The sequence below is a fragment of the Betta splendens genome, chromosome 6, assembly GCF_900634795.4.
Source record: "Betta splendens chromosome 6, fBetSpl5.4, whole genome shotgun sequence".
NCBI classification, from domain to species: Eukaryota; Metazoa; Chordata; class Actinopteri; order Anabantiformes; family Osphronemidae; genus Betta; species Betta splendens.
This window is the reverse complement of record NC_040886.2, coordinates 104,620-175,473: the sequence shown is the minus strand read 5'-3', so window position 1 is coordinate 175,473 and position 70,854 is coordinate 104,620. Positions and strand designations below refer to the sequence as shown.

The following is a 70,854-nucleotide window of genomic DNA, read 5'->3' as shown; positions in this document are numbered from 1 at the left end:
TGAAAACCCGCCATCAGAGCTTGTTTGAGCTGCTGCTGATAGGGTGAGTCATCAGCGGTGTCCTCGGTTAACCCGCTGTGGTTTCGAAACACTTCCTCTAACCGCACTCTGTACTCAAACACGTCTTCACCTTCTTTTTGTCTGCATTGCGCAATTTTAGCATAGTCTGGGTTTTTTTTCCACAGCTTTTTCATGTTTTCATGCACCATCTCTACTTGGTGTTTCAATGCACTGCTTTTAGCTGGAAGATTTGTGTCACGTATATCTTTTCCAGTAAAGTCACCCTTCACTCTGCCCCAACTGAAGGTCAGAGACTTTCTGAAAGTTTGATCAACTTCCCAGCCATTGAGTCCAAACGAATCAATCAACTGGCGATGTTTATCAACCAAGGCATCTACATCTAATTTTGGATCACCTAAGCTTTTGCACGCTTCGGTGCAGTCTGCTTCGGTCCAGGGCCGGAAGACATGTATTGTCTCTCTGTCATCATAAGCACCTGAGGCTGTCGTTGCTCCAAAATGCGGATTTGCAACCTCTACGAGGGGATAGAATTCTCCGTTTGCTCCCCCTGGGATGGGTGGATTGGGAGCAGGACAATCATAATTCCTGTCAACTATGTTATATTGTTGTTTGAGGGGTTTCAGATCAGGATAATGTGTTGGTTCTCCTAACAGTAAGGAGTGAAGTTCACCTTTGTGAGCTGTTCTGGTATGTTTGGCTATGGGGTCAGCTCTAGCAGCTGCACGTTCATTAATGTCCAGTTTTTCTACTGCTCTCTGGCATTCGAGCACTTTTTCTTCGATTTCAGATTTCCGACCGGCTCTCTGTCTTCTCTCTTCACTAATTCTCGCACCTTCACTAGCACAGACGGTTTCCTCGTCTGGCTTCACCACAACAGCTGCCTCTAGGGCAAGCCGTTCACGCTTCATATCTAATTTTTTCTGAATATCCTGTCTCCGCTTAAACGCTTGCTCTCGCCACTTCACAGCCTCCAACAATTGCAGGTGTTTTTCTTTGTTTTGGGCTCTGCGAGTGTTAAGAGCTTCAACCTTTAATCTCTTAACTAGTTTCTCACACGGACCGTAAATCAGTTTCCCCTCAAACCCGTACTTCTTTTCCCACAGTTTCAAAAATCTAGTACTGCCAGATGAAAATTTCTCCATGTACTTGGAGTCACCCTCCATGGTGGCAGGTTTGCTTTTCCTGTTACCCATTCTGAACAATCTTTTTGTTATTCAAGTGTAAACTCTTTTCTGGTCAGGATCAACGATCGGTCACAATGTCTGCAGGGATCATCGACTACACCAGGCTTCTACAGAAACTAGTTTTCTGCGGATGTAGCTGTCCCAACAAACCAACCTCTCAACTTTGATCCAAACCCACGTCGAACAAACAAGACGAACAGGACAATCCCTGCGACTCCCACTAAGGAGTTAAATGCGCTTAGGGACAATGGTCAAGCGTAGAGTTTGTGTTAGCACCGTTAGGTTTCCACTCTACATAGACCCATTCATACAATCATTCACATGTTTTGTTAACGTCTTAACAAGTACGGTGGAATTACGGCTCCAGTCAACCCAGTCGATCCAACACGACTCTAGTTTAGTCGATCCAACACGACTCTGGAATTACGGCTCCAGTCAACCCAGTCGATCCAACATGACTCTAGATTAGTCGATCCAACACGACTCTGGAATTACGACACTTAGTCAACCTTTAGTTATTTATCCTGGCATTCCGGGCCCAGTCAACCCCAATCATGCCATTACGGACACTCACTTATTGGTGCTGTATTGCTCGTCTCCTGGAACTCGTCATCAACGCCGTTGGAGGGAAGATCAGGATCTATGCCACCGACCCAGCGACGAATTCACGCCCCAGGATTTTGTCGGACGAGTAGATGTCCGGCTGACGTCAGACTTCGGTGTTCCGTCACCTTCCTCCCACGACGTGGACTGTTGAGATCCGGCTCGAAGGACCAAATTATGTTGGGTCTGAAAATACCACAACAGCACTGATACACACAGAGACGAGAACAATATAGCACACTGAGAGCCAACCAGAGATTTTACTTGGCCAAGGGGAGTTCGCCTGAGATCTTAGCATTGTAAGCGCTTCACTCAGAGACCAACCAACTCCAACGAACTTCCCCAAAGCACAACATTTTATTGAAGCTTGTACACGCCTCCATCATCACATCATCACATCATTGCTGAACATGCAGAAACACACACATTAGGCATAGCAGTACTCCTCCAACCCCTCTTGTGGTTTTGAACCCCTACGCCTGCGTAGGAGCACAGAGCAAATGGCAAATGTGACAAAATTGTTCTTCGTATATGACAATACTTGAAAACTTGTGGTTAGAAGTCTGTGCACTTGTCAATGGGGTTATAAGGCACAGCAATGCAAACCATAAATGGAAAATATAAAAAAGGCAAATAATACATAAAAAGATAAATGAATATAAATGAAATGAATATAAATGAAATGGATAAATTATTATATGGGTTAAATGATATAGAATAAACACCAAAGATAAATGAGATTAATTATATATGAAAATATATTTTCTCCAACAAGGTCGTCCATATTAAATCAAATCAACCAATCTTTACAACTAGGCTATGTACCACAGGCTTTTAAGGTGGCTGTGGTCAAACCTCTATTGAAAAAAACAACCATGGACCCTGGAGAACTAGCCAACTATAGGTATATAAGATTTTTGAAAAAATTGTGGCTAAACAATTATCTGACCACCTGATTGGGAATAATCTGTACGAAGATTTTCAGTCAGGATTTAGAAAACATCATAGCACAGAAACAGCTCTGGTTAGAGTCACTATGATCATAATGACATAATGATCTTCTCTTAGCTTGGACAATGGTCCAGTTTCTGTCCTTGTCCTGTTACAGTAGATCATAGTGCTGCATTTGATCATAACATTCTATTATAGACACTAGAACATAGAATCAGGATTAAAGGAACAGCATTGGGATGGTTTAAATCCTATTTGTTGAACAGATTCCAGTTTGTTCATGTTATTGAGAAATTCTCCACATGCACAAGGATTAGGTATGGAGTACCACAGGGTTTTGTGCTTGGTCCAATTCTGTTTAGCCTATACATGTCTCCTCTAGGTGAGATTATTAGAAAGCATTCTATTAATTTTCATTGTTATACAGATGATACTGATAGGGAGTTTTTCCTCTCCACTGTTGCTGTCACTGTTGCTGTCAAATTAAATGCTTGCTGTACGTGGGATTTGTTGGGTTTAGTTGTGTGAGGTTTTAAACCTTACTTTGTAAAGTGCCTTGAAATAACTTTGTTGTGATTTGGCGCTATATAAATAAAATTGAATTAAATTGAATACTCAGCTATATATGTCCTTGGAACCAGGGTTGTTTAAAAGTCATCAAATCCTGGATGTCCCAAAACTTCCTTCAACTAAATTCAGATAAAACTGAAATTCTTATTGTTGGGCCTAAAAATCTGAGAGATACACTATTGAGTCAGATAGTCACCCTGGATGGCATAACATTAGCTTTAGATTATACTGTGAGGAACCTTGGTGTCATCTTTGACCAGGATCTGTTAGGAACACGCCCCGTCGGTTCCGAACTGGCAGGGCTTGACGGAACCCTGAGGCAGGAGAGGAGATGCGTTGGAGACGGACAATGACTACAGCTCTCACGGAGCTGGGAGGAGAACACGCTCACACTGAGCGGAGGAGTTGGCACTGCGGCCAACGTGCATCCAGCACACAGCTGCGAACCCGTTGCGCTAATAAACCCCTCAGAACCCTTCACGCTCACCTGGCCGCAACCGGCAAACCAGGTCGCAGGGAAAACAAGAGGTAAGACCCTAAGTGCATGACCCATCACAGTTTACATTTAACATTAAGCCGTTTATTTGAAACAAACATAAACTCACTAAACACTAAACACTCCGTAACACTACGGGCAGAAACCTGAATAAAACATAACATAAACTCACTGCACAGCAGGACAAAACACAAAAGGGAAAGAACTAAAAATCACTGCAGTGCAGGTAACAGTCTACTAAAGACACTAGAACGCTCCATACACTATGGGCAAAACCTAAACATGAACACAAGACATAAACTCAGGACAACTAAGAACTAAACTACTAAAGCACTGTTCAACAGGCTAACTAAAACATGCTCGTATCACGGGCAAGGTTCTAAACATAAAACATAAACACCAGACACTCACACCTTCCAGGAGACAGGACATCAAATGAAACAAAAAATTCTACTTCTTAGACTCTCCTCTCTTTAACCAGTAACACTGGCGTAGCTTTCAAACCTCGACCGCGTACACACCAACGGTGTATGAACACAAGAACATGCCTTAAATACTAAACAAAACAGGTGGGTCAACTAATTAGACAGGAAATTAACTCAAAAACAGACCCACACCAAAACCCCAGGAGTGCCTCTAGCGGCGCAGAGGTTGAATGTCACAGGATCTCTCTTTTACGTCATACATTATCTCCAGAACCGCCTACTTTCATCTTAGAAATATAGCTAAAATCAGAAGCATGCTCTCTGAGAGCGATGCAGAGAAACTGATCAATGCATTTGTTACCTCTAGGCTGGACTACTGTAACTCCTTACTCATAGGATGTCCTAACAGCTCCTTAAAAAGCCTACAGCTTATTCAAAATGCTGCAGCCAGAGTTCTGACAGGACTTAGAAATTTCTCCTACATTAGCTTCTCTGCACTGGCTGCCTGTAAAATGTAGGATAGAATTCTCCTACTCACCTACAAAGTACTCAATGATAAAGCTCCTTCTTATCTTAAAGACCTCTCAGTTCCTTATGCTCCCAGCAGAACGCTTCGTTCTCAGAGCGCTGGGCTACTTGTGGTTCCTAGAGTCTTTAAATGTAGAACGAGAGGCAGAGCTTTTAGCTACCAAGCTCCTCTCCTCTGGAACCAGCTCCCTCTTCAGGTTCGAGAAGCTGACACACTCTCCTTTAAGATTAGGCTTAAAACCTACCCTACAATGAGCTCCTCTGTTTCCTTCTATCTATTTTATCCAATAACCTCCCATCATTGTTCTATGTTCAACTAACCTTGTCTCTTACTCTCCAGTAGTTGTGCTTCTCTCCCTCTCTCTCTCTCTCTCTCTCTCTCACGCTCTCTCTCTCTACTCCACTCTGTCCTCACCTACAGGTATCATTGGACTCAAAGTTTGGTGTCTGTGATGGGCAGCTGTGGATCAAACCATCCTGCCTGTATCCAGTCCCTGGTCCAACCGTCCTCCCTGTGCTCTGTTGTTGCTTGTTGTTGTTGCTGTGCTTTTCTCTCTCTCTCTCCCCTCACCCCAGCCGGTCGAGGCAGATTGCCGCCCACATCCAGCCTGGTTAATAAATCCTTGGGGCCCGGCCGGGCACAGCCCGAAAGAGCGACGTGGGGCCGTCCTCAAGTGGACCCACCATCCGCGGGAGGAACCATAGGGGGCCGGTGCAGAGTGGATTGGGCGGCAGTCGAAGGCGGGAGCCTAGGCGCCCCAATCCCTGGATAACCAATCTGGTTATTGGGACATGGAATGTCACGTCACTGGGGGGAAAGGAGCCTGAGCTTGTGCAGGAGGTTGAGCGGTACCGGCTAGAAATAGTCGGGCTCACCTCCACACACAGCCTGGGCTCTGGAACCCAACTCCTTGAGAGGGGCTGGACCCTTTTCTACTCTGGAGTTGCCTGCGGTGAGAGGCGGCGGGCTGGTGTGGGCTTGCTCATAGCTCCCCAGCTTAGTCGCCATGTGTTGGAGTTTTCCCCGGTGGACTAGAGGGTCGCTTCCCTGCGCCTTCGGGTGGGGGATAGGTCACTCACCGTCATTTGTGCTTACGGGCCGAATGGCAGTGTGGAGTACCCAGCCTTCTTGGGGTCCCTGGAGGGAGTGTTGGAAAGCGCTCCAACTGGGGACCCCATCGTTCTTCTGGGAGATTTCAATGCCCACGTAGGTAACGACAGTGATACCTGGAGAGGCGTGATTGGGAGGAACGGCCTCCCTGATCTGAACCCGAATGGTGTTATGTTATTGGACTTCTGTGCTAGGCACAGTTTGGCCATAACTAACACCATGTTCGAACATAAGGGTGTCCATCAGTGCACATGGCACCAGGACACCCTAGGCCGGAGGTCGATGATAGACTTTGTAGTCGTTTCACCTGACCTTCGGCCATATGTTTTGGACACTCGGGTGAAGAGAGGGGCTGAGCTGTCAACTGATCACCACCTGGTGGTGAGTAGGATCCGCTGGCAGAGAAGGAGGCTGGAACGACTTGGCAGGCCCAAACGTATTGTGAGGGTCTGTTGGGAACGCCTGGCTGAACCCTCTGTCAGACGGACCTTTAACTCACACCTCCGAGAGAGCTTCGACCAGATTCCGAGGGAGGTGGGAGACATGGAGTCCGAGTGGACCATGTTCTCCGTTTCCATTGTCAACGCGGCCGTTCGGAGCTGTGGACGCAGGGTCTCCGGTGCCTGTCGTGGTGGTAATCCCCGAACCCGGTGCTGGACGCCGGAGGTAAGGGACGCCATCAAGCTGAAGAAGGAGTCCTACCAGGTATGGTTGACCTGTAGGACTCCTGAGGCAACTGATGGGTACCGGCAGGCCAAGCGTGCTGCAGCCCGTGCCGTTGCGGAGGCAAAAACTCGGGCTTGGGAGGAGTTCGGGGAGGCCATGGAGGAGGACTATCGCTCGGCCTCAAAGAGATTCTGGCAAACCGTCCGGCGCCTCAGGAGGGGGAAGCAGTTCTTTACCAACTCTGTTTTCAGTGGAGGTGGGGAGCTGTTGACCTCAACTGGGGATGTTATCGGACGGTGGAAGGAGTACTTTGAGGATCTCCTCAACCCCTCCGACATGCCTTCTGCTGAGGAAGCAGAGGCAGGGGATTCAGAGGCGGACTCGCCCATCACCCAGGCTGAGGTCACCGAGGTAGTTGGTAAGCTCCTCGGTGGCAGAGCAGCGGGGGTGGATGAGATCCATCCTGAGTACCTCAAGTCTCTGGATGTTGTGGGGCTGTCTTGGGTGACACGCCTCTGCAACATCGCGTGGAGGAGGGGGACAGTTCCTCTGGACTGGACAACCGGCGTGGTTATCCCTCTTTACAAAAAGGGGGACAGGAGAGTGTGTTCCAACTATAGGGGGATCACACTTCTCAGCCTCCCTGGGAAAGTCTATGCCAGGGTACTGGAGAGGAGAATTCGGCCGATAGTCGAACCTCGGATACAGGAGGAACAATGTGGTTTTCGGCCTGGTCGTGGAACGCTGGACCAGCTTTATACCCTCAGCAGGGTGCTTGAGGGTTTGTGGGAGTTTGCCCAACCAGTCTACATGTGCTTTGTGGATCTGGAGAAGGCATTCGACCGCGTCCCTCGTGACATCCTGTGGGGGGTGCTCCGGGAGTATGGAGTCCAGGGCCCTTTGCTAAGGGCTGTTCGGTCTCTGTACAACCGGAGCAGGAGCCTGGTCCGCATTGCCAGCAATAAGTCAGACCTGTTCCCGGTGCATGTTGGACTTCGGCAGGGCTGCCCTTTGTCACCGGTTCTGTTCATTATTTTTATGGACAGAATTTCTAGGCGCAGCCAGGGGCCGGAGGGGGTCTGGTTTGGGGACCACAGGATAGCATCTCTGCTTTTTGCAGATGATGTTGTCCTGTTGGCTTCATCAGGCCAGGACCTCCAGCGTGCGCTGGTGCGGTTTGCAGCTGAGTGTGTAGCGGCTGGGATGAGAATCAGTTCCTCCAAATCTGAGGCCATGGTTCTCGACCGGAAAAAGGTGGTTTGCTCTCTCCAGGTTGGAGAAGAGTTCCTGCCTCAAGTGGAGGAGTTTAAGTATCTTGGGGTCTTGTTCACGAGTGAGGGAAGGAAGGAGCGTGAGTTTGACAGACGGATCGGTGCGGCGGCCGCAGTAATGCGGTCGGTGTATCGGTCCGTCGTGGTGAAGAGGGAGCTGAGCCGAAAGGCAAAGCTCTCAATTTACCGGTCAATCTACGTTCCTACCCTCACCTATGGTCATGAGCTTTGGGTCATGACCGAAAGGGCAAGGTCACGGATACAAGCGACTGAAATGAGCTTCCTCCGCAGGGTGGTTGGGCGCTCCCTTAGAGGGAAGGTGAGGAGCTCTGTCACCCGGGAGGAGCTCGGAGTAGAGTCGCTGCTCCTCCACATCGAGAGGAGCCAGCTGAGGTGGCTGGGGCATCTAGTTCGGATGCCTCCTGGACGCCTCCCTGGGGAGGTGTTCCGGGTATGTCCCACCGGTAGGAGGCCCCGAGGAAGACCTAGGACTCGCTGGAGAGACTACGTCTCTCGGCTGGCCTGGGAACGTCTTGGGGTCCCACCGGAAGAGCTGGAGGAAGTGTCCGGGGAGAGGGAAGTCTAGAACTCTCTGCTTAGACTGCTGCCCCCGCGACCCGGCCCCGGATAAGCGGATGAAAATGGATGGATGGATGGATGGATCTAGCCTGGTTCTGCTGAAGGTTTCTTCCTTGTTAGAGAGGGAGTTTTTCCTCTCCACTGTTGCTGTCAAATTAAAGGCTTGCTGTATGTGGGAGTTGTTGGGTTTAGTTGTGTGAGGTCTTAAACCTTACTTTTTAAAGTGCCTTGAGATAACTTTGTTGTGATTTGGCGCTATATAAATAAAATTGAATTGAATTGATAATCTTAATGTCCTGCAGCACCAGTAGCCAGGAAGTGACGCACGGGCAGGAAACAGTAATTGTAATTTCCTGGCTAAATAGTTGTTACACAAGCGGGAAGCAGTTGTGTGTTACCACCATACGCTCCTATATGTTTTCCATGCCTTATAGCGGCATCGTGGGTAAGACGGTTATTTGTTTATTTATGGTCACTGTTTTATGTTAAGTGCAATAGAGCTAAATTATCTTTGTTTTTGCAATGTAGTTTTACACCTTCTGCTAATAAACTCTGGACGAGTAAGAGTAAGTCTACAATCTGATTAATTAGCAAAGAAGTTAAAGCTGGCTGTCTTGGCGTGAGGAGTCACAGGGGCAGCACACCCAGGTACTTTAAACTGTCCACAGTCTCTATGTTTCACCGGAGTGAGATGTGGTGCTCTCCTCCCGAAGTCAACCACCATCTCCTTGGTCTTACTAGTGTTTAAGCTCAAGTGGTTGCGCTCGCACCAGTCTACAAAGTCCTTGATGACTGACCTGTGTTCCAGCTCATTCCCCTTAGACAAACAACCAACAATGGCTGAGTTGTTGGAGAACTTCTGGATGTGACAGCTGTTGGTGTTATATTTGAAGTCCGGGGTGTAGAGGGTAAAGAGGAACGATGAGAGGAACATCCTCTGAGGCATCCCAGCACTGTAAACCACCACCTCAGACACAGTTTTGTAGCCTTTTGAGGTCGATTGGTGAGGTAGTTGGTTGTCCTTGCAGTCAGCTGTTTGACCACTCCTGCCTTCTACAGTTTATCTCCCAGAAGCGCCGGCCTTATGGTGTTGAAGGCGTTGGAGAAGTCAAAGAACATGACCCTCACAGCGGTTCCAGCAGCCTCCAGGTGAGTCAGCGCCCGGTGCAGCAAGTAGATGACCACGTCATCCATCCCAGAGTTTCGCCTGTAGGCAAACTGCAGCGGGTCCATCACTGTCGCTACCACAGAGCGAAGGTGGCTGAGGACGAGCCTCTCCATGGTCTTCATCAAGTGGTCAAGGCTACTGGTCTGTAGTGGCTCGGTTCCTTTGCATGCATCGTCTTAGGGACCAGATCCACACAGGAGGTCTTCCACAACTCAGGGACCATCTCCAGACGCAGGCTCAGGTTAAAGATGTATGTGACCACCTCACAGAGCTGGTTAGCAAAATCTCTAAGCAGTCTGGACCCTGATGCTGTCTGGACCAGCAGCTTTCCTTGTCTTGAGCCGACCTAGTTGTTTCCTTCCCTGATCTGAAGTTTGGGAGAGGGGGAGGACGTGGGCAGTAGGGCTGCATTGGTTGTGGAGGGGAGTGGTGTGGAGAGGTGTGAACACGTGGGGGTGGGCACCACCGCTGGACTGGAGACGTGTGAAGTGGAGGGAGGAGGGCTGGAGTGAAATCTATTAAACAACAAATTCAGCCCATTAACCAGGTCCAAGTCACCAACAGGTTATCCTGTGCCTTTTTTCGTTCCATGCCTGTGGTGGAAATTTTCCATAAAGAAGCAGATGAGAGAGTTGTCCTTTTGTGCGATTTATTAAAATAAGAAAATAAAAATAATGGGGAAAGCAAATAAAAAGCATGGATGTTGATTGAGCACATCAACAAACCAAAAACCAGCTGGGGAGATCAGTGCACACACCACGAAGGTGTGATGCAAAGAGCCCACGATCCTCAAGTTGCTTCTGCCTTTTAACCCCTTTCTCTGGCTCTGGTGGAATGTCTCTCTGCAGCAATAGAATAGCTTGTGTCGCCTTATCTTGCTGTGAGTGAGAATGTTTGCTTTCTCACTTCTGCATCATCATGTCTTGTTATCCAAAGGAAGGAACACCTAGACATCCAAGACAAGATGCATTGGCTTTAACAGCCTTGGGTCTGGTGGGGAGTCAGATAGGATGGAGCCAGAGTCCGGGTGTAAAAGACAAACATATACTGTATCATAAATTATTAGTCAGTCAAATGGAACATCAGATGTTTAGACTTGATGTACGACAGGGCACAACAGATTAGTTGTTTGTGTAAGAATGTTCAGTTCAGTGTTGCACCTAACCAGCACATGACGAGTGTGTTGTGTAAGAAATAGCACAAGGCAAAATTTTTCCATTACATTGGCCAGAGATGGTTTTCAGGCCCTTCCACACGTCTCGGACGTTGTTTTGTGCTAACCTCTCCTCCAGCTTCTCCTTGTTGCTTTACTTGGCCTGCCTGATCTTGTACTTGAGTTTGTGCTAAACTCTCTGCTGCTCGTTTCTGTCCCGTAAGACAAAGTCCTTAAATTCAAGGGTTCAGCATTAGGAGTACTGACTTTTCTAAAATTGACTATAAAACTGGTCGGGTGTTCAAGTAATCCGCTTGCTGTAGCTGGCCCCCTGAGTCACGTGTGAACAGCTGCCTTTGTTACATGAATTGGGCAATTGACAGGATCGTTCATGCTGCTTGAGAGTCAGCTGGGGGAGGACGATTCCTGGGGGCTTTCTGTGGCTGCTACCACACATTGTCTCTCTCAACCAAAAACGGATAGAACGAAGCTGAAGGTTTGAGTTTTTAAAACCCGGCTCACAGAACTAGAAACCACAAAGGAACTAAAACAGAGCTGAACCAAAAAACAAAGAGAACATGACTTGGTGCCTGGCAAGTAATGTTCTGGCACCATCTGCTTCAAAACCAACTGAGCCACTTTACAGGCCTGGAAAGCTGCTTTTGTTAAAAGTTGCTTCCCTCCAAAATGGGGCATCAGGCCTTGCTGTCTTATTTTTTGGTGTGTTTATCTTACAGATAAAAGCAGAAAGAACAAAACCACTATATGTCTCACAGGTCAAAGCAACCAATATACGCTGTGGCTGTGCCATTACTGTGAATGACTTCCAAACTGAAACTCACCTTTATGCTCCCAAACGTGTATTTTTTTATTTTTTGTATTTCTATCAAAATATCTCTGATAGATTTGTAACAGACAAAAAAACTGTTTAATTTAAGTTCTACTGTCCCTCCTGAGGGACACCTGGGGGGATCATGCGAGTTATGATTGTGTACAATCTAGCTGCTAAACCTCAGCGACACAAGCTGCACACACACAAAGCTTAGACTTTCGTCTTCCCGACCATATAAACCATTTCCAGCTACAACAACCACAGCGCAGTCACCAAATGTTTAAAAAACAATAACCATAAATTTTCCATCACTTACTTTTGACGACTTCTGAGCTTCAAATCGCACTCAATAATATCGTGTGTGGTCTCTTTTCGTTCGTTACGATCCAGAGAATGTAATCCAATAAAGCGTTTTGGTCCAAAACACACGGTACATCCGCACTGGTCCAAAAACTACAAGTGTTCTGCTCCAACTCGTGAGCGAAAAATATTTTTTTCCAACTTGTGTGAGCCATAACTCGCTAAATTCAAAAGCGAAAGTAACGGGAACTTTTCAAGATGGAGGCTCCCGGGCTTCGGCTTCGAACGAAACCAACTACGCTGTAAACTTCCGTTCATTGGCCCCACCATAGCAACCCCTAGCACACGTGGTCCAACCCCCCCCCCCCCCCCCCCCCCCCTTCACTCACGGTGCTAACTGTTAGACACCACTATTATTTATGGCTAGTGGGCCATAAATAATACATGATAAGGCCGAAGTTGCGGGCCGTATGAAATCTTACCGCGGGCCGTGATTGGCCCCCGGGCCAGACTTTGGACATCCCTGGTCTAAAGACTGATAAATTGCAAAAGGGAGGAGAAAAAATGTCAACCCAAAGAGAAGGGGTTTACACATTTGCTGCATGTGTCTGATGCACTACTGTAATAATGATGATGAAAATAAATGGAACCTAGTTATGCAAAACAGGTCAAAGTGACTAATAAAGTTAGGCTGACTGCAGTGGGGAAGAAGCTGTTCTGGTGGCGTGAGGTCTAAGTCCTGATGCACTGGAGCCTCTTGCCAGAGGGAATGTGCTGAAAGTGTTCATGTCCTGGGTGAGAGGGGTCGGCTACAATCCTGGAGATGTGCAGCTCCTGGAGAGACGGTAGGTGGCAGTCGATCACCTTCTCCACAGAGTGGATGACGCGCTGCAGCTTGGCCTTGTCTCTGGCCGTGGCCGCAGCGAACCAGACTGTCATGGAGGATGTTCGGATGTGCAAATGTATGATGGCAGTGTAGAAGTTCACCAACATCTGCGCAGGGAGGTGGAACTTCTTCAGCTGCCTCAGGAAGTACATCCTCTGCTGAGCCTTCGTGGTGATGGAGCTGATGTTCTGCTCCCACTTGAGGTCCTGGCTGATAATGGTGCCCAGGAAATGGAAGGACTCCCCAGAAGACGACAAGGGGGAGGGGGGGTCTGGGTACTTCCTGAAGTCCACTCTCATCTCCACTGTCTTCAGAGCATTGAACTCCATGTTGTTAGTGTTGCACAATGACACCAGACTGGCTATGTCCCTCCTGTAGGCTGATGAGGGTGGTGTCGTCAGCAAACTTCAGAAGTTTGACAGACTCGTGTCTAGATGTGCAGCTATGTTTGTACAGGGAGAATAACAGGTGAGAAAGGACACAGCCTTGGGCGAATCCCATGCTAATGGTCCGGGAATCAGAGACAAGCTTCTCCAGCCTCACATACTGTGGGTGAGGAAGTCTATGATCCACCTGCAGATGGAGTCAGGTAAATTCAGCAGGAAGATAAGATAAGATAAGATAAGATAAGATAAGATAAGATAAGATAAGATAAGATAAGATAAGATAAGATAAGATAAGATAAGATAAGATAAGATAAGATAAGATAAGATAACCATTAATAGTCCCGCAGTGGGGAAATTACTTCTCACAACAGCAGTTCAGATAAGCCAGAATACAGCTACAGAACAGTTTGTGTTGGCACAGTACAAAGCAGTACAGTACAGAAGTTTGGCGGTGGTAATTTGTGATGAAGTGCGCTGCATTTAAGATGTGCACTGGCACCTCTTGCTTTCTGTTTAGTCATGTTGTTCACCTTTGTTCATGCCATGCTCTAGCCACGTTTGATTCTGTTTATTGAGTGTTTTCTGCCTCCTAGTGTATTTTTGTTTAGATTTGCAGTGTTTTTGGTTCATTAAAGTGACTTTAAACTTGTACCCCGGCTCTGACTCAGTCCAAATGGACTTGCATAGCCTAGATCACGACATCTAGTGGGTGCATGAGCAGCTTCATAGTCAACTGTGGCAGTAATATTTGACCTTGGGACCAGAGCTATGTGTTTTTTTAAAGAAGTTATAGGAGGCCATTCGTGGTTCATCCCCCAAATGAGCTATTGTGCCTCAGCCTAAGGGCTTTAATTACTCTGGAGATTGTAGAACACATGCATGATTGCTGTGGATGCATCATGTTTTTTTACAAAGAGTCAGTCTGAAAAACACAGTTGGGCTGTACGTGTGGTCTGACCTGGTGACAGTCCATGTTTCAACCTGTTCACCCACCTGACCACCTTAACATCTGTGTCTCTCAGCTTAAATATATAAATTAGATATGTAATGCACAACAAAACTATGTTTATGAACAAGGTTTGCCAGTTTTGCCACTAGCGTCTGAACACAAGGGCAACACAGCGCGTGGTTGTCATCTGTTTAATTTGTCCTCAAGACAAAATACAAAACACAGCTTTCCTTGTTTTACTTAATATAAGCAAAAATGGAATATAATCAATGTGCAGTGTCAAAAATTAATAAACCTGCAAAAAATTATTTTTCCTTATTGATAAAGAACCCTTATTGATCTCTGTAGTGCGGGAAACACATCTTTACTTTTACATCTCTACATTAAAGAATCCAGCTCAGTGGTGAGTAAAACATTTTCCTTTTAACACTAATGTCCAGATGACTTTCTTATTGACAACAATCACTAAAGTATTTTTTAAAGAAACATATTTATACGTGTTTGGCCACCAGATGGCGCAAAAACCTAAGAGATTATCTGTCTTCTCAAACACTGAAGCCAACAACAGCTGGTTCCAGTTACCAAGAAGAGATTGACCACAACAAAGGTTATGCGTAAATATTTATTCAAGTCATTGTTGTAAGTTTCTGCTTCATAAATCATCTTCTAATAAATATGAACAAATGAGACCAAAGTGTAGTCAGTCAGTCAAACTCACTCAGTACAGCACTGACATTGTAGGATAGCAGAAAAAAACAGTAAACTCTAGGCAACTCTTTTTTTCAAGAAAATTTAAGTAATCTGTAGAGATAACATTACATTGCATTACTTCATAACTTACTTTAGTTCACTTAGGGCTTGGTCAGTTTGTTTACACGTGAAGTTGAATGGAAAACCTGTCAGGTTGTCTCTGATTTAGCCAGTGCACACTGATGCGTTTTACAATACCTCTTCAATGGGCAGAAAACCCATATTTATAACGATTTGTTCTTCTGACTCCTCAAATGAAATCAATACTAGTTTCCTTTTCAGCCAGGGTTGGTCTCCAAGGATTCAATGAAACAAATTCAGACTCAGCTGCTTTACATACATGACGCTTTAAAATGAATAGCATTAGCAATCGTAAAAGGAAAGGTTATGATTATTTATGATTAAAAGAGGAATTTGTTGTGAATTAAATAAAACACTGAAAAACACCAAGGCATGGTGACATGATTTCAGTGTTTGTCTAGAAACTCTGCTGTGGGCAATAAAAACGAACAAGCCCATGGTTCGCAAGTTAGGAGCAACTGAGATGAGCTTTAAAATAAAATCCATATAACCATTGGGGACCTTCAGAGCTACAAGCACAAAGACACAAAGCACCCAGAAGTCACTTTTTCACACTGAACAGCACCTCAACAACCACATGCACAGGTTGAAGGAGCTGTAATGAAGGTGGTTTTTATTGTTCCATTCTGTTGTTTCGAAAAAAACAATCCTATTATATGTGTTTTTTTCTATTTGCTCTGTGAGAGGTCATTTTTATTACACAATGATTGTGTTCCTATACCTACTTCATTTTCTTTAAAGTTTGTTTCGGCCCTGTAATAGGCCCTAATTCTATAGTACATATTTGCTTCATTTTATCACAGTATGCGTTTTAATATCAAGATTAATTTTAAGATAAATTTTAACCCACTCGTTTAACTTTCCCAGGGAGGCAGAGAAGTGTGATCCCCCAATGGTTGGAACACACTCTCCTGTCCCACTTTTTGTGAAGAGGGACAATCACCCCAGTTGTCCAGTCCAGAAGAACTGTCTCCCTCGTCCACGTGATGTTGCAGAGGCCTGTCACCCAAGACAGCCCCACAACATCCAAAAAATTGAGGTACTCAGGACGGACCTCATCCACCCCCGCTGCCCTGCCATAGGTCACCGAGGTAGTTTGTAAGCTCTTCAGCTTACAAACTACCTCGGTGACCTCAGCCTGGGTGATGGGCAAGTCACTGCCTCTGCTTCCTCAGCAGAAGATTTTTTTAGCCACTATTAAATGTTAGACCGTTAATCATTCTCCACTCACTCTCAAGTCAAAACAATAAACAATAGTCACGTGTATCATGATTATAAACAAAAGAGCAACTCCTGTAAACAAACACAAATAGAAGCAGGTTTACAATTAGCTCATAAGTAAACATCCAACGACACACACCTACTTCAATAAAGTGAGCAGATTTAGAAATGACTAAGAAACACTTTGAGCCCTTATTGCTGTACAGCTTATCTTGTATATTACAGATGAACCCGACTCCACTGACAGAATGAAGCCCCTTTATATTTTACTCTTGGATATCCCGTAGTTAAAAAGTTTGTGACTGAGAGATGCATCTGCTTGTGTCTATGTAGAACAAACCTTCATACTTTATGTCTAGTCTTTAGTCCTCTATTAACCTGGCTGTCTCAATACGTTGTCTGTAAATTTCCCCTATGACCCTACAGTCTGTTTTTATGTGTGGTTTAGTAAGGAAATGAGATGTCTCCCCGGGGACATAACTGGGATCAACCGAGCCATCGTGTTGCATTTCTGTAGTCAAACCAGCCGTCATTATAGTTTAAGTGATGGGAAGCCTGAGGTGGGGCTATGTGAATGGAGCACATACTCGCTTGCAAGAATGTTGTTGCACACTACGGGACCTTTAGCTTTTCCTTGGATCCTCTGTTTTAGACGGTAACCAGCTGAACTGATATGGTTCTTGTGGAACCAGCAGATCCATGTTGAGTCTTTTCTGTTCTTTTTCGCTGCTGACTGTCCTGTACCCGAGCAGCGACATGGCCCCTCTGCACACCTCCTGGACACGTCGCACCTTGTTGTGGGCCAGTGTGGTTCTCCAGGCCTGCGAGATGTCCACCGCATTGCGTGACGTGATCTTAAATGCTTCTTTCTTCGAGCCTTTGCCTTTACCATGTGTCACCTTGTAGATCCATTCCTCCAGCTGCTCTGTCATCTCCAGACCCACAAACTCATACATGGCCAATATTTCTCGAAGTGGGTCATGGGCCATGTCCTCATAGCGTACCATTTTGTATCGGCCCTTTAAAAATGCAGGGGGCTTCAGAATGGCCCTCTCGTTGAGCCGCACGTGGCTCTGACAGATCTCCTGCATGACCTGATACTGCACCTCGGCGGCCGCTACGTTCCTCTGCTCCAAGACGATGCCGTTGTCTCTCTCGAAGGCTTTGGCTGACTCCTCTCTAGACCGCATTACAGCGCGTGGGTCTCGAACCAAGTGGATTATGCGCAGGTCTAAGTTTGGATCTTGAAATAGTGGGTAAAGAGACTCCAGCTCAAAAAAACGCACTTCTTTTAGCACAACGTGACTGTAGGCACCACAGGTGTCCTCCACCCTTTGCAGGCTCGTACCATCACAGGCCTGAAGGCAATGAGTCTGGTTGCTGAACTGACCCTGTGGTGTGAGAGGACAGGCTGGTGGTGAACACAGAGCTCTGCTGTGACTCCACATGAACAAGGAAGACGAGTTGTGTTGCCTGGGCAGGTAGGCTTCCATCACTGAGAAGTCACACTGAAAAACGCTGTGTAATAAATCCCTCACAGCCATGCGGAGCGCCCGAGCACCGTGTTTCTCTAACTTGGTCCACACGTGCCAAGCGGGTTCCATCAGGTAGAAGACTGATGGGTGCTGACTGAACACCTGACCCAGGAAGGAGGAGCCTGATCGCCACGACGACAGCAGCAGCACGTGGACTTTGCCGTTGGGGGAGGTTGAGTTGCAGGAATAAAGCTGGACGTACCAGCCACAGAACAGCACCACTGCCACCCCCTGCAGGACGACCAGGGAGATCATGGCGCAAAGATTTACTCTGCAGCGAGGCATCACAGCTGTGAGCCTTTGCTTCTTCTTTGCCCTGTGCAGATAGATCAAAGAGAGAGAGAGAAATAAGCAAAGGCATATGAAACAGGAAATGTTTGTTTCACATGCATTTGGTGTGATGTACAGTATAAATCAATTTGCAGCAGTACTAATAGCACCCATTGGACTGGACTGCTCTCCCCACCATAACCGTGTTAAACCTTGGGTTGTGTTAAAGGTGACAACAGGACCTGGCTTCAATATGAGCTTAGCTAAAACAGGGAATTGTAACCAAGCCCAGCTTTTGGATAGGACACAGTATATGTAGATCTAGACATCGCTGAAAAAGTGTGAATTTAGGCTTTGTAGAACTTTTCAGGCACAAAGATTCAAGATTACATATTGCAAAGTTCCTTGTTTAATTTGTGTTAGGTTAAATGTTATGTGTGGGCCTCTTCTACGCGTTCTTCGTTGTTGCCACGCTGTGATGAATGGGTCAATGACAAAGGTTTGGTTAGTTTGGTTTTGTTTTGTTTTTTTGTTTGTTTGGTTTTCTGCTGGATGGCCGAGAGTTGATTTAGTTGATGGACAGCCTTGGTCTGGATGTTTTCTTTGGCCTGTTGTTTGGTGTTACCCCAGCAATTGGTAACTTGAAGTGGCTGGAGTCTTCCTGTAGCACTAGGTAGATGTGCACACTCGGGATTATATCCATGGGTTTCTGATAAGGGGCTGCTTCGCAGGTGCTTTACAGACACGTCCAGGTTTTGTTTGCATGCAAAATATTTTCACCATGACTTGCTTTCTAAACAACACGACCAAAGCACAAAGAGAGATGTTTCCTATGTTCCTTACACAAACATACCAGCATTAATTTTAACCTCAAATGAATAAATAACTATAGATCAATGGGCTATTTTTATTTTTATTTTTATAATGCAAACTGACCATAAACCAACATGACGGTTATCACATAACTGAAGGTGAGCACATTTATTAAAAAAGAAAATGAAAACGATTAAACTGTCTCTAGGTTTCCTGAATGAGACTGAGATGGTGGTGCACTGGGCTAATCCATGCAGTGAACATAATCATTTTGCTTATTGAACAAGTTCAAACATGTTGCTTCAAGTTCAAGATTATTCTGGATTTTTGTCATCACCTACAGTAAATACATCCACCATTGGAGTTTCACAACACGTTATGGCTTCCATTCAACTTCAAACCAATTTAGCTTTAATAATGTCATTTATTCATAAAGCTTTTTTCAGCATTTCTCCCCATCATAACGACTTTTTAATGTTTGTATAATTTTAACGGGTTTTAGGTTCTTGGCAGTATGAGGTTTGGGTCATTTTAAAAGTTATCGGTCTGTGTGTCAAAAACTTAAGAAACAATATTTTTGTGGTCAAGTGTGTCCTCTGGCCCACAAGTTTCTATTTCTGTTTCTATTCATGTTGCGTGACATGCAGCAAGGCACCATTTTGTGTGGAGTTTTGGCCTCCAGTAGATTGTTGTTATGTTACATGATTTCCCTTTGTTCTCAGGCGGAAACTATCATTTCCTTTTTCATCACTTATCACGTGAGCTTTAAATTTTAAAATCGGGTTTTTGTGCAAACTATTTTCATTTAAGGCTGTTATTTTCTTTTTTCATGTGACTGCCTTATTTTTCAAAACAAGGTCAAATATGTAGCTACGCTCCACTGTAGTTTGGTCTTGTTCATAAACTCCTGACTGGTTCTGGAAGTCAACCCAGCTCTGCATCTGAACACGTGTCTTACAGAGAGTGTAACATTAGATGCTGGGTGCTTGATGCTGCATTATTGCTCATTCTTCCCTCTCTCCACTTACATGGCAGCATTCCATGTTATTACCTTTTCTTCTCTCTGCAGCTCTCGTCTGCCTCTGAGCTGTGTGTTTCCACTGTGCAGGAGCGGGTTCAAACAATCAACCTGTGTTTTCTTTACTCTATTACTGTTACTGTTCTTGTCTGTATCGCATCACTGGTCAAGGTTTATTATGTGGAGTTTTCCTCTCCTCTGTGGCAAAGTGCTGGCCATTAAGGGATTGTTGGACTTTGTATATCACTACATACAGTTGTATTTTGTGCTCTAAAAGGTCAAACCTTACAGTGTTTACAGGGATGACCTCCGCCTAGAGGCCAACAGGAACTGCGGCTGGGACGGCCTCCGCCTGGAGGCCGACAGGAACTGGATAAGACTGGAGCCTGAGCGCGACATGGCTGACCTGACTGAGACGCAGGGACTGAAGTGGCTGCTGCCTGCAGCTCCGAGAGCTTCAGGGCCTGAGGTTCCCTCAGGATGAGAGCGGCCGCTTCCTCGAACAGGTATTCCTTTTTTGCTCTGGTCAGCTGTCGAATCGGCGGTGTTCATAAGGTGGGCGAAAAGGAATACAACTGGAGGAGTACACTGGAGGCGGATCCGCTGGACGACGCTGTCCAGGATGCCTGCTATTGCAGTGAGACAGTCAGCCAGCGGGCCACAGAGATCCTCTGCCGGGGAAGGGAGCCGCTCGGACACAGCAACTGAGGTCTCTGGACCCTGGACCTTGGAACCGTGCCCCCGCCGACGTCATCCGGAGCGCCTACGACTGACTGTCAGTTCGAAGCTCTGGGAGCGGCGCGGGCTGGGTTTCCGTGACTGGGTCAGAGTGGCGAACAGAGACGGCGGCGTCTGGAGCTTGGGCTTGAGCCGACAAAACGGCGACAGGAATGGGAGCTTGAACCGCTGGAGTGGTGACAGGAACGGGAGCTTGAACCGACAGAGCGGCGGCTACGGGAGCTTCAACCGACAGAGTGACGACGGGAGCGGCTGCGGAGACGCGTGCCAAAGTCTTCCGCATTAACCGGATTCTATCAAGGAACGCCTGTACTCCGGGGTACTCACACCACCAGAATTATCCCTCTAATATGGCGATGCCTAGTTTTACTATGCGGACCCAGACAGTAAGACTGGGTGCTTCCCCATATTTTTTGGCCAGCCTTTCGAGGTCCCCGCGGATATTCTCCGGTAGACTCGGGTAACACAGCTACATTACTACATTAGCGCACGCAGCCGAACAGACAGGGAAAAGAAAAACAAAAACAGTCACTGACCTGGATGAAGGCTGGACACTGCCTGGGTCCAAGTCTGGCCAAATTGTTCTGTCAGGCTTAGGCAGAGATCGCACCCACATGCACAGTGTGAGGACACAAGATAGGTGGTAAAAACTGAGGTTTAACCTGAAAATCCTAGTACAAAACGGTCCAGGTCATACACAGGGAAATCTCATATTCACAGCACAAGGGAGCAGGCTGAGTCAGGTCCAGACGCAGGCAAAGTTCGGCAACAGAATCAACACGACTACAGTACCGGCAGGGAACAGGCGATCTCAAGGTCAGACAATCAGGTCAGTTTTAAAGGTTCTTTCCAGGCAACAGTAACGTTCAGGATTAGGCAGGAGTCGGCGATCAGAAACACGAAACAGGATCAATAAAACCAAAACCTGACAATAACACATTCTCCATGACTAGCAACACAAATTCACATCTTATACAAGATTCACAGAAACCACATCACTCAAACAAAATGTTTAAAATGCGCCTAACCAACACAGACACCTGTTCACCGTGCACCTTGGATAGCACAGATGATTACTCCCATGCCACTTGGACCTGCTCCTTTTGGGCAGCAGTGACAGAGAAACTCTCCAAAATCCTGGTCTGCAGAATCATTACATCTTCATCCCTCTGTCTTCTGAAACATTGCAGAAGTTGATCATCTCCAAATTAAATATAAAACCCAGTACACATTTCATTAACAATTACCAAGAAAATAATTTTTCAAACCTGAAAATCTAAAAGTCTGCTATGTATCAGTCACTGGATAAATCTTCTCACAGAATACATAACCATAGAGAAAAAATTAACTACATAGAAAAACAATACATCAAAATTTAATGAAACCTGGAATCTATTCTTAATACATTTCAACTTAAATGAAACAAATTTTAAATTAAACTAACAGAAACCCCCCCCTTTTTTTCTTTTTTTCACAAACACTACTTTTTACAATACCTAATCATTACTTTTTACAATATCATATAATAATAAAATAAATGAATAAATTAGTGAATAAATAGTTACCACATTGCATTTTATCAGCAGAAACTAACTTCAGTTCTCCTGTCCCTTAGTGTCATCATTAATTGTTCGCTTCTGAGTCTTGGTTGTGTAATTATAATCACAGTTTACTTTACTTCCTTGTCGGATTTAATGAACTTTGTAAAAGACACAGGCAGTCCCGAGGTTCATCCTTTGGAGTCCAAACATCACTAAATTTAAGAGCCCAATTAAAAAAATCATGATAAAAAAGGGTTCAAAGTGGGAAGTGAGTGTTCACAGTAGAACGTTTGACCTGGTTTCATAATTAAACCTCTAGCCTAATCTATCATTGCCTACAGGGGTGCTACCACTGGTGTACGTGTTTAAGGAGGCTCAAGCCATGCAAGCTACATCAGGAAATGTAAAATGGATTTGTTTAAAAGCAAACCACAACATTTTACTGAATCTGATCCTGTTTATCTGTTGTGTTACATCAGGCACTATTGTGTTGTCACAGACTGAGCAACACACTCATTAAAAGATGTAGGTCTCCCTCAATCACAGGAACTTTAGGGGTTAGTTTTAAGGACCTACATATAGTTCAGCTGTCTGTCCAACATGCTGTGTGAAGCTGCCTGTTGTGCTCAGCTGTCAGTAAAAGGAGCACAGGGTTCAGACGAAGGACACAAAGTCCAGTCCGAGTCGTTTCCAACAAAATCCTCTGGAAAAAAAACTTAAAACCCCATGTGTGACCAGCCTATACTAACGCAAACACACACACACACACACACACACACACACACACACACACACACACACACACACACACACACACACACACACACAATCTAAAAATAAACTAAAATAAACTAATAGTACAGTTTTACATAAATGGCATTTGTTGTTTTTGATGCATTTTCATTAATACAGTCAATACAATACAAAATAAATAGTCCAAAAATCCTGCAATGTTTCATGCTTACTATATCTAAGACATCTATTGTCAGGCGGTGCAATGCTACGGACCCACATGCACGGCTCAGAGTCTTGAATCAGTTTCAAGGTTCTAATCGACAGGCAAAGACAGGTCAAACAGGCAGTGGTCAGACACTCGGTGGTTACAGAGGTACAGTACAGGCAAGGAGCAGGCAGGAGGCAGTTAAAACAGGCTAGGTCAAAATACAGGCAGGCAGAAGGCAACGTTACAAAGGGTGCAGGCAAGGTCGTGGTCAAAACAAGAACTGGGACTAATGGGTACACTGACAGCGGATGAATAATGAGACAGAAGTAAAGGGAGGGGAACAAAGCAGGTTGATAAACGTAGGCACACTGGAATGGAGAAAGCGTGGTTGTGGCACAGAGCAGGGTGTTGTGGGCATATTCGATCCAGACGAGCTGTTGACTCCACAAGGAGGGGTTTATAGAGCAGAGGAGACACAGCCCGGTCTCCAACTGCTGGTTGGTGAATTCGGTTTGTTCATTGGACTTTGGGTGATAACCTAAGGAAAGACTGACCTGGGCGCCACACAAACTGGGGACCCCGGTCTAACACTACATCATGGGGAAAACCGTGAAGGCGGAAGACGTGTTCCAGCATAGCCCGAGTAGTCTGCTTGGCGAAGGGAATCTTGGAAAAAGGAATAAGGTGAGTTAGCCGGGAATATAACTGTCATGACTACAGTGTTGCCCTGGGTAGGAGGTAAACCAGGGCGATGTGTGACCATGGTTTATGGGGAACAGGGAGAGGTTGCAGGAACCCTGGTGGTCATTGGTGGGGGACCTTGTGGGCTGAACAGACAGGGCAGATGGCCATGTACTCCTTGACATCCCTGAGGATCGAAGGCCACCGGAATCGACCAATAACAAAAGCTGTCCAGGGGATGCCTGGGTGACCACTGAAAGAGGATGTATGGGCCCAGTGGATTACCTCTCCTTGGACCACAGGGGGTATGAGCAACTGGTTGGGTGGACAGGCTGGCTGGGAAGGTTGATCCCAGGCCGCTTCCTTAACCCTCGTTTCGATGGCCCACGTAACTGCTCCAACTAGACACGAGGCGGGCAGGATGGGGTCAGGGGTCTCAACGTCCTCCCCAACCTCGTGGAGGCTTGATAGCGCGTCTGGTTTTGTATTGTTGGAGCCAGGGCAATAAGAGAAATGAAAGTTAAACCTGCTGAAGAATAGGGACCAACATGCTTGACGAGAATTTAACCTCTTGGTGGACTTGAGATACAGTACTCCAAGTTCTTATGTTCTGTGAACACAAGGAACGGCTGCTCCGCTCCCCCCAGCCAATTGCGCCACTCTTCAAGGGCCGCCCTGATGAAGTTGGCAAAGCCCAAGAATTGCTGGCCATTATAGACTCCCCAAAATATTGCTTGTCCATAATTCCCTCAAAAATTACCAAGGGACCAGCTCCCCAAAGTGAAATCATTCCCCAGACAGATGTTTGGGATTTGGTTTAGGAACAAAGTGATTTTTTCTGTAAAATCTATGCTGGGCAAAGTGTTCCAGTGCAACAGCTGTTTCATCTGTAAAGAGAACATCATGCCATGTCTCCCCAGACTCAATCCACTGGAGAGCTTGCATTAATCTGGCGTTCTTGTTGCGATATTTTATCATTGGGCTAAAGAAAGTTTTTCCAAATTTCCATCCAAGTTTCCTACGTGCAAAGCGAATAGTAGATAAACTCAACCTAACACCAGTCTGTGCTTCAATCTCTTGCTGCAAAACTTGAGCGCTCATCTCATCATTGGCCTTCGTCATTGCATCTATGACTGCCAGGACATTACAGGGTAAACAAGCATTAGACAAGCATTAGGATAAGCCATACGTATGTAGTATTTATACGCACACAATATATCCTGGCTAATTACCTGTATAATTATCTTGGGTTGGAGCGACGTGGTTGTTTCTCCTGAAAATGATATCTCACAGTGCTCTCTGAAATGCTGATACCCATGTTTTCGAAGTGTTGCCTCATCTGTGCTGCTGTTTTCCCCTCTGTCAACATTCCACATCAGGTAACAGCACTGAAGAAGTCTGATACTTTGGGGGGAAGGCGATGGTGTGAAACCAGTCTAACTAGTGCTGTGGATTGGTCATTCTGTCTGAAAAGAGGCTCTCTATTGTTATGTTCATCTAAGCTTGATTAGAAGATTCAAGTGTTTTTTATTTTATTTAAAACAGCTCCTGAAGCAGGCAGACTGACACACACTACATCCAAGTGAATATGAATAATATATAGAATGAGAATTTAATAATTTCATTAGGTACATTTGTGAAGTCCAACTCAACCTAATACAGCCAGTAACTGATAAACCTCCAGAAGGTAGTTTGGCAGCTGTGGCAGCGTGAGCTGCCGATGCTTATCTATGATTAAAAAAAAAGTAAGTACAACATTCAACTCTGACATGAAGTCAACTTCAAGTTTTCTTAACTTTTTAGTTGACTGTTTAGACAGACTATTGTCTGTCTGTCTGTCTGTCTGTCTGTCTGTCTGTCTGTCTGTCTGTCTGTCTGTCTGTCTGTCTGTCTGCCTGCCTGCCTGCCTGCCCTAGCAAACAGTGTAGAACTGACATTATCAGATCTATGGCCTGTTCTCAGAACTCTGCCTATACTTGCTGTTTGACTCTAACTCTACAGGTCAGATACTAAAGCTCCACCTTTTGGTTTTACCTTAGAATTGCGTCTTTGGTGCTAAAATAGGGGGTGGCCTCATTAACATTTTTAACACCTTCCCCAGACAGACCAAGGAGGGGGGCTGCTGACAGTCGGCTCATGAGGGTGTGATAAGTGTGTGATCAGCGTCAGAAAGGTGACTGACAGTCGACTGAAATCAGCGAAAACAAACCGCTCCATCTGGTAACAGCCGCTACAATTTTAGCACAGACAAATATATGTGTATTAAACTCAGTCTGCTGTTTTTTACTTGGTGACAAGAGTTGATAGTAGTGAAAGAACTATATTTGTTAAATTGGATCCAGCCAATATGAATGCCTGAATGCCTGCGGATGTTCTCACTGTCTCATTTGAATGTGAAACAGTGATCAGTCAAAGAAGCTGACCATTACCACTGTTTCACTGCAAAGTGAAGACGACTGAAGCTTTTTTAACATACGGATGATACATTTAATAAAAAAAAAACAACCAACATCCTTTTTAGGAGTGGAGACAAAACCCGCTAATTGGACAGAGAGGCGGGAGAAAGGTGAGCTCATACCGCAGTGACTCATCGTACAATCCTAAATAATAACTGTAAAACAGCTGACATACATTTCATGAAAATGAAATACCAGTGCAAAATCTACAGATTCACACAACGTCAGTAGAAAATAGATGTATTTATTATAAATACTCATATACTTGTGTATATTGTATAATATTTATCCGAATTAAGAAACTCACCTTCCTGCGATTAAAATTAGGTAATTTCGATTGAACTTTGTTTTAATTTTAACTTCACCACAATACGTTGAATGCCATGGACGAACCAAGTGTTTAACCGTTAATAATCCCTACCTCCGTGACTTTTACAGCCGTGGAACAAGCCTTTTCGGTGGATGTGAAAGGGCGACTTTCTAAAAGCGCTGACACGAACAGGCGTTCTCCCGCTTCGTCACATCGGCCCGAAGCAGGTGGACCAAACGGCGCTAACTCGAAAACAAGTTGCTTAACTTGTTGGAAATTGTAGAAGCGTCTTACCTCCGCGTCTGTGTTCCTCCGTGCTGCCTGGCGACGCAGCCCGTGTCCGTCCTCCCCCCGTTAGTCCCGTCCTGCTCCGGCGCAGCGAAGCCTTTGCACCGCCTGCTCCTACAAAGAGCGCTTTGATACGTGGCCAGCAGCTCTACGGGCTGAGTGGAATAAAACATAAAGGGGGGGGGGGGTCAATGTAGCAACCTTATCGGGCTGTGGGCAGCAAGGAGCCAGAGTCGGGCAAGGGGCGGACGGCGCTCATCCGCACCTTTATCCGCGTCAGGACGCACCGAGTCCCTGATTATAGTGCAAATATGACATAATACCGAGAAGACTGTCGCTGTAAACTGCTGAAGTACTTTAACTTCACTCAACCGGCAGGGAAAAGAGAAAGCCGGACAGAGGGGTGCAGATGTTTCCTGTAAGGTCACACTCACATCCGATCCTTTAAATCCTGCCAGCGACAGAGGGTGGGTAGTGAAGGGGGCAGGGATAAGACCTGCACTGTTTGTTCTGAAGTGCTGATGTGAAATTGGTTTGAAAAAAGCCACACACAGGTGTGAAGAGAGTCAAACAAGACACTCTGGGCCTCTGCATCACAGCACAATGTTAGAAACCATTACGAATATTAAGTTATAGACCTGCTTTTAAAATTAATTTAAAAGTCTTAATTGAATTAAAGCAGTTTCTCCCTCATTCTCGTTTATAAAAAGTCAGAATTCCCCTTATCTTCTTCCTTAGACAGTCAGATGTCAATTTAAAAACCACTTCAGTTCCCCACTGATGGATGAATAAGGTTTTATCTCATCCTGAGCCACCCAGTCTCGCAGGGCTATGCCATACATGCATTAGGACTGCAATAATTAAAGTAAATCAAGAAAAACATCACTATGTGTAGCTGGACTTAGTCCGTATCAAACCCACAAATATTTAGGGCAGATCAGACAGACACTCGTGGTGGGACCGAAGGCTTACAGTACATGAGCTAATGCAACAGAGAACATGCCCAAATCAACAACCATCTTTAGGGACTGTGACTCAGACACAGTGAGACCAGGGCAAATGAAGACCTGCCTCAGCATGAGAGTAGCACAGCTCTGTTACAAAAGGCTCACACAGTCTACTACTACTGAAGTGAGCTATTAAAGACGTCTTCAGTGTTCAACTATTTCAGTCTCCACAGAGGACAGAGTGACAAACTGGGGAAAAAAAAACACATGACGTAGGAATAATAGTATACAGACAAAAATAAGACACAGCGGCTAACAGAAATGACCACTAACCAGAATCCACTACACATTACATAACCTTCTAAAAAAGAAGGTAAACAATCATTACAACTCAGAGCCCAGAACTAACAGTAAGACAAATTACTAACCTGATCTATACAAGGCAGCACAAAACTGGGAAACCAAACAGAGTTACAGCATTTACAAATGACATAGATGATGAACCAGAGTCATGTAAAAAACTAGTGGCAACAACAAACAAACCACAGAGAAACAATTACGACAATTATAATTATTATTTATTATTGGGACAAGCTACATATAACTCTGAAATATAACTAGGACTGAAAAGGTGAACATGATTACCATGTTTACACCAGACAACTGAAAAAGAAGTATGATAAGATACATACAGTACAAAAGAGATGATAAGATACATACTTTATTGAAAATAACATGGCAGCACGTGGTGAGTTTTTGTGAAATGTCTTGCACCAAGTGTGGTGGGATCAAACTCGCAATCTTCTGCCTCCCAGGCCAACAATTGACCCATTGAGCTACCAGGCCACTCAGAGAAGGCTAGACAGGAGGGCCCTGAAGGCCAAGCTGTCACACATTCAGTCTAAGGTTTGGAGTGTTTTGATCAGTTTCCAGCTTCTCTGTTGCTTTGAATGAACAATCTGCGACTCGACTTTCTGTTCAGGCTAATCTTCAGACTTTAATTTCCTGTTTAGTCTCTTCAGCCAGAGATAGATCTCCAGATGTTTGCTTACCATGCGACATCCAGCCTGCGGTTTTGGTTGTGGTTCTGTTACTTCTGCTCTCCTTGCCTTGCTTTGCCATGGGACTTTATTTTACAACAAGATTTTTTCTGTTTCAGGAATAAGTTTATCAAAAGGAGAAGGAGTGAATTAAGTTAAGGATCCTCCCACACAGTGCATTGGTCGACATGTCTGAAAGGTGTGAAGGGTGAGTATCTGGGACTTTTTACCAGTAAAAATGATTCACCACCATCCAGGTGAATTCTTCCGTCTAAGGACAGTTGGGTAGAGGCCACACGTTTACCCCTCCAGTAAGGTTTCACTTACAGCGACGCCACCACTACACAAAGAAAACATTGTGCTGATCTATTCAGTGTCTGATGACATGTCAGGATTCGCCATCCAGACAACAAGGTCTGGACTCAGCACAGAGGTCTGAACAAAAAATAGCATTTGCCATATGTTTACTAGAGGTCACAGTGGGTTGCAGTGCATTAGATTATAAGATGGTTGTAATATTTGGCCACTATAGTTAAAATCAATGAGCAGTCCAGATGATTCCATCCATACACTCCAGTATGTTTATTAAATAATCAATATCACCTAACTTTTAAGCACTGAGAAATTCTAAGCTTGTAACGACCGCATGGCTGCATTTGATTGAGTAAGGGAGTGATTGTGTCTCCTCTTTTATTCCTTCAGGTGACACCATGTGATCTAAGAGGAAAATGCACAGTGAATGCTTCCATGCTAAATCTATTACTGATGAATTGCTGAAAGTAGCATTTAAAAACATTTAAAACATAGTATAGTATAGTATAGTATAGTATAGTATAGTATAGTATAGTATAGTATAGTATAGTATAGTATAGTATAGAAAATAGCTAAAGCATGTAAAGCATAAATGAATGTACCTAAAGAGAATTTTGAGTTGTTTAAACAGAGGTGAATATTTGCAAAAGAAGCTAATATAGTTGAATTTCGAATTGAATAAACCCGAACAACATTTGCTGAAGTTCAAACACTGCTGAAAATAAAAGAAGTGTGTAAAGGTTTGCTTTTTTCGATGAACTATACCTTAATCTCTTAAAACGTCTAACTATAATATTAAATAGTTCAAGAGCTGAAATAATATCTCAAAGTTGTGTAAATACTCAATATAGATGAAAGTAGCTACAGAGGAAGTAGTAGAATTTTAAATTGAGTTGAGTTAAAGTGGCGCTTTGAAGAAAGCATCTGTAAGTATTTGCTAAACAGTAAAATAATCTCAGTAATTATTAAAAATTAACCAGTCAGAAGCAAAAAATAGTGCTATTGAAGTTAAAGAAAGAAAGAGGATTGGTGCTTTATTTTTAAAGGAATTTGAGAAAATGTGTCCTAAATTGCTAAACTAAAAGAAAGCTCAGTAAGTAATCATTATTACCCAATCAAAACGAGAAAAAGGGCTACTTGGGCTAAAGATTTAAGTGCTTTTAGTTTGAAAGGATTTGGAAAAGGTGGTCAATTGCTAAATTGTAAAATAGTCTCATTCATTAGCAGTCATTAACCAGTCAGTGGCATAAAAAATGACTAATAAAGTGAATTAATTGAATTGGTGCTTTCATTTTGAAAGGATATTGAGTAAGCATCTGCAAGTAATTGCTAAACAGTAAAATAGACTCATAAACCAGATAAAAGCAGAAATATTGCTATTTGTAGCTAAAGGATTGGTGCTTTTTTTAAAGGATATAGGGGAAGCAGGTAATTGTAAAATAGTCACATTAATTAATTTTTTTAAATCCAGACAAAACTGATATTCTTATTGTTGGGCCTAAAAATCTGAGAGAGACACTATTGAGTCAGATAGCCACTCTGGATGAAATAACATTAGCTTCAGATTTTACTGTGAGGAACCTTGGTGTCATCTTTGACCAGGATCTCTCTTTTACATCATACATTAAACAAATCTCCAGAACCGGAGAACCAGAACTCTTTAAAAAGCCTACAGCTTATTCAAAATGCTGCAGCCAGAGTTCTGACAGGACTTAGAAAGAGAGATCACATTTCTCCTACATTAGCTTCTCTGCACTGGCTGCCTGTAAAATGTAGGATGGAATTTTAAATTCTCCTACTCACCTACAAAGTATTCAATGATAAAGCTCCTTCTTATCTTAAAGACCTCATAGTTCCTTATGCTCTCAGCAGAACGCTTCGTTCTCAGAGCGCTGGGCTACTTGTGGTTCCTAGAGTGTTTAAATGTAGAACGGGGGGCAGAGCTTTTAGCTACCAAGCTCCTCTCCTCTGGAACCAGCTCCCTGTTCAGGTTTGAGAAGCTGACACACTCTCCACCTTTAAGATTAGTCTTAAAACCTTCCTTTTTGATAAAGCTTATAGTTAGAGATGGTTCAGGTCTCTGGCAATGATTGTTAGTCACAGGAACCATCTCTTAGTTAAGCTGCAATAGACATAGACTGCTGGGGGATTTAATTTATACACTGAGCTCCTCTGCTTCCTTCTACCTCTTCTGTCCAATAATCTCCCATCATTGTTCTATGTTCAACTAACCTTGTCTCTTTCTCTCCAGTAGTTGTGCTTCTCCCCCGCTCTCTCCCTCTCCCCCACTCTGTTTTCACCTAAAGGTATCGTCGGACTCAGAGCTATGTGTCTGTGATGGGCAGCTGCGGATCCAACCATCCTGCCTTTATCCAGTCCCTGGTCCAACCATCCTGCCTGTGCTTTGTTGTTGCTTGTTGTTGCTGTGCCTCTTTCTCCCTCTCCCCAACCGGTCGAGGCAGATGGCCTCCCACATCCAGCCTGGTTCTGCTGGAGGTTTCTTCCTCATTAGAGAGGGAGTTTTTACTATCCACTGTTGCTGTCAAATTAAAAGCTTGCTGTATGTGGGATCTGTTGGGTTTAGTTGTGTAAGGTCTTAAACCTTAGTTTGTAAAGTGCCTTGAGATAAGTTGCGATTTGGCGCTATATAAATAAAATTAAAAAAATAAAAATAAAAATAAAAACTAGGAGGCGGCACGGTGGTGCGGTGGGTAGCACTGTCGCCTCACAGCAAGAAGGTTCTGGGTTCGATTCAGTGCCTTTCTGTGTGGAGTTCGCACGTTCTCCCCGTGTTTGCGTGGGTTCTCTCCGGGTTCTCCGGCTTCCTCCCACAGTCCAAAGACGTGCATTAGGTTGATTGGCCTCTCTCCATTGCCCGTAGGTGTGAGTGTGTGAGTGAATGGTTGTCTGTCTATGTGTTGCCCTGCGATGGACTTGCGACCTGTCCAGGGTGTACCCTGCCTCTCGCCCGTAGCCAGCTGGGATAGGCTCCAGCACCCCCGTGACCCCGCACTAGGGAGTAAGCGGTTCGGAAAATGGATGGATGGATGGAAAAATAAAAACTACTCATAATAAATCAGTTGAAAGCAGAAATATTGCTATTTTATTGCTACCTAAGGATATAGAGGAAGCCTGTGCAGGTAATTGGGTAATCATATTTACCCATTCAAAAAAGGAAAGGTGGAGAAAATCAGCTCCATTCTGCGCTGTGAAAACAGAGTTGAACCCCTGCTAAACAGGCTTGTTACAGCAAAACCATAATAGCTTAACAAAAAAAATATTTTTTTCTTTTTGAATGCCAAGGCCTTAATGAGCAACTGGTATGAGTTTTATGTTTGAAGACCAAACATTGAGGCAGTCGCAATTTCAAAATTTTGTATTTCTGTGTTTCTCTGAAAAAGTCTTAGACAAATGCATTAGAGTCTATGTGAGGATTTCTGGGGGCTGACTGGACACATCATTAGAAAGAAGACACGTATGACTATGCCGAGTGAAAAAAATGTTCAGAGAGTAAAAACTGGCTGTTGTGACGAGTTAAAGACAGAAGTTCTGGCTTAAAAATATGGGGCTAATAATGGAAAAGCTCAAAATTCCTCAAAATGAAAAAGTTGTACGCAAGCTGAATATTTTAATATTTGAATGGTTTCTGTAGCTGAAAGTTTGCGGGACTAGTTAGATGCAGAAAAACGTACATATTAATAATAATAATAATAATAATAATAAAGATTTGGATCTCAATACAGTGAATACTTTGCAGCATTTACTGTGATTACATGCATAAAGTAATGTTTCTTCTTTAATCTTTAAACTGCAGAAAATTACAAGAATGTAATGTAATCTAATGTAGATGTGCATAGATACAGTGGCTAATTGTTCACTTAGTGATAGGAGGGAGGACTAACTGGTAAATATCAACTCAATAATCATTACTTTATACACAACAATCCTCATTCTGCAAACTGTTGTTTTCAGACAGTTCACTGTTGCAGCATAAGCAGATGTTTGTGTATTGAAACTGACAATGACACCGCTTGTTGTTGTGCAAGTCACTGATCCATTTAACATTAGCCAGTGTTTGTCGTGTCCCTGGAGGTCGAAGCATCACCGCTGAATCACGACAGGTGAGCTTTTCCCACTGGTCCAACAGGTATAGTCGTTAGAACATGGTTCTGAAAAACAAATCTCTGGACACGTTCAAAAACCCAGATAAAGATGAGGAGCACACTGACATACTGGATCCAAGCAAACTTGATAGTTTCCCAGAAGCCGGGCCGGTAGGTAGGGGGGTACTGGTTAAGTATTGAAAACAAATATATATGAAAGCAGTGGTACTCAATCAAAGTGCTCTGCCCCACTCATAGATGGTTACCTGAGCCAGGTGTGTGCAGTAAACAGGAATCTGGAACAGCATGGTCTGACAGTGCAGATGGCATCCCATGCATTAAAGGATATCTAATGAGCTCCACTGGATAACGGATCTCTGCATTAAGCTCAAAGGGCGAACCAGCAGCTTGACCCACGGTCCAGACTGGCATTGGACAGGACAGTACAGTGGTCACTGAAAGGAGGTAAAGGAGGGGACAGAAACAGAAGAAAGAAGAGGTGACTAATGTTACAAAAGTGTTGATTTCAACAGGTAAACATCATATTACTACTTTGTCAGCTTACAGTTTCTTTTCTGGTAACTCCTGACTATGCTGTCAAGGTCATATGCACTTGCAAAGGGGCTGGTACCATCGATCACCGACACCTAGGTGTCATGGGAAAAAAAACAAACAACTATGACTAAAGTGCTGAGTCCAAGTTAAAAGATAAACAATGGATTATCTGTACTGCTGCAGCCAGTGAAAACCAAATATGAAAATCTTCATGAATCACATCGATCTTACATCAGAAACAATGATCCTGTCTCTGTTTGCTTTTTTGTGACCCATCATCACCGTCCTGCTTCCTGTTCTATCAGCTTTGCTCAGTTAGTAAAATCATTTCCCTCATTGTTTACGGGTGCTGAAGTCTGCTCTAATTTGATTAATACTAGTGTAAAATGCACAATGAGGAGATAAAAACTCTAACATTGTAAGCATTGTAAAGTCCACGGTGAGGCAGGGGTGTCCTTTGCTGTAGCCTCAGGTCTCCGCTGACGAACAGCTTTGCGCCGGGGACTGGAGACGAATACTGCAGGTAGGCCATGCTTTGCATGACCACTGTGGACATGCGCTGGGAAAACACAGGCGCAGGTTGGTAAACACAGAGGTGAGAAGACATGACTAGCTGCAGGTAACGTATGTGAAGCCATCTCCTTAGTTACCAAAAAGGTCAGAACCACACAATTCCCTTTGTGTTATGGAGAAAACAGTAAATGCTTCCAAATGCTTGACTTCAAGAACAGAGGAGTAAGAAACTCATTTAACACTTTGAACAAAAAGGCTAGTTATGAATATAAACTAAGTGTAATACATATGATGAACAAAGTAGAAACACTGCACAGTGCATGTGATGCCTGACCTCAATGTGTCGAGTTAATAATCCAGATGCGGTTTTATTGCATCCACACAATAAAATGAGTTAATCTCTGACTGTAGTGTTTAAATATTAGCCATGATGTTTGAATTCTGTCTAAAAATGGCTTCCTCATAACAGGTTTAGTGCACTTGGCACAGTTCCCATTGGGCTGTTTGACCCACTGGATGCTGCAGTGGAGTACATACAAAGAGCTGGTAGTTGAAGGTGAGCAGCAGCTGGACGCCAAACACCTGTTGCTCTGGTTTCAGTGGCAGCTGCAGCTGAAGAACCAGCAGGTCCATCTTCCCGTCCTGGTTCAGGTCCTCCTCTCTGACCTGCAGTGATTCCACAGGCAGTAGTGTGCTAGTCTCATTTCCCTTCAGGCCGTTGTTAACACAGCTGTATGTAATGTGTTATGTCGTTGTGTCAGTAAAGATGTTCTCACAGAGACAGCAGGGATCTGGAGGTTTGATCCAAGCATGTTGTTAAAGTAGGGGTATGTGCTCCAGGCGACGTAGTCTCCCGCAGTACTTGTTGCTGCGACCAGCAGAGTCTGGTACTGGAACCGTACAACCGGCTGTTCCTCATACGTGCCTCTTTTTATCCAGAAGCCTAAATGAAATATGCTTTAAATGCGCTTCACGTGGAAGAAGAGTAGATTAATTTAGCTTCAAAGTACAATAACTTACCTTGACTCCTGTAAGCGACGAGCAGGGGTGGGATGTAGGTGAGGCACAGCATGACGAGGAGAAACAGTGTAGCTTTAGTACAAACACTTGTCTTGTACCGAATCAGAGCCGGGTGAGCATAGACTTCATAGAAAGCCATGGGTTACGACGGGATCAACGCTCGTTAAGGGGGCTGTTGTGTAGCGTTAGCGTACAAGCCGACTAGCTACTGTAGCTACTTCTCCGTCTTCAACCGATGTAAATGTAGGGAGGGCTAACGTGAGGAAACGCTCACAGACGTAGCGGTCAGCCAACCTAGATAAACGAGTTAAGTAGCATCCAAATGATTCGCTCCTGGATCTGTATAACACGCTGTTTACATTTGCGTCCTACATTAGCCAAGTACCATGCTCCGCGCCATGTTTCAGCGTCTCGTCGTTACCATGGATGTCATGGTGCGTTCGCGTTACTACTACTACTACTACTACAACAACTTCTTCTTCTTCTTCTTCCGTTGTGTTTAATGGCGGCTTGCATCCACATTGTTGCACTACCGCCACCTATCGATTTCTAGCCCTCATTCTTTTACCTAGCCCAGTAACATTTAAAAACTTAAACAAGGCTTCCATCCCTAACTCTAATCCTTCACCTTCCAGCACAGTCGTCAAGGACACATCTTTCATTTCTGCTTCCCTCATACTCCTCACCATTCCTTCCCTTCCCCTCCTATACTTGTCACACTCCATTATAACATGTTCCACTCCCTCCACAAAACTCACACCACCCATCCACGTATCTCCCCATCAAACATAAAGTGCTCTTTAAATATGTGTGCCCAATTCTTAATCTACTTAAAATAACCTGTTCTCTTCTCCCACGTCCACCTAGTCCTCAACCTACTCTCACATTCTTTTTGATACTTTAAAGCTTTATCGTCTTTATCCCAACCATCCTGCCACTCCTTCACAATATTCACCCATACTATGCTTTTCCCTTCACCCTTTGACAATTTAACATGTTCCACAACCTCCTCCTGCTCTGTTGCTCTTTTTGCCACCCTGTCCACCCACTCATTCCCCTTAATACCCACGTGTCCCTGAACCATCTCCCTATTATTGTTTCTACTTAATTCCATAACATCAAATAACACCTCCTGATGGTACTTTGCTCTTTTCCCCTGCAGCGACTGCAACACTGACAGAGAGTCACTGCAGATTAACAACTTATTCAGCCCTTTAAATTCCACCCACCTCAGTGCCACCCTTATTGCAACCAGTTCCACTGCAAACACACTTAGGTGGGTTTAGGTTTGACTCCGATTTCTTCTTCTGATGTTTCTACCACAACTCCAGCACCTGTTTCCCTATTTTTAGGGATGAAATTCTCCATCTCCACCTCCACCTCACCAACACCCAACTATCTTGCCCACTCGTCACTCCTCCACCCAAAGCTTGCCACCCCTACCTTCTCTCTCTCCCAGCACCAATCTAAAACATTTTTCTCTGGGTAGTAAACATCCTTTCCCTTCTGGCCTATCCAGTAGTTCACCGCAAGATGTTTTCTCCTGAGACTAAATGGCATGATACCTGTTCCAACCCTCAGTGCACAAATAGGTGCTGTTTTAACTGCTCCCACACAAATTCTTAGGGCCCTTGCTTGTACTCCATACAGATCTTTTAGCACTGGTTGTGCTGCTGAGCCATACACAATACTCCCATATTCCAGCCTGGTCCTTATTAGCATATTATACACATCCTTCAGCGCATATACCCCCCCAGTTAACTCCTGTTAAACACCTCATTGCATTCACCACTTTCATACTTTTCCCTTTCACATACTTCACGTGCTCCCTCTAACTTAACTTCTGATCAGAAATTACACCCAAGAACTTAACACATTTAATCATCTGTATTTCTTTCCCATACAATTTTAGACTCAAACCATCACCAATCTTGCCTTTTGTGAAAACCATTGCCTTTGTTTTATCTACCGAGAAGTTAAACCCCCATTTCCCCCATCATTCTTTGTTAACTCCTTCCTGCACCTTCTTAACAATATATTCTCTGTTCCTCCCTCTCTTCCCGATTACACCATCATCCGTAAACGCTATACCCACTAAATACTCTATTTACTATTAACACTCCTTTGAGGCGTATCATTCTCTATTATACAACACCTGTATCAAACCGGGGTATAGCATGCTTGGCCTGCTGGTACCTCTCACCTGACTCAGGAGACCCACAAGCCAACCAGGCTTCATAGGTTTCCTTCTTTAGCTCAAGGGTATCCTTTCTTCAGTGTCCAACAGAGGATTCAAGGGTTTCTGGCATGTCAGACACATCTATAAAAGCCCACATTGACCCTGGCAGTTGAACATGGTCTATTTAGACTCTGTCTCCAGCCTCATGCAGGATCTTGTTGAAGTTTCCTTGGTGCTGGGAGTTTCACCTCACCAGCTAAAAAAAGAAGCACAGAAACTCAGGCCCCTTCTCTCCCACAGATATGACAGGCCCCAAGGCCAGCATCTGCATCCTGAGATCATATTGCTTAGGCCCTATAGTGATCTACATTGCATCACTCCCTACGCCTCGTCCAGGGTGCTGTCCAGCTTTTTAATAAATTATTTTTATATTCTTAGCAATGGGAATGTTTGCCTAGGAATATTCGTGACAATAAAATGTAATAAAAATGCATGAACCTTCGTTTACGAGGGCTCTGTTTGTTTGCAGCCATTTTAATTCCGAGGTCACCTGAAGGCAGCAGCGCCACCGTCCTACCTCTGTCCGACAGTGATGTCACCCTCCAGTTAGACCGACGGTCGGAAGCTTTGGACAGAGACTTTTCCTTTAATCGGTTTTGTCTGAAATTGTAGACATTGCGCCGACATTAGCCACAGATTTAGCAGATCGCCTTTCGACTCTACCATCACGCCTCGGTGCGGGGATCCAGCAAACATGAAATGGATGTTTAAAGAGGACCATTCACTTGGTAACGAGGCTTAATACGGACTATGACGCAGGATGTTGTTCTCGTCATGTCACGCACGGTCATTTGTGCCTTACGCGTCGGTTTCACCATTTCATCCCACGCAGGTTCAGAAATGCATGTTTGTTACAGCGGCTCGCAAACAACCGCTGTGAATAGCATTAGCAACATATGCTAACACGGTGTTTCAGTACATGGAATGACTCTTGTCTGACTGGTTCAGATTTTATATCACTGACACATTCGTCACCTGATTTCTCCCTTAAATGTTCAGTTTCCTTTTGGCTGAGACTGTTCATCCTGAATCTGTCAATTTAATGTTGACTTGCGTGGGCCTCAGATAATAGTGAGGATCACAGTTTAATTGCAGTCAATAAGTCAGTGAGTCCACTTAATATTTTAAGGTTTATAAAATGCTATTGTGCTATTGTGGTTTTATCGGGTTCTGTGAGGATTCTATCAGATCACCTTTTGAAAGAAGCCTTGTTGATGGTTCTGTAGAGCTATTCTAACAGTAGGCCTCTTATCTGGACTAGTGGACACATGAAAGTTGGTCAGCCTCCATCTCAACCCCCTATTCTCTGGCTTGTTTCCAGTGTGTAGTCTAGCTTTGATGAATCCATAAAAAAGTCTCATCAGCCAATAAATGTTTTGGTATCAGACAGTAAAGGCTGCTAATGCTGCAGGCCTTAGTCTTACTCTAATGGATGGAGGACTTGATTCCAGGCTTGTCTGTATTTGGCCTAATAAGAAGAGGTTTCTTAAGAGATTGCATTCATCACTGTTATCTCTGTCTTCCTGTCTCCTTGTTTCTACCTCAGAGCACCGATGTGTGGAGTCAGCCAAAATACGCAACAAATACCCTGACAGAGTACCGGTAAGTGGGAGTGGGGGACTTAGTGACATACAGCAGCAGTTAGAAGGTTAAGACAGAGTGACAGAATGTCTAGGGATCAGGGATGAGCATTGAACTGCAGCAATGGGAGGGATAGAAGAGACTGAGTGGAATTTTAAGTCCAGAGAAAGATCTCAGTTGCATATGAAAAATCCTGTTATTGTAAAATAATACAGTTTAGAATAACCGTTGTCTTGTTACATTATAAGTTCAAAAGGAAAGATTTTGATTGATCTTTTGAGACAGAGTTTTCATATTGAGGCGCATTTGTTGTACTTGACTCTTGACCCTTTGTTGAAGGCTGTTGTTTGGTTTAGTAGTCCGTCTTCTATTATAATACTGCACCGTCCATGTCCTCCTCACTCCACTGGAAGTGTTGTGCTTGTTAATGTCTCGGCTCAGAATACTCAGAATAACATCTAATATCATAGCAAAAACACTTAAAATCTACAAAATCATATAAACTAAATCAAATTTTTCATAAATATTGACCCTCTTCAGTTCAGTATTTAGTAGATCACAGCTTGGAATTTGTGTGGATAGGTCTCAATCAAGCATCAATTACTCAGCAGGTTGATTCACTACAAAACGTTGGGTTCTCCATCGTCAGTAAATGGTAAATGTTCTGCACATCAGTACTCAAAGCGCTTTGACACTGTGTCACATTGCCCTATTGGCTCACATCAGACTACCTGTGAATTGCTCAGTACAGTAGGAGGACATTTCATACATGCAAACAGCCAAACATAACGGAAACAGAAATAAGAGATTTGGATTTATTGAAAATATGAAAAGTACGTTGAACAACAAACGCCATATAATCTGTTGATGTCTGTGCTGCAGGTAATAGTGGAGAAGGTCTCTGGCTCTCAGATAGTGGACATTGACAAAAGGAAGTATCTGGTGCCTGCCGACATCACTGTGGCTCAGTTCATGTGGATCATCAGGAAACGCATTCAGCTGCCTTCTGAGAAAGCCATCTTCCTCTTCATCGACAAAACGGTTCCTCAGTCCAGGTAGGACCCTAGGTGTTATAAAGGGAATTTAAAAATATGGACAGCATAGATAAAACACACACCAAATATTCAATTGATCCATATTCATTGAAAAGTTATCATCAACTGTATAAACTTCAGTACATTTAAAGGATCAAAATGCTCTTGTTGAAAAGCCTTTTAATTCCTGATATATTAAATGAAGAGTCACTCTTTTGTTGCTGAGCTACTCAACCTCATGCTGTCCTCACAAGTAGATTAGGCTATTAGAAGCACTCGTCCTGGATTTGAACATGTCTCAGCTAAAAATAATTCGAGCTGGGATGTTGTCCAGCAGTGAGTCAGCAGAGAATTTGGAATATAAACTGTAGTTCTACAGCAATTGTTGTTCTCCTTTTAATATGACTTATTCCCTTGGAGCATATTTTCTTATAAGAGGGTGGAACTATCGAGCATCTAAACAATACATACAAATACACACATGCAGGAAAAATGTTTGTGGGAGTGAGGGGCAAACAACCTATAAACTTATATAATCATTCAAGATGCTTCCTCTACTAATCACCAGTGTTGCAGTTAGGAGTGAGAGGGATATACCGTAGGAATGTCAATTCACTCATTGTATAGGGAAGATACTTCACAACACACACGCAAAATAATATCCTTGATATCCCCAAATTCTATTTAATTCACTTCACCGATCACTAGTTCACAACAAGATTTTTAATTCATTAATGAAAAAAAGGAATGATTACCAGCTCATTTACATTCAGGGACCCTGTGGTTCAGTTTAATTACGCTGTAAAGTTCAAGCTTTCATCAAACATTTGAGCAGTTGTGTGTTTCCAGAATGAAAGAGATTCACTCTATCTACCGCGGCATGTATCAGTGTTCACGTCTACATCTGTATGTGATCTGACCCCAGCATTTGGTGCTGTGTTGCAGCCTGACGATGGGCCAACTGTACGACAAGGAGAAGGACGAGGACGGCTTCCTGTACGTGGCCTACAGTGGAGAAAACACTTTTGGTTACACAACACAGTGTTAATGCTCAATTCAGTATTGGTCTTATTCTTCTTGGTCTTCTGTACACGAACACGCACGCCCTGACGCAGTGAGGCCAGCGTTTTAAGCACTGATGCTGTCCTCATTGTGGGTTGTTGATACTAGAACCACAACAAAACAGTACAATCATCAATCCTGCACATTCATGACTGGGTCAGTCTGAATGAGTCTTTAACACTTCCATCAACTAAGGACACTGATCACTAAATCATTGGCACTTCTCATATCATTCATTGGGAGTCCAAACTGTAAGACACACAAACACAGGTACCATGTTTCTAATGCTACAGATTCCTTTCTGTGTTTTTATCACCTTTACTTGTGTTCAGGATCAGACAGACCAGACAGAAGAAGTCCTGTACATGTGCATCTAAATCATTATTTTGTGTTTATTTTGGTCTTCATATCCTGAGATTAAGAGCTTGAGTTCTCTATAGTATCTTATAAGAAGCATGATGAACAGAGCATAGAAGGCAGCTGTTGAGTTGGTAGATGAGCAGTGAGGAGGCAGCCAGGATGGGGGGATTAGCCCTGCACAAGAGCAGCACTAGTCCGTCGGATGTTATAGGGTTTTCCTATCCTGTTTTCTCATTTGCACATTATGTTGTGCAAATCAAGTCAATACCACCTAAGATTCAGATAATGGCAAAATTAAGCCATGAACATGAGTGAAATGTCAGCACTTTGCTTGACGTGTATGGGTCTATGTTCTGGATCTTCAATCTGTGATTTCACACTGAGGGACTGGTCACGAGCAAGTGGAATGTTTTAACAACAGAACAACCTGAAAATCCTGAAAGAAAAGACATTCTTGGATCATCTTCTTTGTCAGCTTGCACCTTTATGCAGCTCAACATGTGCAGTGCAGTTTGTGTAGGGAATATCAAATAAAGTGAAGCTGTTGATTTGGTTGTGAGGTAAAACCTTCCTGACTTTGTGGGATGCCGTCTTTTCACTGGTCTGTGTGTGCGGCTCTTTAGCGTGGGGTCTGTAGCTACAGTATGTGCCACCTGAACCTAAAACAGACACGGCTCAATGGCCCAACTACCATCAAATTCTATTCACAGGTGGTTCCAAGTTACTACTTTACTGTGTGTTTGGGATGATGTTTTGCATATGATTAAAGGGGGCAAGCCAACTGTGCAGAGCCTGTTTTAGCTTGTTGATTTGGTCAGTCAGCAATCCCTCCTGTTGGCCTTAACTCCAGACATGCTGCAGTAGGCGACTTCCCACCCACACACCACCAACCTGGCATCAAAAAGCAGGCAGAACATACTGTTTGTAGCAGCAGATTTGTTGGTGGAGACCAAAACTCCCAGGCTAAAAATCATTTTTTAGTTTGTTTCCAATTCTGATGTACTGTGTGTATAGTGGAGCAGATTTCTGTTGCCCATTGTCACGACAATAGACTAAACTAGCTTCGAAACACAGTGTAATAGTGTAATTAAATGAAAAGTTGTGTTTTGTGTTTAAAGGCTTGGTCACAGCCTCAAGCTACAAACAAGGTGCTTGTGCTTTTTGTGGAGTAACTTTTAAGATCTCTCACCATTAACTGGAAAGGACTTTTTGCAGACAGTACATGATAGAGCGCCAGAAGCATTGTTACTGTAACACATGGGCAGAATTGTTACTAAAGTTATTGCAGTTCATAAACTTTACCCGGCAAACGTTTATGTTTCAGTGGAACTAACAGACATCAGCCTAACAAAAGCAACCATAAAAACATGCTGTGAAACCGCCTCAGCTCTGCTCGTTGGTGGAACAGGCGTCAGTTGTAAAATCACACACACTCGTACTTTTCTGACCCACACAGGAAGCGGTGGTTTTGACTGCAGCTTTCGTTCCCCAACCAGACGTGTAACAGCTTGTGCGCCACTATGACATTCTTGACATGATTTTGAACATGTTATGTAGATGTGTAATATACTGTGTTGATGTCATGCTGTGATTTTTGGAATTGTTTAATTTTACACTGTTTAATTTCACACTGTTGTATAATTATGAAATATATATAAGTATATTATAAAAAAGGAATTTAATTTGAAAATGTAATCTAGCTAGAAAACTCTATCAATAAAAATTTAAAACAAAAAAAAGTAAAATTGTAAAATCAGATTTATCAACAGGCTGTAGCATTTCCACTTATTTCTTGCCACAGATGGTGTTTGTTCAGTTCAGCCTATTTATTTACAGTGTAAATGATTTATAAATACATTCTACACAAATACATTCTTTTTTTATATTTTTGTCCTGCCTGGCAGTTCAACAAGCCACATTTTTTATTCTGAGTTTCATATTGTGATGGACAGTATTGCTTTTTCAAGAGGAGCATATAAGTAAAATATATACTCCTCTTGGTGTGTGTGTGTGTGTGTGTGTGTGTGTGTGTGCGTGCGCGTGTGTGTGCGTGTGTGTGTGTGCGTGTGTGTGACTAGAGTGAGAGAAAAAATTATTTCCAGGAACATGACCGCTGGCTGACGATGTCTCCTAGACAGCATCCCCCAGCTGATGGCCCAAAACTCTAGGCCCCAGTGAAAGAGTCCACCCCCCCGGATAAATGTATGTGTATGTGGCTTGGTATGAGGAACTTTGGAGGCCGCCACTTCCCCGAGGAGTCTAGGAAACAGAACCATCAAAGAGAAGGCTCTATCCACTGGTACCCCAGGGAGGTAGCCTCCAGAGTCATGGAAAAGCGTACTCGGATGGTAGGAAGGAGAGGATAGACAGTCAGAAGGGGATGGAACTACCAGAAGGCAAGATAGCAAGCAGATGTGGAGGATAGCTACAAATACCTTGGAATCCCACAGGCAAATCGTGACCACAAAGAGGCCGCAAGGAAAACAGCAACCACTAAGTGCCTCTAAAGGGTGAGGCAAGTCCTGAGAAGTCAGTTGAATGGGAAGAACAGTGTCCGGGCAATCAACACCTACTCTCTCCCAGTCATCAGGTACCCTGTTGGCATAATAAGCTGGCCAAAAGAGATGGACACCACTGACATCAAGACAAGAAAGCTCCTTACAATGCATCTCCACACTAAGCAAAGGGAAGGAGGCCAAGGATTAGTGAGCGTCAAAGCCACTATTCAGGATGAAACATCCAAGATAGATGAATACATCTAGAAGATTTCCCCAACAGATGACATGCTTAGTGAATACCTTAGGCAGCACAAACCAGAGGAGGAGGGGGAGGAAGGAAGGCCCCTTCACGGAAGGACCAACCCCTGCACAATATGTACCACCAGCAGAGAGAAGTGGCTGGTATCGAAAAATCCTACCAGTGGCTGGACAAAGCTAGATTGAAAGACAGCACAGAGGCACTAATCCTAGCAGCACAGGAGCAGGCTCCGAGTACCAGATCAATAGGGGCTGGGATCTACCATACGAGACAGGACCCCAGGTGTAGGCTGTGCAAATATGCCTCTGAAACAATCCAGCACATAACATTGGGATTCAAGATGCTAGCAGGCAGGGCATACATGGAATATCATAACCAAGTGGTCGACATAGTGTACAGGAACATCTGTGTTGAGTACATGCTGGAAGTCCCAAAGTCTAAATGGGACACATCTCCAAAGGTGGTTGCGAATGACAGAGCTAAGATCCTGTGGGACTTCCAAATACAGACTGACAAACTCTAAATGGCCAATCAACCAGACATGGTAGTGGTGGACAAACAAGAGAACACGGCTATAGTGATACAGTATATGTAGCAATCCCAGGTGATAGCAGGAAGAAGGAGCACAAAAAGATAGAGAAGTACCAAGGGCTAAAGAAGAGGTAGAGAAGATGTGGAGGGTGAGGGCACAAGTGGTACCCTTGGTGTTACGAACACTGGGGGCTGTAGCTCCCAAACCGATCCAGCAGATCCCAAGAACATCATCTGAGATCTCTGTCTAGAAGAGTGCAGTCTTAGAAACCGCTAAGATACTGCGCAGGACCCTCAAGCTCCCAGGCCTCTGGTACAGGACCAGAGCTTCTGGGAGTAAGACCACTCCAAGGAAAAAAGTGGTTCGCTTTCTTGGGTGCTGACAATGCCTCAAAACATTTAATGTAGCAGTACAAATAATAACTACTACTGTAATAACTACTACTGTAGTAGTACTAATCTCTGTTTTTATTTTGCTTTGTGTGTCAGAAATCATTTGCATCTTCTAAGGATATTTAAGGCCTCCTCAGCCACATTCACTTTCTCAGTTTGTTGCCCTATTTGCCAATATTAGCTCAATCAGTATGTTGCTTGGGGGTTTGTTGAGTTGCCTTTGTCCTGTTTTTGCTCATTAGTCTTGTTAGTGAACTTTGCCTTAGGTTATTATTGTTACCGCCTTAGTTCACCTAAGTTTGTATTAGATTTTTCATTTCATATCTTTACCTTAGTCACCAGTTGTTAGTCTGTACATGTTTATTGTAGCCTGTGGTCTGAGAGTTTTTATTCTTGGCTAGCTTGTTTACTTTAAAAACCGGTACTGGAAAAACAACAATCAAGTATTTGTTATTCATGATTCATAATAAAAACATTTAATTTTTTTAAAAGGTATAAAAACTCAGACCCACAGCTTCAGACCAGTGAACTGAAGAATTCTCAACAAAACAGAAATATTCTGTAGCCATGTCCTCAACATTCACCCTCCACTCGCCCCTCTAAGGTTGTGTCTTTGCAGACTTTTGTGACTTTCTTCTGACTCTGTGCTTCATCTGGTGCTACATCCTCACCACCCACAGCTCTTTTAGAATCCTCAGATCTCTGCTGGCATTTAATGACCCTGGTTTCTTGTAGGCCTTTGTATCACAGGCTGCATTTCACCTCTATAAAGACTACTTGTTCACTTTATGTAGATAATATGCAAATTATATTATTTTAATAATGTCATTTGTTAAATGCAGTCTCATAATAAATTGGTTTACACTAATAAATGCCATGGCTGCTCAAGCTACTGACTCAACCTGTCTGATTTTGTGTACAGTGGATTGTTGGGGAACTGGGTTCACCTTAGGACACAGGAACAGACTTTCTCAATTTTCAGTTCAAGATTCAAAACGTTTTATTAATCCCAGAGTAAAATTAAAATTTAAAAGCCTCTAGTTAATTTAAAATGCTGTAGCCAGTTCTGAATGTACTAGAATTCATTCTTATTTACAAAGCTCCATCATCGTTCCACAGAACTGGACTCTACTGAAACATGCAATAGACTCTTGAGTTTAAACTGGACTGCTGGACCAGCTGGACTGCTGGGCAAAGTGTGAAGAAAACGCAGATAGATCTATTTTAAATATGCAATAGGTTCTCTTGTCTTTTAAGTTCATATAGCCTTTCTATTTTGCTGTCTCAATTAATCTTAATTATAATTGCAACAAATTCTCAAAAGGTCAGAACAAGGACCACAGAAAGTGGAACAATTATCACAAAGACAGGACACAGAAGGACTGTACACTATAGCCCGTATCACTACTAATGATATTGTTGAAAGCTTAGGTAAGGATGAGGACAAAGTTTCTCTCTTCAGTTCTCAAGATGTTATAGACAAAAAGGTAGGAGCTACATGATATAACACACCTGATAAACATGGTCCCATTCTACTTTGATTCATGACAGGTTTTATATTACATTATATTTCACACAGCACCTCAACGGTTCCAGTTGTCTACAGTCCAGCAGAGCTGAGTGGTTTGACTGTGGGACAAATCCACTTGAACATGTGCATCCTGCTGTGTTTGTGGAGCAATAACACCAAACAGCTGCAGGGACATGTCACACTCACTGGAAAAATAAGAGCGGTCATCAACCTTGTGGAACAGCATGACAGTGCAGGTTATCCTGCTGTTGTGACTACAAAGAGTCAGATTAAGCCAAGTGATACTTATCTAAAGATCAAGGCTCACGGAGCAGCTGCCCTATGTACAGTAGGATGAGAAACGACAGTAACACTTCAAAAACGTGTTTGTCCTTTTATTTAAAGTTTAATGTGATGATGTCTGTGACTGCTGTCCTTTGTTTGAAATCTAGGTCTCATAGGATTTTAAAGTCGATATGCCTCATATTGTACAATGGTTCTTGTGGAAGCTTAGTTATTTTGACCTGTGATCTCCATTCTGCGCTATGACAAAGACAGTCTTCACAGAGCTCATGCAGGAGGACATCTAAGCTGCAGACTGGGGTTTCACTGGAAGAGCAGGAGATCTCTATCGCTGCGTGGCCACAAAGGGAAGGCCTGACTAAGCAGCTGGTGCCAGGCCTGCTGGTATGACTGGGAAGCCTGCTTGTAGTCCCAGTAGGTCTGCAAGTCTGTTTTCCTGGACAGACGCAGAAAAATAAATAAATAAAAAAAGGGGAAGTGACAGTTAGAGCTCACATTGTTCCTGTGTTTACAGAAATCTACCTGCTGCCATAAAGCAAAAAACAAAACATAGTGATAACAAATTAATTATAATAATAGTTATACAATATATTAGCCAGTTCTGTTATTGTGGCTCCCAGAAGACAGCACATTTGTTCTGAAACAAAAATATCGCCCCCTTAGGGATCACACAACTACAGAACAGGAATTGTTCAGGAAGTGCAACAATGGTTTACCAGAGGATTAACAGAAATCGGTAAATAAAAGATTGTGATTAGTTCAGAAACACTGTTTGTGATAGTAGGGTGAAAAAAAGTTATCAAAATTATTAATAAATGTTAAATGCAAAGTAGAACATCACACATTTGTGGCAGAATATATTTCTTAGGCATTTCTCAACCATCCATGGAAAGAATGAAATGGAGATAACCCAGTAATACTAGAACATCCAGTTACATCCAGTACGTAACACCCTGTTTTTGTCTTTCTTTCAACAATTGTGTATTTATTATCTTCTGTATTATTAGTCTTTCGTGCTGGTAATTTCCCCATAAGGTTTTTCTATTCTATTCTATTCTATTCTATTCTATTCTATTCTATTCTATTCTATCCTAAACTGGTATTTCAGCCGGGCTGACACAGCATCAGGAAATTTGGATCTCAAAAAACCCACAGTTTTATCAGACAATAGACAATAAATGTGTAAAAGCAAATAAACGCTGAATTTATAGTCTGTAGAATGATCCAGTTAACAGGAAATCTGCTAAAGTGGTAACAAAGGAACCAGTGTTCTGTCTTTGAAGGGGATTCAGCACACGGACACGTGTACACACACCCACATGTGTGTGAGCGGCCCAGGATATTAGGACAGATGAAATGAGAGAACTGAATGTCGCACGCACGCACAGTCATGTTTCACATCTACGTGGGGACTCACAATTGACATAATGCCTTCCTCAGCCTCTCACTCTAACTCTAACCATCACAAACTCAATTCTAACCTCAGTCCTAAAATCACATCTTGACCATTAAAAAAGCTTTTGGACTTGTTACAATGTCCTCACCTTGATAGCAAAAACATGGTTTATGGTCCCCACATCGAAGGAAAAACACACACACACACACACACACACACACACACACACACACACACACACACACACACACACACACACACACACACACACACACACACACACACACACACACACACACACGTTTCACATAATGCCTTCCCTAGCCCCTTATCCTAACCGTCACAAATCGCGCACACGCACACACACACACACACACACTGCACACCAGGACTCCATCTTTGTTGTTCACTCTGGCCTATGGTTTGTTACCTGAGGGAGTCGGGGAGCGCTGACGGATCTGTGACTGACGCCAAGGACAGGAAGGAGCGGAAAAGCTCCAGTTTACACAGGAGAGACCTAATGACATTTAAATACAGAAATATCAATTTAAATATTCTGTACTGATAAATGACTGAATTGAAAAGAACAAGCCTGTTTAACTGTACCTGGCTTTAGCTGTGCCCAGGTCCTTCTTGGTGACTCCATGTTTGTAGCCATTAGCAGTGACATCTAGCGGCTGTTCAGCCACATTACACCAACTGATGGCTGAAATATATGTACAGATATAATTTAAAAAATGCATTATAGGCATATAATTAATATTTACCTCTATATATCACAACTCAGCTCCCGGCAATGTTAATTATAACATGTGTAACTATGAATGCTGCAAAGCATTCACTGTATTGAGATTTTGAATCTCCTATTATTATCACAGTTTAGTTGTTGTAATCTTTATCACAGTGAATGCAATGTTTTTCTAATCTTTATTATTAAAGTTCTTCCGTCTGCATCTAATTAGGTCCGCAAAGTAAAGTAAACTCAAAGTAAAGTCAACATTAAAGCATTCAGTATTGTATACAAATTATATCACAATGCATTATGGTTAGTAAATTGTGAACAATTGTGGCACCCTAACAGAAACTGGTGTGAAAACGAGTGACCCTTCCAAGATTGACGTTGAAGATTTGGTGTTTTTGCAAGTACACATTTGTAAGCTGCAGCTTGTGATAATTGCATTTTCACATTTGTTTATGAAAGTATGTTGGTGTTTGATCTTACTAGTTTCTAATGCCTGTTCAGTTTAGTTTTTTTCTTAGATACAGCAATTCAGCTATACTTTATTAGTATTCACCACTTTTAGTTATTCTTTAAAATGCTTAAGCTTTTCTTGATGAGCAAACTCAATATTACAGCATTTAGCATTATATGCAAAATCAGAGCGCAGTGCATTATGGGGAATGCACCCTAACAGAAACTGGTGTGAGAAGGAGTGACCATTGCAATGATGGATGCCAGGTTCTGTATTAAAATATTCACATTTGTTTTAGGTTCACACCTTTGAGACTGTTGCAACATTCAAGTCTTTGTTTAATGAAATAGCTCTTCAGCTAACTTGTCTTTCACTTATTATATCCTGTAGCTCAATGGCGCAAGTTCTTGACTCTGGAGTGGGAGATCCAGGTTTAACTCTCATCTGACTCATGCATATGCAATCACATTATAAAAATGTATGTATTTCCCAGATAAATTGACATATATGCTTAATGTATTACCAATGTTCAGCTATATTATAGATTAGAAATTTTCAGTTTTTCCAAGTAGTAAGTATACTGCTCCTCTGAGCAGTGATTTAACCAATGTGGCTGAATGGCAAAAGAGTATGACTTTGATGCAGGAGATCCTGGTGTGAAACCGGACTACAACAGGTCTTTCAACAAAATTCAAAAGAAGTATTTACAGAAGTGTAGCCATGTGCAAAACAAACACAGAAATCAAACTGCTTTTATTTTATTTGTGCACATTCAGCTGCAACTTTTTCTTTGCAGAGCTGACCAGCTATACATTCAACTCATCAGGTAGTTTCAGTAATGTTCAATTAATTCAATTAATGTACTGATTAATTACAAATAGTTAATTAGAAGATTTTTTTTACAATAAAAGCAATCCAATTGCTTATTAGCATGTTTTTGCCTTTGACTGGATAGTTACTGACACTGTTTTAACTTTACCAGTTAAGCAGACACATCCTCCAAATCCTTTCAGAATTAAAGCATAAGTCAAATCATTAGCTTTGGTAGAAAATGTTTCAACTGCTTCAGCTTTTTCTTATCCACCACTCATATCCTGTGGCTCAATGGTATAAGTCCTTGACTTAGGAGTAGATCTAGTTTTGATTCCCATTGCAGGTGTTATGGCAAAAATTGTCTCTTCCTTATTTCTATGTCTCTTCCTTATTTCTATGCAGTTATTATATGATTTATGACTTATGTTCTGCAATTAATATCTTATGTTTTGTCTTATTGTATGCATTTGACATTTGACCTACATTGTTCAATGGTTGTCTCTGCCTGATAGACTCTCAACTCTAGCTCCCAAACCCAAGGTCGGGGAGTTGTGTCTCTGTCTGTTGAGACTTGGTGCTCCTTTCTCACAGATAGTTGGACGTCAGCAATGCAGGTGTGAGAAAGTAAAAATCTTCACACACACTGCGACAGGGAGGAGATGGTGCGTGTAATTTGATTGGGTTAGAAAGACATTCCACCCTAGTCGGACAGAGAAGCTAAAAGGCAGAAGCAACTTTAGGATCGTGGGCTCTTTGCATCACACCTTCGTGGTGTGTGCACTGATCTCCCCAGCTGGTTTTTGGTTTGTTGATGTGCACGATCAACATCCATGCTTTTTATTTGCTTTCCCCATTATTTTTATGTTCTTTATTATTTCAATAAATCGCACAAAAGGACAACTCTCTCTCATCTACTTCTTTATGTAAAATTTCCGCCACACAGGCGTGTTTATGTATTCAGTTCTTAACTACATTGATTTCCTTCAAAAAAACTGAGTTACAGTGAGGGAAAAAAATATTTGAACCCCAGCTGATTTTGTATTGTATTTTATTTGAACAGTGAGAGGCAACGATGACAAAAGAAATCCAGAAAAATGCGTTACAAAAAAAGTTATAAATTAATTTGAATTTCCATGAAGGAAATAAGTATTTGATCCCCTATCTGTAAGCAAGATCTTTATCTCCCAGGGGGATGTTATACAGGTAACAGGCTGACATTGGCAGCCCTCTCAGCTCGTTACCTGTATAAAAGAAACCTGTCCACAGAAGCAATCACTCAATCCAGATTCCAAACTATTCACCATGACCAAGACCAAAGAGCTTTCCAAGGATGTTAGGGACAAGATTGTGGACCTACACAAGGCTGGAATGGGCTACAAGAGAATTGCCAAGCAGCTGGGTGAGAAGGTGACAACAGTTGGTTCAACCATCAATGTGAAGGCTCCGTCCACTGGCCCCCCCGGAAGGAGCCCCCAGATTCCTGGACGAGTGTGTATGACTAATGCAATTAAAACTGCAGAGCATCCCACTTGGGAGGGACGGAACCATTTCCTGGTAGCCCCGGTCCCTCCATCAGCAGAACGCCCCTTGCAGACCTAAGTGAATGAATGTGGAGAAATATAGTTGGGAAGCAGAGCACCAGGGTCTGCAGAGCCAGGTTCCCGACTGGCTCTGCTACCCATCCCACCGCCGCCCACAACCCCCAGCCAGGAAGAGACAGCCGAGACCCAGGGACCGCAGTACTACTGCCCAGGCACCACACGCAGCACAGCCAGAGCCATCCTCACCCTTCTTTCACACTTACCCATTCTCTCGCTCAAGTATGCCCATGCTCGCCCCGTGTAGTGCTACACTCAAACCTACACACATACTCTGCGGTTGTGCATTGAGGGCCAATCTCCGCCCAGGGCCCAATGAAGGTTGTAGCCTGAGTAGTCCGCCAACCCCCCCCAACAGGCCCGAGCAGTTACCAGAGGACGTCGGACTGCTAGGGCAGGCAGCGCCCCACCCGAGCAGGGGCAGCGCCCCAGGGAAGAGACACCCCTCTGGGCGCAGGCAGGCACCCCCGGAGGGACTCCCCCGGACACAGGTCACCCAGGTCTCCACCCCCAGGTCCGCTCCCTGCACACTGGCAGGGAGGCCCGCCTCCACTCCCAGGAGACAGGCACACGCCAACCCTCAAAATGGCCCTACTGCGGCACAGGACCGTCAGTCTCAGCAGCCACCACACCCCTGCCGCAGGGGACCCATTCGGCCAGCCCAGAATCCACCAGTCCCGTTGTCCCGGTTCCTTAGGTAGGCAGGTACCCCCAACCACCAGTCACCCCACCACCACTGTTGTCAGACATGACGCAGCACCCGAGCACCACGCATCCTTACCTGGAAATGGAATCAATCAGAGTATAGTTTTGGTAATTTGATGAAGCAGACAATGTCTCTAAGGTGGTGTAATCTAACAAGGTGTTCAGGTACTGAGTAATGCTTAATTTATTTTTAGTTTTCCAGTTCATAAGGATGATTTTCTTTGCCGACACAGAGGGCAGAAAGAAGTGTGTGTGATGAGTTTGTCTCTACATCAAGCCCACTTACAGTAGATCTCCTAGAAGACAAAGTGCAGGGGCTGCTGGGATTGGACAGCTTAACTGGGTTGACAGGTGTTCACATACTCTTTGCCAAAATTGCTGCACAGGTGAACATGACCAGAATGCATGTAGGAATCTATCTGCTGTGTTATCTGTACAGTGAGGGCAAATGTTTGAGTTTGTGAGACCCATTTGGAACATCCTTTGTCCTGTATAGTGAGTTCTATGAAGAATTTTATATTGTATTAGTTGTTCATTTGTATTTTTTGTCATTCTGAATAAATTAGAACATACATTATTATTCCAGAACGTGTAATTAGTGGTGATGTTGAGATCAGTTTCGCATTTAGAGATCGGAAGGCTCACTGTCTGATCTACATTGAAAATTAAGATATAGATTTTGGATACTGTCTTTTTCCCTGATATATTAATAAATCGCTCTATTACTGGTGGCGGTTGCATGTGGATAGGAGTATTCTTACTTTTTGCATTTAGTATTGACTTTAGTTGTTGGTATTCTAAGAAATTGGAACTAGTGATTTCATAATGGGACCCCAATTCTTCAAAACAGGTAAACTTGTCTCTTGTGAAAACACGTTTCAGATGTGTTATCCCTTTGATATGCCAAGTTGGAGTTGGAGTGTATTGCCTTTTGTTTTGTATGATGTCTGGATTGTTCCGGAGAGGTGTGTTTTGGCAAAGAGTAAGCGAAGACCGATTAATTTTAAGAAAATCCCACCAGGCTGTCAGAGATGCTTTTATGCTAATGCTCTGGTAACAACTATGATGTTTGATTTTGGTGCTCATAAATGGTAGATCTGCAACTTTAATATTTCCGCAAAATGTTTGTTCAATGTCTAACCATGAGGAGTGTTGGAAAAATACTGCATTTAATCATTGAAACATATTTTGGTGAAGCCTTGTTGGCTGTGCTATAGCCTTGAAGTTTTCTCCCTTCTGCTCTGCTACAAATAGGGAGTACCAGTGTGTAGCATCCTTATCTGATGAGCCCAATGCTTGCTTTGTGCAGGAAATATTTCCCACGTTCTGTTTGACTATGCACCTCCCAGAATGCAATTCATATTATGAGCTGAATCCTTGTCTTCTCTTCAGTGAGAGGAAGTTGCCTTTGCTGTAAACTGCTCACTCCTTGCAAGTAAAATCCTGAAGAAGGTCTCAACTGATTGTGTCTGCTTTATTTAAGATTTACAAAGAGAACTAACAATTTCCCTAACAAGGAGTCTGCTGGCATGGGTTTTATCCATTTGTGGACATGGTTCAGTCTCTTGGCAAGAAAATAGTGGTGGAAGTTAGGTAGTTCTAGGCCGCCGCAGCGTCTGGATTTTTGAAGAGTTTTTAAACTAATTGGTGGTTGCTTGGTTTTCCACAAAAACTGTGAGATGTAGGAGTCTAATGTCTTAAACCACACCTAGGCTAGCTGAGTTGGAATTATTGAGAATATGTAATTAATTTTTGGCAGAATCATCATTTTTATGGTGGCAATTCTTCAAAGTGAAATGGGTAAGGACTGCCATCTTTTGAGGTTGGCTTCTATTTGTTTTAATAATGGATTGTAGTTTAGATCAATAGGCTCTCATAGCCTAGACAACAATTCAATGCCCAAGTATTAATGTTCCCTGAATGGAGTGTGGTAGAAGAGATGTTAGTCACCTTAAGGTTAAGTGGTAGCACTATAGATTTGGTCCAGTTAATAGAGTACTCTGAAAGTCCTGAGAATTCATCTATGAGGCTGATAGTTGTAGGAAGAGACGTCTGTGGCTCCAGGAGAAACAGTAACACATCGTCAGCATATAAACTTATTTTATGATTTACCGATTTGGTCAATATTCCAGTAATTCCTTCATGCTGTCTTATTGCTGCGGCTAGAGGTTCAATAAATATTGCAAATAGTGATGGGGAAAGTGGGCAGCCCTGTCTTGTCACTCTATGCAGATTAAACCTTGGTGAAATCTGTTTTTTTTGTGTTTTTTTGTTTATTTTGTTCTGACTCTGGCGTTTGCTGAGCAGTATAATATTTGGATCCAGTCTATGAATGATTTCCCAATGCCGAATTTGTGCAGAGTGGCTAAAAGAAACTTCCAGTTTACTCTATCGAAAGCTTTTTCTGCATCTAAGGAGACGATGGCTGACTCTAGTTTATGGGTGGTGACATAATCAATTAAGTTGATTAATCTGTTCATATTGTTTGTTGACTGTCTACCTTTAATGAAACCTGTTTGGTCAGAGTGAATTATATATGGAGTGATTTTTTCTAATCTTCTAGCAAGTGCTTTACACACTATTTTTAGATCTACATTTACTAGTGAAATTGGTCTATAACTTGATGGGAGTGTAGGGTCTTTTCCTGGTTTTTGGAGCAGGCTTATGAAGGCAGAATTCATATTTGTGGGTAATGAATGCTGTTTTTTAATTTCAACTACCATTTTGTAAAATCTGGGTGCCTGCATGGACCAGAACTCTTTATAAAATTCAGTTGGGAATCCATCTGGCCCTGGAGCTTTTTTATTTGGCATCTCCTGCAGAGCTTCATGTAGTTCTGCCAAAGATAACAATGAGTCTAGAGTTGTGGACTGTTCTTCACAAACTCCTCTATGGCTGATGTGGATGGATCTATTTGGGACGTATATAACTCTTGGTAAAAGTTTTTAATGGTATCATTTATTTCATTGGCATCACAAGTAATATTGCCTTTCTTATTAGTTATTGAGTGGATGATTTTTTTCTCTTTTTATTTTTTAATTGGTTAGCTAAAAATTTAAGCGTAATTGATCTATCTGAAACTGAGTTTTGCAATCAATTATATTATTTAATTTCAGCTTTAGATTCCTTGGGTCTTCTAGGATTCTATCATTGGTTGGTGAGGCAGCATATTTAATCTCTAGAGATTTTATTTTTTGCTCTAATTCTAATTCAAGTAGCATGTCCTTTTTCTTCTTGTGTGATGAATATGAAATAATTCTACCACGCATAACTGCCTTCCCAGTCTCCCAAAGAACACAGGGTGAGGTTCCCAGTGTATTGTTGATTTCTATAAAGGTTGCCCATTCTCTCCTGACATAACTGATGAAGTCTTGATCATTGAGTAATAATGTATTAAACCTCCAATTCCTGCTTGATGGTGTGACTGTCTTAATCAATGAAATGGACATTGGTGCATGATCACTGATTGTGATAGAATGAATATTGGTGTCAGAGACATCTTGTAAGACTGAGTTATTTACTAAAATATAATCTATACCGGAGTGAGTGGTCAACTGGCGAGAAGAAGGTGTATTCCCTGGATGTAGGATGAAGAGAACGCCATGTGTCACAGAGACCGTCATCCATGTACTGTTTTAAGGTCGGTACTGATTGCCAGTTCCTGTTGCTCACAGCTTTGCTTAGCCTGTCGAACTCTGGGTTAAATACTAAATTAAAGTCCCCTCCTACTATAAGTTTGGAACCAGAGTGAGCAGACAATGATGTGAAGAAACTGTGAAAGAAAGAGGGGTCTTCAACATTAGGGCCATACACATTAGCTATGCAATATTCAATGTTTCCTATCAAGATATTCATGATTATATATCTCCCTTTTGGATCTACAATGGTATCGTTATGAGTAAAGTTAATCTTTTTATTTATCAGGATGGCGCCCCCTTTTTGTTTGTAACCGGCTAAGTAACCATGTGGGAACTCTGTTGATGCCAGAGTGTAATATATAGTTTTAGGAATATGTGTTTCCTGTAGTAAAGTAATGTCTGCTTGTAGGGGTTAAATATTTTAAATCGTTTCTCCTTCTTATTGATTCCACATACATTCCAAGTGACAATCTTCAGTGGTGTCATATCTTACCTGACCGCTGTGGATCAATAGTCTTGTGTGTATGTGGTGTGACAGACTTTAGGTGTGTGACTGAACATGAGTACTTGTGTATTCTGAGTTGTCTGTTATCTATATATGTGCACGTGTTTCCCCTGTGCAGTAGATGTTTGTGTGTGGCTACTGGAGGGCTACATAGCTGGCTGACTATGTGGAAGAAGAATAGAGAAAAGAAGGATGTACACAGTGTGGAGTGAAAGTAGGTGAAGAAAAAAAAAATAAAGAGAAGGAAAATTAAAGTGAAAGGGAAGTGAGTGATTAAGCATGATGAGCGCTTTGCAAAGTGAGTGGGTGAGTGACATTAGAATGACAAAAAAAACATTTCCATCAAACATCTGCGAGGGAACGAGTTTGAATACTGGATCTAAAGTTATACCACTTAGTTGCATTGCATCTATTATTTTTTAACAAACCTTTCATATTAAACCATTTTTGTTACATACCACCTGCTAGTACAGCCACGGAGTTGCTTCCCGGTCCCGGTAGAGCTCTCCGTTGACGTACAGTTTGTCGACGCTGATGACAGCCCTGAAGCCCTTTGCCATGAACTTTTTACGGATGGGGAACAGTCGGCAGCGGCGCTCGAGGATCTCCTTGGGGAACTGATCATTGACGCTAAAGTCGGTTCCCTTCAGCTGTCTGCCCCGGCTCTTAACCAGTTCCTTCTGCTTAAAGTCATGAAACTTGGCAACGATGGGTCGAGGGCGCTGGCCATCAGGTCATCTTCCTCCGAGTCGATGGGAGTGGTGAAACGCCATCTTGTCGACAACTTCCACTGGAATCTTCATCTGTTGTTTAAGAAAGGTTTTAACGGTGGTTTCCGCGTTTTCCTCCACCTGTTCTGGAATCCCCGAGAACACCAGGTTGTCCCTCATGCTGCGGGCCTGCAGGTCGATGATGCCTTCTTTTATTTTTTTTATTTTCGGCCGCTAGCTGAGCCACATCCTCCGTCAGGGACTGCACCGTTCCCTTCAGGGCCTCGTTCTCGGTGGCGAGAGAAACCACCTGCTGCTGGCTAAATTCCAGGGAGTTGCGGAGGGTCATAAACTCTTTGTGGAGGAGTTCCTCTAGTGCCAGACACGCGTCGAAGCTTGATATTTTTTTCCTCTATGGACTCCAGGATGTCCGTGATGTTTTTGTCCACCGAGCTAGCTTCAGGTGACTCAGGTGAGTCAGATGGACGGGACCTCTTGTTTGGAGCCGTGTCCTTTTTCCCCATTACCAGACGCTCGAAGCACTCGTCGATGTACTCGAAACTTTCTTCGGTGTTATACAGAATGGTAAGATTGATTGTTTTCCGTAGAATGAGGCAGTTATTTATTTATTTAAATTGGCAGATAGTTTGTCGCGCTGTTGTTTACTACTGGTATTGCGCCGCCTTGTTGAATTTCTCGTGCTGTTCTTGTGGAGTCTCGCGTTCTCTCACAGCATCGCGCTCACTCAGCAACTCCTGACGACTTGCTGTCTGGGACGATGGGGTTCTCACTCCTGCAGGAGACCAGGCGACTTCTCACCGCTCTTAAGCAGGAGACCAGCAGGAGGTTTGATTCCTTTCTGTGTTATATTTATGCATACTTGTCTTAATATAAATATATGGTTTTCCTTCACATAAATTTAGTTTTATTTATTTTTAATTTTTTTCCTGATTATGGCAATGTTAAAAATATTTTAATTCAAATGTTTTGCATGAAAGTATTTGAAAAAGAATATATGCAAAACAAATCTTTAGATATATTCTGCTATGCATTCAATTCTAGCTGTTTTCAATGTTTGAACTACTTAAAGCAATTCTTCTGCAAATCTTTCAGCATGGAACATGCACTGTACATTTTCTTATAAAAATTTCACCCGTTTCGTTAAACTTCCTAAACGTGTGTCATCCCTAGGAGATGGGGGCTATTACGTTTCACGTTTTCAGCTTAACTAACGTTATTTAACTTTTTTCATTGTTTTTTTTATAATGGTTGTTTATGGGAATCATCGTTTAACTTTTTGTCATCGTCTGTCATCGTCATATTTTGGGGTAGAAACGTCATTTCAACTTCAAAAGCGTCTATCGTCTTTCAACTTTATCTGTGTAAATTGGCGTCCTCATATCTTCTATACTTTTCAACTTGTGAGCGTTTAAATATCGGGTGTTTTTTGTTAAATTTTAGTTAAAATTTTGCATTGCAAGAGCCCGAGTGTCTGTGATGTCACAGCTAGACTGCGAGAACTCGTTTTTTTAGGAAAGAACTTCTGTCTTTAACTCGTCACAGCCACAATTTTGTTTCAATCAACGTATTTCTTTCACTAAATTGTAGGCATACTTGTCTACTTTCTAATAACGTGGCTGCCTAAGACATCAGTCTAAAAAGGCGCAGAGAGATCCTGAATTTCTCCCATTAACTCTAATGATAATTTTCGGCAGACGTTTGGGAGAAACATTTGGAAATTGCGATTGTGGCCACAGTCTTTGCTCCTCAAACACAAAATTCACACCATTTGATTATTGAAGCCTTGGGACTTGTAAAATTAAATTATATATTATATTTGTGATAACTATTATGGTTTAGTTAGAACACGCCTGTTTAGCCCGATTTTCCTGCCTTTTGTCTCCACGAGAACATCAACTGAAACAGTTTGATTGACAAGTCAAGCTCCTGATACACAGCGTGTGTTTACATGTTCCTTTCCTTTGATTTCTTACCTGTTTCCTTTATCAGCTTAGTCTTTTTATCAGTTTAGTCTTTTTATCAGCTTATTTAGATTTATTGTGATCTTTAACGATGTCCCTTGGTCAACTTTTTACTTTTCAATTTGGGTCACCTTTTCAGTGTGGGTCAACTTTTTAACGTGGGTCAACCTTTCAATGTTGGTCAACTTTTTAATGCTGGTCAACTTTTCAATGTGGGACAACTTTTCAATGTTGGTCAACTTTCAATGTTGGTCAACTTTTTAACGTTGGTCAACTTTTCCATGTTGGTCAACTTTTTAACGTAACAACTTGCAATCTTGTTCATCTTTTTAACCTTTGCCACTTTTTGTCGTAGTTAATGTTTTGACATGAGTAGCTTATCAGTGTGTTTCGAGCTGAGCTCAAAAACAGAACAAACTCTCCCACGTAATTTCACGAGAAATTATTTTCTTGTTAATCACACACACTCGAAATAAAAGCACCAATCTAAATTTTTAGCTTAATTAGCACTGTTTTTGCTTTTGAAGGGGTAATTTTGACTAGTTAATGATACTATTTTACAGTTTAGCTATTAGGCATACACAGCTCCTCCACATCCTTTCAGAAAAAAAGCCCCAAATCCTGATCTTTAGCTAAAAACAGCAATATTTCTGCTTTCAACTGGTTTATTATGTCTAGTTAATTAGACTAATATACTGTTTAGCATTTACCTGCACAGGCTTCCACTATATCCTTTCAAAACAAAAGCACCAATCCAAATCTTTAGCTTAAATAGCACTATTTTATCTTTTTAATGGATAATTGTGGCTACTTAATATTACTTACTTACTTAATATTACTTACTATTTTACAGTTTAGCTATTAAGCACACACACATCCCCCAAATTCTTTCAAAATAAAACACCAATTTAGATCTAAAAATAACAATATTTCTGCTTTTAACTAGTTTATTATGACCAGTTAATACGACTATTTTACTGTTTAAAGGTCCCTGATCATACAGCTTTCACTCTAAAGAATACTGGACTTCAATGTCTCAGTAAGGTCTCTGTAAATTCTCATTCCATAAAACCTTTTAGATCATCCACACTGCCCCTGTCAATGTGTGGTTTTCTCTCCCCATCAGCAAGCGAAGCTGCTCGCCACACCTCTGAGCGGAAGCACATACCTTTTTTTTTTTTTTTTTTTTAAATTTGCTTCATGGATACAAGCCATCGCACGGTTAGGATACAATAGGTGGCAGGAGTGCGACATTGAGAATGCAATCCAACGTAATCCTCCACAGAAGAAGACCCACTACAGGACTGCACGACAATAGCCAGGTAGTCTGGTAGCGTAGTACAACCATACAGCTACGATCCCAAATCTGACCCTGAAGTTGAAGAAGAGGCCGTTTAAGTCACCACATTTCAGCTGATGCAAGTTGTGTCTCATTGCTAATGTCGCATTTACTTCAATTTATTTGATTCATGTAATTTGCAAAGCAGCTAGCGGTTGCTAATGCTTATGCTAAATGCTGATGTTGAATATTCACAACACAGCTTAACTGGAAAACTCTTGTTAATAGAAAACACTACTTTAGCTTACATTATATCAATAAATAAAAGTTTGAAAGCATAGCTGAAATAAAATAAATACATTTTACACTGTTTTTGTCTTGCTTGTGCTGCTGCTCTGACATAATTTTATTTTAAAAATGTGCATTAAAGTCATAGCACTTAAAAGTGTCAGCCTTTACGTTGATCCATTTCCATTTTACGTATTTTTGGCCTATAGGTGGCAATCAGCCCCCACACTGGCCCCTATGCCGCTGTGCTATGACCATGTTATATGAGCCCACATAGAGTTACGTGACAACGTCCTGGGGGGTGTAATGGTTAGGGTGTTGTTTAACAGTCTCGACCCGTCAGTATAAACTTTGGCCTACAAGATAATAAATGACTAATAGGGCTGGCTACCTGTATTATTTAGCAGACAATTATAGTATTTAGTATAGTAGTATTTACAAGTTATGACAGTTCAAAACCAAAATAACAGCTGTACTGTATGCATAGACAGACAGAGTGCATGCTCCCACGTACAGCATTCGATTTTATTATAATATTATTCCTGCGGGAGAATCAGATGTCGCAAATAAATCGGAGCGACTCTGGATTTTGCCAACTTTGAAAGCTCCGGTAAATAAATATGTTTTTTACAAAGTGTCCACAGTCTGTGGTGTTCTCGTGTGCTCTGGGAGAGCGTTCCACAGACTAGGTGAAGCTGAGCGAATTGTCCAATCTCTTTTGAGTTTTGTCTTCGACTAAATAAGTGTAAAACAATCCTTATTACTCATGCAGAATCAATATATGTAGAAACAAACAACTTGCCTCACTAATGAACCAGAGATCTGCTGACTCCTGGCGTTCTGGCATACCCCAGAGAGAGTTTAATACAATTTAGTTATCTTTGTCATAAAATATGCTCTACACGTTAGCAGTGGTAGTCTGCCAGAACTGTGTGAAAAACCATGAGAAAAGTGTTTAAAAAAAGTGAAGTGAAAGGTTTTGGCGTCTCACAGCCTACGTAGGTGCAGCTGATCACGCTGTCCGATCTCCCATGGAGCTTTTTCTTTGTCTCGGAGCTAAAGTATTTCACACCCGTTGACTTAGTGGTGACAAGATGTTAACATGTCTTTGTGCCAATACAAAGTAGGGGGAAGGGCTGTGAAGTTTCCTTTAGCGACTGAATCAACATCAGACGCCATGTTTAGAATAGAATAGAATGCCTTTATTAGTCCCACGGGGAAACTTCCCATCAGCAGTCAGATTGACCGACGCTAGTCCGACAGTGGAAGCAATTCGCAGTACAAAACAGTACAAAACCAAAAACACACTCACAGACAGTGGCACACAGTACAAGTGGAAACCTTCTCCTCCATCTCCTCAAGCCTGTCAGACAAGGCTGACACCATAGTAACCAAGTGTTCAGTCTGTCTACAGATGTTGTCCATCTGTCTCTTGACTTCCTCCGAACGAGCTGAGATCTTATTAGTCAGTCCTGCAATCCAGGATGAGATGTCACTAATCAGTCCCTCCATCTGGGTCATCCTCTGATGCAAATCATCCGAACGAGCTGAGATGTTACTTGTCAGCCCTTCAATCCGGGCCATCCTCTGGTGTAATTCCGTTAAGTCATCCTAGCCCCCCATTCAGTTGCAATGGCACGCACAGTCAAAATAAATTGGAAACACACTGTGTGTCTCTTCTCTTAATGTGTGCAATCAACAAAAACTGGGCAGCAGAGCAACACATTCCCTGTACGTTCTAACAGTTTGATTTCCCCACCAGAGTAAAAGCTGGGAAAACGAAAAAACGACTCATTTTCACATTTTTCCCTCAAAATGAGAATACGGGTAACGGCTTTTAAATCCATTTATTTGTCTGGTTTTGAAAACACCGTTTTCAGCTCGTTTATTCGTTTTTAACACACTGCTGTGATTAAATTCAGTTTTTTGTTTATATAAAGAGAAACAAGAAAACCAATGTTCTTTGTATTTTATTTTCTGGACAACTCAACCAGAAATCGGCTTGATTTCTGCCAATGATGTCTGGAAAGGAAAATATAAATCCATTACTTAAGTTGCCCTTGAGCACCGGCTTCCTGTCGTTGTTGTAAGAAAGTGAGACTATCATTTTCAAACACAGTACACCGCGCGTCTAATGTGTGTACCATAAGAGCAAACCTTACAGCATGTGTGGTGGAGGGGATCTCTCGTTACAATACAAAGTTACTGGACTTACTGAGAGCTGTGGTCCTAACTACTTTGCCATGACAGCCAACCCAAACAACTGTGTGCGCTGCGTTACTGGCACGTTTAGACGGTTCTAAAACTTTCTAAAACGACTAGTTTTCTCGTTTTCCCAGCTTTTATTCTGGAGCGGGGAATCAAACTGTTAGAACGTACACGGACCCGACACAGTACTTAAACACGAGGACATACTGTATAAAGACAGCAGCAACTTCAGCAATTCATACCAAACACTAGCGCACATTGACAACTTCATCCAAGTCATCTGCCTATGAATAACTGGCTTCTCAGCACCAAATCGTTGGAACGTCACATCACTGTCTACTTCAGACGGCAACGCCACTTCCCCGATTCTCTTGTTGCCTGCATTTGCACATGCATACATTTCTGGTTAAGCTCTATCTGGACACATCATCTTCGTTCTCTGCTTTTTTCTCAAAACGAAAAATCAACTTTAAAAACTACTCCGTGCCTTGTGTCGAAAAAACAACAACACTTGAATTCTGTTTGTCACTCATATCAAGAGAAAGGAAAATCCGGTTTGTTTTGTATTTTATCTTCATGACCAACAAACCAGAAGAAGTACAGAGATACATATAAAATACATATATAACACAAATTGATAATTACATATAGATTCCTATTTTATGTTATTATACTTTTATTGTCGTATTGGATTGGCTGGAGGAGGGACTGTGTATCTCGACTGGCCTGGGAACTGTGTAAAGGCAATTAACAACAAACACTAGCGCGCACTAGTAGACAAAGACGCATAAGAGTCTATAATATTTAAAAATGAACTACTCTACATTTAATTATACAATAAACATGCCATCATTTTTTGTGCTTAATAATCACCACACAACAGATATTTATCTGTACAGACACAGATAGAAATGAACAGTCAGACCTCACATCTTTGCGCACCTGGTGGTTAGAACGAGACTAGCACCCTGATTTTTTTCAGCTTGCTACAGGATTAAAAATCCTTAGTTGGGGACGCACCCAATGTGCAGTGGTAACGCAACCGTACTACAATAAAAAAGGTGGACGCTTTAAAGTGCTACGTCTGTTATATTCAGAGCAATCACTGCGTTGCATACCAGGGAACAAACAAAGCATCGGTTCAAATTATCTATTCACCTAACTTATTTTTACTGCTTTTAGTTATGTTTTTTAGTAATGTTTTTGATCATCGTGTATCATTTTGATAAACCTGACAGTAATATGTCTCTGTATCTGAAGTTGTTACAGGTATCTAATTTACAGAGGCTAGTGAGCTGGTGCTGGGGATTCCTGGGGTGAAGAATCTCTCTTCATGTGTGGGTTTTAGATGAAGGCAGAGTTTCCTGATGGATAAAACACTAAACACTCACTGTATGATGGATGTAGACCACCTGTGGAATAACTTTACCATTTCAGTAGAAATCCTTTTTTTGTCTGTGCAATACTCATTAAGAATCTTTTTAGACAATTGAATTTTTAATTTATATTTACACATGCTTTTTTCTTATGGCCGGTTCACCTTTATAGCTTACCATATTAGAAAGAGAAAAACATGGAACAACTGTTATCTTCAAACTCTAATGTGAAATGGATAGGTTACTGAGTGAATTAAGAAGTATGGGGGTTTTAGGACAGAAGCTTTTTGCTGGGCTTTGCAGATGAAATGCTTGATGGAAGTAGGGTAAATACACCATGTCCTGGGTAGGGGGTATACTTGGTTATGTTGGAGATTTGTTTCTGCAGCAGCACAGGTATGGTTTGTTCAAATGCACATACGTATAAATGCTGAGGCAGTGTTGCTGGCACCAGTCTGTTTAAAATAAAGTAACCCGTTGGTTAAAACACCCAAGAACTGAACTATTTCTATGGGAGGACTGCCATGCTTGTCTGTTCATGGTGAGTGAGAGGGGGGAAATGGTGGAAGTCCAGTTTTGGTTCGGTATCATCGTGGGGGTGATGGTTCAGGATTTGCAGGGAGGAGTCACTTATCTGTGACAACACGGGAGAAACTGTTTTAGAGTTGGAGGAGGTCCGTCTCTATTGGATTCTCAAAATGTGAAAAAAGGAGGAAATGCACTTCTACTGTGCTCAGTGTGTGTAAATGTTACCCATAGAGTCATGGGAACGCTCCAAAATGTCAAAAGAAGTGGATTTTGTATGGCTTATCAAAGAAGCCTGTGCAGGTACATAAAAGAACCTATCCAGATCTTTAGCTAAAAATACAATATTTCTGCTTTTAACTTGTTTATTATGAGTAGTTAATTAGACTATTTTACAATTTAACCATTACTTACACATGCTTTATTCATATGATTTCAAAATAAAAGCACCAATTTAATTTATCAGCTTTTCTAATCATTTTTATGCCTCTGAATGGGTAATGACTGCTAATTAGTAAGACTGTTTTACAATTTAGCAATTGTCCACACACCATCTTCCAAATACTTTCAAAATAAAAGTTTTACATTTTGTTTTTGACTAGTTAAATATGACTAGTTAATGAGACAATTTTGTAGTTTAATAATATTACCTGCACGTTTTCTTCATACCCTTTCAAAATAAGACAACCAATCTAAATCTTTAGCTAAATATAGCAATATTTGCTTTCAACTGGTGTACTGTGAGTAGTTAATGAGTCTATTATACAATTTAGCAACTACCCACACCTTCCATACACTTTCAAAATAAAACCACCAATTTAAATCCTTGGCTAAAAATAGTAGTATTTCTTCTCTTAACTGGTTTATTATGACTAGTTAAGACTCTGTTACTGTTTAGCAATTACCTGCACACGTTTCCTCCAAAGCTGCATGCAATGGGAAAAATTGTGCCTTTGTGCTTTTTCTTATCCAACACAGTCATCCTGTGCTGGTTAGGTGCAATACTGAACATTCTTACACAAACAACTAATCTCTTGTGCCCTGTCGTACATTAAGTTCACAGTAAACATCTGATGTTCCATTTGACTGACTAATAGTTTATGTTTGTCTTTTACACCCCGGTCTCTGGCTCTATCCTATCTGACTTCTCACTAGACCCAAAGCTGTAAAACCAAATGCATCTTGTCTTCGAGGCTTGGTGTTCCTTCCTTTAGGTAACAAGACACGATGATGCATAAGTGAGAATGTAAACATTCTCACTCACTGTGAGATAAGATGGCACGAACAATTCTATTGGTGCAGAGAGACATTCCACCAGAGCCAGGGAAAGGGGTTAAAAGGCAGAGACACCTTGAGGATCATGGGCTCTTTGCATCACACCTTCGTGGTGTGTGCCCTGATCTCCCAGCTGGTTTTTGGTTTGTTGATGTGCACGATCAACATCCATGTTTTTGATTTGCTTTCCCCATTATTTTTATTTTACTTTATTTTTATAATAAATGACACAAAAGACAACTCTCTCATCTGCCTCTTTATGGGAAATTTCCACCACACTGCACCTTTTTCCTCTACAGCTACTTTGAGGTGTATTAAATTCATTAATAAAATTTAGCTGCTTCTGTTACATTTAGGTACATTGTGTCTTCCTGTATTTTCAGCAGTTCTTTCAATTTCAATTTTAGCAAATCTTTCTCAACTTTCCGCAGTTTGAAAGTCAACTGCTTCAGCTTCTTCTGCAAACATTTTAAGCTGTTTAAACAACTCATTCTCTTCAAAAGCATTCATTTGTGCTTTACTTGCTTCTGCTATTTTCAGTTGCCTTAAGTGTTTCAGCTAATTTCAGCAATTCTCCAGGAATACATTCAGCATGGCAGCATTCACTGTGCATTTCATTATGGAAATGCTTTATCTAGTTACCATTATTATTCTTTGCACTGTCCCTAAACACGATAGCTGATGGATCACTAACAAATCCTCCCAGAGCTGCAACGTGAGGCTGTAGACATGTTTTAGGTCTTTGGTTTCAGAAGTTTTACACTTCACAAATGGGCAGGTCCTTACTAAAATCTTTTCACTAGGAATTGTTTCTGTCAGCAACGAGTGAGAGATACATTAAAAAAAAACACACTCTGGCTTTACTAGCAGCACTTGCTTTTTTATGCACATTTATGCACCATCCAGCCCAATACTCCATGTTGCATTCTAAGATGCTGGATGGGACACAGTGGGAAACAAATGATGTGTGATAGTACTTACTTGCCCCACAGGGGGAAATGCGTCCCTTTCCACCCTGGTGCCTGAGCTTGGTCTGGGCCTGACTGAAGGGGAACTCTAAGCTGGACTGTAGCAGTAGTGGTGGACACACAGAGAAGCCAGCAGGAAGGTGTGACACATGGGAGCACCTGATGAGCAAAAGAGAGCCACACCTGCTAAATGAGCAACAAGATATTTGGTTCAAACCAAAACAGAGGTTAAAGAATTTAAAGAACAACTATCAGGAAAACCTAGATTTTTTTCACCTTGTGATCAAAGCTCTCTGTACTACTTCTTGGCTGTATGGACACTTCCCAACCACCACAGTGCTGAAGTAGAGTGCCTCCTGCAGGTAATGGGACAGCAACGCACCCTGAAAGCCAAGCACTGTCCAGCGGGCTAGCTTGTCACTGCATGACATAGACAATGTGGGCTCTCCTCGGCCAGGCTTCACCCGAAGGACCCCTGTGCTGTGGTACCTGATCCCAGCATGCAGAGGGTCTGCTGGGACCCCTGGGACACACTTGGCCCCTGTTCTGTGAATATCCTGTGTATTCTGTTTTGGACCAGTCTTCAAGGGTGATTTAGTGGAAGCACTTAGTAACTGATGTTGACTCATAAATGAATCTGGAGGGCAGGTCTGATTAGTGTCTCCTCGGTCCTTGAGTCTGGTCCCTGTGGTCTCCTTGTCTCCAACATAGAGCAGCTTAGTATTTTGTCTTTCACTTGGTTCTTCAGTTTTCCTCTTTGCTCCTACATCGGTGTTTTCACTGCCTTTTACAGATGCAACGGGGGGACATGGTTGAGACAGACTGTCAGTCATGGGGATAATGGAGGCATCACCACCTGGTAGTACAGAAGCAATTCCAAACTTCATCTTATAGGATTTAGAACTGCTGTTTTTGAACAAAAGCTGCCTCAAAAACAAAAAATCCAGAAAGAGCATTTTCAACACAAAACAATGTATGAAAAGCAGACAGCTTGATTGAAATCTTGTAGATCTTGTCTTGATGATGAATGTGCATCTATACTAGCACAGGAGGAATAATTGACTCACAGGGAGTGTGACTGGTAAAGAAGTGGAAAGAAACTCCAGGCTGAAGCTTCCACTTCCCTCGCTGATCTGCTGCACAAAACACAGAGCTGGTCCCACCAGTCACAGCCTTGTATAGCTCCTGCATCAGGTACCTACAAACACAAACAGCACCACCAACTTATGCTTCTCCATATGCGCCAGTGTCAAAACGAATAAGTAACTACAGACAAAGCAGAAGAAAAGGATACGTACACACCTGATGCATCCTCTTCTGGCAATAACTTCTGCATGGCTGTCATTGAGAACATTGCCTACAAACATAAGGGAGAAAATAATTATTACACTTCAATTGATCTAAAAATTAAATAAAAAAGTAAAAATACAACAAAACTTAAAAGAAAACAGTGTGGCAGTGTTGTGTAATATCTATAACGATATTCAAAAAATAACACGACTTATAACATACCGCTGGGACTCATAGCCGTCTGTCCAATGCATTTGGTTCCTGTTCCCAAGGAAACAACATCTTTTTCAGCTGTAAGAGATCAAAAAAATCTTGAATGTAATTTATCACACGTTACATTACTGTATGTCCTACACAATTTAACGAACCTATGTCCTAGCTAAAAAATGTATATATTATTTTTTTTAATCTTATTATTCTATCAACACAGCTAATGAACAGTTCAGATGACGACGCCTTCAAATGACGTCACCTGAACACTGGAGTTTTTCAATTGCACGCAACTATTAGCACCTGTGTCAGAGCTCGTGCCGCGGCGGACCATGACTACGGCGGCCAGCAGGGTCCACTCTCTGTCGGCCTCAGGCTTCCCTCTCCCCGGAAGCTGGTTGAAACGCTCGTAGCACAGTTTGGCAATTTCATCCGCATTCACCATGTTAAAACGTGCAGGGGCGCTTTAAGAATGTGAATAAAATTACCTTAAACGCAGGTCACGATGTTAGATCAGCTGTTTCTGAACTACTGCGGGTTTGAATGGCTGTGATACCTACACCGCATCTCACGAATAAAAACAGGAACCACTTCCGGGCCAACGGGAAAAATTATACACCTTCACAATAAAGGTCTCAATATATGCGAACGGGTGGTAATTGTGTTAAGAGTGTAATATAAAAAGATAATTGGTTACGTAATATCCTCAGATCATAAAGGTAACTTTTTAATTAGGTAAAAATATTTATATGCTTATACCAAATACCAATTATTCTTCACATTTAATGTATTTGATGTTTATATTTATCCTCATAAGGATTTTAGGAATTTTAGGTATATATTAAAAATGAAAAATGAGTAACTCTCATTAACATGAAAAAACTGAAGAATAAAAACCTGCAACGTGATGAATTGTCTCTGTTGAGATTGACTGGGTCAGCGTGATGAGGCATAAAGCCTGTGTGTTGTCTTGTAGCTCTGTAAGCCCTAAAACAGCAAATCTCCAGGTCGTAGGAACTCCTTCATCACTTCATGATGTGACGGTCCTCCTCGTCCACTCGCCTGAGTGACGGCGATTGGTGGAGGTGGTGGGGGCGTGGTGAGAGCCTGGCTAAATGCAGGTGCGTCTAAGCGCCAGTCCTGTCTTGCCACTTACAACGCACGTAGCAGTGAGGCGTCTCTGTGTGTGTGTGTGTGTGTGTGTGTGTGTGTGTGTGTGTGTGTGTGTGTGTGTGTGTGTGTGTGTGTGTGTGTGTGTGTGTGTGTGTGTGTGTGTGTGTGTGTGTGAGAGAGAGAGAGAGAGAGAGAGGAACAGCTGAGCCGGCTCTTACCTGGACCGTTGATCGAGAGGAGGTGGGACTGACAGCAGTTGGTGTCGCGTGCCAGCAGTTGGGGTGACACACAATCGCTGGCGCTTGTTGGCTGCAAGGAGGCCGGAGTAGATTGGGCTGAGGGCTGATCACAGCGTATTGTGGTCAGCTGATTCGACCTCCTCAGCGTTGTCACTGCTGCCGCTCGACGGTTTCAATGCGGCTTCTTGGTTTTAACAATTTCAACTGCTGCTCCCGCAAGACTGTGTCGATGCGGCTTTGCGGGTTTTAATAACTTTGACTCCTGCTGTTTTTTACATTTGGGCCGCTCTTATTTTATCGTGGTTTTAACAGTGCTATTGGTATTTTGGTTTTTTTCCAAAGCATTGTTTTCTGGTTTTGTACTTGTTTGTTTTATTTGTTTTTCTCTCATGCATGGTGTGGTTTTGGTTTTTGATATTTGTTTTCCCATGCATGGTGTGGTTTGAAATTATTGGATTTAATTTTTCTAGTGGTCATTGCCTGTTTTTAAAGTACTATTTTAGTTGTTGATTTTATCGCTGGTGAATGATTTTTAATTGTGCAATAAAATCTATTATTT

The 70,854-nt window shown here is 42.6% G+C and overlaps 4 protein-coding genes across 9 annotated transcripts; 1 reads left to right on the top strand and 3 right to left on the bottom strand.

The window, feature by feature from the left end:
- Window positions 1-14,687: 14,687 nt before the first annotated feature.
- chst6 (carbohydrate sulfotransferase 6) lies at window positions 14,688-27,387 on the bottom strand. Of its 4 annotated transcripts, none has more exons than XM_029154160.3 (2): window positions 26,731-27,387; window positions 14,688-17,982 (listed from the first exon to the last, which is right to left on the bottom strand). In XM_029154160.3, exons 1-2 carry the CDS (start codon window positions 26,895-26,897, stop codon window positions 16,755-16,757), a joined length of 1,395 nt encoding a protein of 464 aa, XP_029009993.1. In that variant the 5' UTR covers window positions 26,898-27,387; the 3' UTR covers window positions 14,688-16,754. The 4 variants fall into 4 exon arrangements, with proteins under 4 accessions (XP_029009993.1, XP_029009994.1, XP_055365567.1 ...); XM_029154161.3 differs by having other exon boundaries at window positions 20,174-26,838; XM_055509592.1 differs by having other exon boundaries at window positions 21,042-26,838.
- A 4,712-nt stretch (window positions 27,388-32,099) lies between these two features.
- On the bottom strand, window positions 32,100-36,624 carry tmem231 (transmembrane protein 231). 2 transcript variants are annotated; one of them, XM_029152753.3, is made up of 7 exons: window positions 35,215-36,624; window positions 34,971-35,137; window positions 34,777-34,860; window positions 34,097-34,240; window positions 33,692-33,773; window positions 33,476-33,581; window positions 32,100-33,301 (listed from the first exon to the last, which is right to left on the bottom strand). In XM_029152753.3, exons 1-7 carry the CDS (start codon window positions 35,351-35,353, stop codon window positions 33,136-33,138), a joined length of 888 nt encoding a protein of 295 aa, XP_029008586.1. In that variant the 5' UTR covers window positions 35,354-36,624; the 3' UTR covers window positions 32,100-33,135. The 2 variants fall into 2 exon arrangements, with proteins under 2 accessions (XP_029008586.1, XP_029008585.1); XM_029152752.3 differs by having other exon boundaries at window positions 34,732-34,860; window positions 35,215-36,235.
- Window positions 36,625-37,941: 1,317 nt separating this feature from the next.
- On the top strand, window positions 37,942-46,060 carry gabarapl2 (GABA(A) receptor-associated protein like 2). Its single transcript, XM_029152754.3, has 4 exons — window positions 37,942-38,181; window positions 39,000-39,055; window positions 39,917-40,089; window positions 41,014-46,060. Exons 1-4 carry the CDS (start codon window positions 38,148-38,150, stop codon window positions 41,114-41,116), a joined length of 366 nt encoding a protein of 121 aa, XP_029008587.1. The 5' UTR covers window positions 37,942-38,147; the 3' UTR covers window positions 41,117-46,060.
- On the bottom strand, window positions 39,959-70,097 carry adat1 (adenosine deaminase tRNA specific 1). 2 transcript variants are annotated; one of them, XM_029152747.3, is made up of 10 exons: window positions 69,841-70,084; window positions 69,247-69,407; window positions 68,956-69,024; window positions 68,746-68,800; window positions 68,511-68,641; window positions 67,720-68,299; window positions 67,457-67,602; window positions 48,987-49,086; window positions 48,811-48,897; window positions 47,062-47,420 (listed from the first exon to the last, which is right to left on the bottom strand). In XM_029152747.3, the coding sequence occupies exons 1-10, from the start codon at window positions 69,894-69,896 to the stop codon at window positions 47,288-47,290; spliced, it is 1,518 nt and encodes a 505-aa protein (XP_029008580.1). In that variant the 5' UTR covers window positions 69,897-70,084; the 3' UTR covers window positions 47,062-47,287. The 2 variants fall into 2 exon arrangements, with proteins under 2 accessions (XP_040927205.1, XP_029008580.1); XM_041071271.2 differs by lacking the exons at window positions 47,062-47,420; window positions 48,811-48,897; window positions 48,987-49,086 and adding an exon at window positions 39,959-40,097 and having other exon boundaries at window positions 69,841-70,097.
- Window positions 70,098-70,854: the final 757 nt, after the last annotated feature.

What these genes read in the sequence shown, in the direction of transcription:
- chst6 (XM_029154160.3), bottom strand. Translation starts at nt 26,897, where the DNA reads ATGTTTTATTCCACTCAGCCCGTAGAGCTGCTGGCCACGTATCAAAGC. An exon ending in GGAGGAACACAGACGCGGAG is followed by an intron (nt 17,983 to 26,730) that starts GTAAGACGCTTC and finishes CTATCTGCACAG; the next exon opens with GGCAAAGAAGAAGCAAAGGC.
- tmem231 (XM_029152752.3), bottom strand. Translation starts at nt 35,353, where the DNA reads ATGGCTTTCTATGAAGTCTATGCTCACCCGGCTCTGATTCGGTACAAG. An exon ending in TCCAGATCCCTGCTGTCTCT is followed by an intron (nt 34,861 to 34,970) that starts GTGAGAACATCT and finishes GAATCACTGCAG; the next exon opens with GTCAGAGAGGAGGACCTGAA. An exon ending in TATCCAGTGGAGCTCATTAG is followed by an intron (nt 33,302 to 33,475) that starts ATATCCTTTAAT and finishes GTACCCCCCTAC; the next exon opens with CTACCGGCCCGGCTTCTGGG.
- gabarapl2 (XM_029152754.3), top strand. Translation starts at nt 38,148, where the DNA reads ATGAAATGGATGTTTAAAGAGGACCATTCACTTG. An exon ending in TAAAGAGGACCATTCACTTG is followed by an intron (nt 38,182 to 38,999) that starts GTAACGAGGCTT and finishes TTTCTACCTCAG; the next exon opens with AGCACCGATGTGTGGAGTCA. An exon ending in AAAACGGTTCCTCAGTCCAG is followed by an intron (nt 40,090 to 41,013) that starts GTAGGACCCTAG and finishes GCTGTGTTGCAG; the next exon opens with CCTGACGATGGGCCAACTGT.
- adat1 (XM_029152747.3), bottom strand. Translation starts at nt 69,896, where the DNA reads ATGCCTCATCACGCTGACCCAGTCAATCTCAACAGAGACAATTCATCA. An exon ending in CGGCACGAGCTCTGACACAG is followed by an intron (nt 69,025 to 69,246) that starts GTGCTAATAGTT and finishes GATCTCTTACAG; the next exon opens with CTGAAAAAGATGTTGTTTCC. An exon ending in GCGCTCCCCGACTCCCTCAG is followed by an intron (nt 47,421 to 48,810) that starts GTAACAAACCAT and finishes GCGTCTGTCCAG; the next exon opens with GAAAACAGACTTGCAGACCT.